At 42.5% G+C, this 71,716-nt stretch overlaps 3 protein-coding genes across 6 annotated transcripts; 2 read left to right on the top strand and 1 right to left on the bottom strand.

The window, feature by feature from the left end:
• The first annotated feature begins 7,661 nt into the window (after window positions 1-7,661).
• Window positions 7,662-11,865, top strand: LOC116595347 (cystatin-9-like). Its single transcript, XM_032351580.1, has 3 exons — window positions 7,662-8,822; window positions 10,580-10,693; window positions 11,594-11,865. Exons 1-3 carry the CDS (start codon window positions 8,583-8,585, stop codon window positions 11,681-11,683), a joined length of 444 nt encoding a protein of 147 aa, XP_032207471.1. The 5' UTR covers window positions 7,662-8,582; the 3' UTR covers window positions 11,684-11,865.
• A 17,982-nt stretch (window positions 11,866-29,847) lies between these two features.
• On the top strand, window positions 29,848-33,452 carry LOC116596500 (cystatin-9-like). Its single transcript, XM_032353758.1, has 3 exons — window positions 29,848-30,537; window positions 32,293-32,412; window positions 33,299-33,452. The coding sequence occupies exons 1-3, from the start codon at window positions 30,298-30,300 to the stop codon at window positions 33,401-33,403; spliced, it is 465 nt and encodes a 154-aa protein (XP_032209649.1). The 5' UTR covers window positions 29,848-30,297; the 3' UTR covers window positions 33,404-33,452.
• Window positions 33,453-38,950: 5,498 nt separating this feature from the next.
• On the bottom strand, window positions 38,951-52,382 carry LOC116596499 (cystatin-13-like). 4 transcript variants are annotated; one of them, XM_032353754.1, is made up of 4 exons: window positions 52,171-52,382; window positions 49,545-49,890; window positions 44,483-44,596; window positions 38,951-39,179 (listed from the first exon to the last, which is right to left on the bottom strand). In XM_032353754.1, exons 2-4 carry the CDS (start codon window positions 49,773-49,775, stop codon window positions 39,096-39,098), a joined length of 429 nt encoding a protein of 142 aa, XP_032209645.1. In that variant the 5' UTR covers window positions 49,776-49,890; window positions 52,171-52,382; the 3' UTR covers window positions 38,951-39,095. The 4 variants fall into 4 exon arrangements, with proteins under 4 accessions (XP_032209645.1, XP_032209646.1, XP_032209647.1 ...); XM_032353755.1 differs by having other exon boundaries at window positions 49,545-49,887; XM_032353756.1 differs by having other exon boundaries at window positions 52,231-52,382.
• Between the last annotated feature and the right edge of the window lie 19,334 nt (window positions 52,383-71,716).

Below are 71,716 nucleotides of genomic sequence, written 5' to 3'. Positions count from 1 at the left end.
TTAGAATAATTGGGATTCCAGAAGAAGAAGAAAGAGAGAGGGGAGCAGAAGGTATACTGGAGAGAATTATTGGGGAGAATTTCCCCAATATGGCAAAGGGAACGAGCATCAAAATTCAGGAGGTTCAGAGAACGCCCCTCAAAATCAATAGGAATAGGCCCACACCCCGTCACCTAATAGTAAAATTTACAAGTCTCAGTGACAAAGAGAAAATCCTGAAAGCAGCCCGGGAAAAGAAGTCTGTAACATACAATGGTAAAAATATTAGATTGGCAGCTGACTTATCCACAGAGACCTGGCAGGCCAGAAAGAGCTGGCATGATATTTTCAGAGCACTAAACGAGAAAAACATGCAGCCAAGAATACTATATCCAGCTAGGCTATCATTGAAAATAGAAGGAGAGATTAAAAGCTTCCAGGACAAACAAAAACTGAAAGAATTTGCAAATACCAAACCAGCTCTACAGGAAATATTGAAAGGGGTCCTCTAAGCAAAGAGAGAGCCTACAAGTGGTAGATCAGAAAGGAACAGAGACCATATACAGTAACAGTCACCTTACAGGCAATACAATGGCACTAAATTCATATCTCTCAATAGTTACCCTGAATGTTAATGGGCTAAATGCCCCTGTCAAAAGACACAGGCTATCAGAATGGATAAAAAAACAAAACCCATCTATATGTTGCCTCCAAGAAACTCATTTTAAGCCCGAAGACACCTCCAGATTTAAAGTGAGGGGGTGGAAAAGAATTTACCATGCTAATGGACATCAGAAGAAAGCAGGAGTGGCAATCCTTATATCAGATCAATTAGATTTTAAGCCAAAGACTATAATAAGAGATGAGGAAGGACACTATATCATACTCAAAGGGTCTGTCCAACAAGAAGATTTAACAATTTTAAATATCTATGCCCCCAACGTGGGAGCAGCCAACTATATAAACCAATTAATAACAAAATCAAAGAAACACATCAACAATAATACAATAATAGTAGGGGACTTTAACACTCCCCTCACTGAAATGGACAGATCATCCAAGCAAAAGATCAGCAAGGAAATAAAGGCCTTAAACGACACACTGGACCAGATGGACATCACAGATATATTCAGAATATTTCATCCCAAAGCAACAGAATACACATTCTTCTCTAGTGCACATGGAACATTCTCCAGAATAGATCACATCCTCGGTCCTAAATCAGGACTCAACCGGTATCAAAAGATTGGGATCATTCCCTGCATATTTTCAGACCACAGTGCTCTAAAGCTAGAACTCAACCACAAAAGGAAGTTTGGAAAGAACCCAAATACATGGAGACTAAACAGCATCCTTCTAAAGAATGAATGGGTCAACCGGGAAATTAAAGAAGAATTGAAAAAAATCATGGAAACAAATGATAATGAAAATACAACGGTTCAAAATCTGTGGGACACAACAAAGGCAGTCCTGAGAGGAAAATATATAGCGGTACAAGCCTTTCTCAAGAAACAAGAAAGGTCTCAGGTACACAACCTAACCCTACACCTAAAGGAGCTGGAGAAAGAACAAGAAAGAAACCCTAAGCCCAGCAGGAGAAGAGAAATCATAAAGATCAGAGCAGAAATCAATGAAATAGAAACCAAAAAAACAATAGAACAAATCAACGAAACTAGGAGCTGGTTCTTTGAAAGAATTAATAAAATTGATAAACCCCTGGCCCGACTTATCAAAAAGAAAAGAGAAAGGACCCAAATAAATAAAATCATGAACGAAAGAGGAGAGATCACAACTAACACCAAAGAAATACAAACTATTATAAGAACATACTATGAGCAACTCTACGCCAATAAATTTGACAATCTGGAAGAAATGGATGCATTCCTAGAAACATATAAACTACCACAACTGAACCAGGAAGAAATAGAAAGCCTGAACAGACCCATAACCAGTAAGGAGATTGAAACAGTCATTAAAAATCTCCAAACAAACAAAAGCCCAGGGCCAGACGGCTTCCCGGGGGAATTCTACCAAACATTTAAAGAAGAACTAATTCCTATTCTCCTGAAACTGTTCCAAAAAATAGAAATGGAAGGAAAACTTCCAAACTCATTTTATGAGGCCAGCATCACCTTGATCCCAAAACCAGACAAGGATCCCACCAAAAAAGAGAGCTATAGATGATATCCTTGATGAACACAGATGCGAAAATACTCAACAAAATACTAGCCAATAGTATTCAACAGTACATTAAAAAGATTATTCACCATGACCAAGTGGGATTTATTCCAGGGCTGCAAGGTTGATTCAACATCCGCAAATCAGTCAATGTGATACAACACATCAATAAAAGAAAGAACAAGAACCATATGATACTCTCAATAGATGCTGAAAAAGCATTTGACAAAGTACAGCATCCCTTCCTGATCAAAACTCTTCAAAGTGTAGGGATAGAGGGCACATACCTCAATATCATCAAAGCCATCTATGAAAAACCCACCGCAAATATCATTCTCAATGGAGAAAAACTGAAAGCTTTTCCGCTAAGGTCAGGAACACGGCAGGGATGTCCATTATCACCACTGCTATTCAACATAGTACTAGAGGTCCTAGCCTCAGCAATCAGACAACAAAAGGAAATTAAAGGCATCCAAATCGGCAAAGAAGAAGTCAAATTATCACTCTTCGCAGATGATATGATACTATATGTGGAAAACCCAAAAGACTCCACTCCAAAACTGCTAGAACTTATACAGGAATTCAGTAAAGTGTCAGGATATAAAATCAATGCACAGAAATCAGTTGCATTTCTCTACACCAACAGCAAGACAGAAGAAAGAGAAATTAAGGAGTCAATCCCATTTACAATTGCACCCAAAACCATAAGATACCTAGGAATAAACCTAACCAAAGAGACACAGAATCTATACTCAGAAAACTATAAAGTACTCATGAAAGAAATTGAGGAAGACACAACGAAATGGAAAAATGTTCCATGCTCCTGGATTGGAAGAATAAATATTGTGAAAATGTCTATGCTACCTAAAGCAATCTACACATTTAATGCAATTCCTATCAAAGTACCATCCATCTTTTTCAAAGAAATGGAACAAATAATGCTAAAATTTATATGGAACCAGAAAAGACCTCGAATAGCCAAAGGGATATTGAAAAAGAAAGCCAACGTTGGTGGCATCACAATTCCGGACTTCAAGCTCTATTACAAAGCTGTCGTCATCAAGACAGCATGGTACTGGCACAAAAACAGACACATAGATCAATGGAACAGAATAGAGAGCCCAGAATTAGACCCTCAACTCTATGGTCAACTAATCTTCGACAAAGCAGGAAAGAATGTCCAATGGCAAAAAGACAGCCTCTTCAATAAATGGTGCTGGGAAAATTGGACAGCCACATGCAGAAAAATGAAATTGGACCATTTCCTTACACCACACACAAAAATAGACTCAAAATGGATGAAGGACCTCAATGTGCAAAAGGAATCCATCAAAATCCTTGAGGAGAACACAGGCAGCAACCTCTTTGACCTCAACCGCAGCAACATCTTCCTAGGAACAACGCCAAAGGCAAGGGAAGCAAGGGCAAAAATGAACTATTGGGATTTCATCAAGATCAAAAGCTTTTGCACAGCAAAGGAAACAGTTAACAAAATCAAAAGACAACTGACAGAATGGGAGAAGATATTTGCAAATGACATATCAGATAAAGGACTAGTGTCCAGAATCTATAAAGAACTTAGCAAACTCAACACCCAAAGAACAAATAATCCAATCAAGAAATGGGCAGAGGACATGAACAGACATTTCTGCAAAGAAGACATCCAGATGGCCAACAGACACATGAAAAAGTGCTCCATATCACTCGGCATCAGGGAAATACAAATCAAAACCACAATGAGATATCACCTCACACCAGTCAGAATGGCTAAAATCAACAAGTCAGGAAATGACAGATGCTGGCGAGGATGCGGAGAAAGGGGAACCCTCCTACACTGTTGGTGGGAATGCAAGCTGGTGCAGCCACTCTGGAAAACAGCATGGAGGTTCCTCAAAATGTTGAAAATAGAACTGCCCTATGACCCAGCAATTGCACTATTGGGTATTTACCCTAAGGATACAAACGTAGTGATCCAAAGGGGCACATGCACCCGAATGTTTATAGCAGCAATGTCCACAATAGCCAAACTATGGAAAGAACCTAGATGTCCATCAACAGATGAATGGATCAAGAAGATGTGGTATATATACACAATGGAATACTATGCAGCCATCAAAAGAAATGAAATCTTGCCATTTGCGACAACATGGATGGAACTAGAGCGTATCATGCTTAGCGAAATAAGTCAAGCAGAGAAAGACAACTATCATATGATCTCCTTGATATGAGGAAGTGGTGATGCAACATGGGGGCTTAAGTGGGTAGGAGAAGAATAAATGAAACAAGATGGGATTGGGAGGGAGACAAACCATAAGTGACTTTTAATCTCACAAAACAAACTGAGGGTTGCTGGGGGGAGGGGGGTTGGGAGAAGGGGGTGGGATTATGGACATTGGGGAGGGTATGTGCTTTGGTGAGTGCTGTGAAGTGTGTAAACCTGGTGATTCACAGACCTGTACCCCTGGGGATAGAGTATTATGCCTCCATCAGAAAGGATGAATACCCAACTTTTGTAGCAACATGGATGGGACTGGAAGAGATTATGCTGAGTGAAATAAGTCAAGCAGAGAGAGTCAATTATCATATGGTTTCACTTATTTGTGGAGCATAACAAATAGCATGGAGGACATGGGGACTTAGAGTGGAGAAGGGAGTTGGGGGAAATTGGAAGGGGAGGTGAACCATGAGAGACTATGGACTCTGAAAAACAATCTGAGGGTTTTGAAGGGACGGGGGGTGGGAGGTTGGGGTACCAGGTGGTGGGTATTATAGAGGGCACGGACTGCATGGAGCACGGGGTGTGGTGCAAAAATAATGAATACTGTTATGCTGGAAATAAAAAATATATATATATATATATATAAAATAAATAAAAATAAAAAAATAAATAAATAAAAATTAAAAAAAAAGAAAAAAATAAAAAAGAAAGTGGTCGGGAAGCCAAACAGGGAATCCTGGGCAAGATGGTGCAGGGCAGTTGGAGGGTAGGGCAGAGTTAGGCTGGGCAGTGAGTCAGACCACCTGGAAGGTGTTGAGCAGTGAGGTCAGAGGGAGGGAGCTGGGAGGACTGCCATGCCTTGTATCTGAGACAGAAATGGTGGTTTCTGCTTGCTTGCTGCATTACCTTTGTCTCCATAGGGAAGAGCTGATGGTTTGGTCCTAGCCATGCTGACATTTCCTGATTTCTGAAAGGAAAGGAATGCTTCCAGAAATACAGGGTTTCGGTTCAAAGAATCAGGCCCTTTTCAGTGAGCAGTTACTGAGACCTTCCTATGTGACCTACATGGGGCACTCTGTGCCAGTAACAAAAAAAAGTGGACTTGACAAAAGTCCTGCATCTCCCAGGAGACAAAAACTTATTACTTAGGTTAGTGAGATAGAGTTCTGCCATGGGCCTCAAGACAGCATTAGAGAAAAGATACATTTGGTCTGGGCATTGAAGGATCAATAGGAGTCCCTGGAGAAAAGGCATCCCAGACCCCAGATGGAGATGTGGCAAGACAGAAGGCTGTGAAAGGCTTCTATAGGCTTTCATATACCCAGATGGGGATCATATACCACTGGGCTTACCTGGGGTCTACAAAACATCTGTGCCTATGTCTTTCAGGTTCTGACAGGGTAGGATACACATTCACTCTTCTCATTCCTTGGCTTAATATGCTTCTCATTCCTTCTTGATATGGTAGTAACTCTCAGTCTGGAAAAGGAAACCACTCCAGACCACTAAGGACTTGTCAAGAGTATAAACACACTTGTAAGAGTAGTGTGTCCATGCATCTGTGATCCCAGGTCTGGGATCAGCCACCAACTTCCTCTTAGCTGCACCGTGAGGACCAGTGTGGTGCACAGAGGTCTAAATCATGCCTCCTGTAAGATGATGCAAAGACATTTCCTTGGATGGGGAAGACACAGGCATATGTAGGACAGATCTGTGCTCTGCAGGCCCTTTCCATGGCAAAGTGTGAGTGGCCTCAGTGAGTGGCCTCAGAGCATTTGCTGGCTCTGTTGGGTCACTTGCAATCTATCCATGTGTGTCAAGATTCTACTTCACACAGGTTTCCACAGCCTGTCCCCACCACTGAAAATCCACAGTGACATTGCTGTGATTGCAAACACTCTTTTCCCACCTCTAAACATGCACAGTCATTCTTGGGCTAAAAACCACATCACTTAAGCTTCAGTATGTGTAAACTTAAAGCTATCTGAGAATGTATCTGAGAATAATAAGATCTCTTTCCTTTCCTTTCCTTTTTTTTATTTTTTTTATTTTTTATTTATTTATTTTTAAAGATTTTATTTATTTTTCAGACAGAGAGAGTGAGCACAGGAGACAGAATGGCAGGCAGAGGCAGAGGGAGAAGCAGGCTCCCTGCTGAGCAAGGAGCCCAATGTGGGACTCGATCCCAGGACGCTGGGATCATGACCTGAGCTGAAGGCAGCGGCTTAACCAACTGAGCCACCCAGGCGTCCCAATCCTTTTTTTTATTTTTAATTTTTGTTTTGGTTAATGTGGTTATTGAAGAGCAATTGACATAGAAAAGCTATAACATTTAATATCTACAACTGAGAGTTTGGAGATGAGTATACACCGACGAAACTATCCTACCATCATTACAAATAACACATCACAACCTGGCAGGATGGAGTCTGTTGGGGGACAATAAAACAGTGACCATGGAACTTTGCCTGAAGAGAAAAGTCACAAACAACCATGGAGGATAAGACACAGGGATGCTCACATTCCCTGTAATAAGGAGATGAAGTTCTTAGGGGATAGCTTTAGCTGAGGGCACCGAGCAGGGTCTCCTATTGTAGGCAACCTAAGAACTGCAAAACTTGGGGTGGAGAGGTCCAGCTCCTGGGAAGGATGTCAGCTCTGAGGGCCTCTGTGCAGTGAGGACATCCTGTCAGCTTCAGAGCAGCCTTCTCTCTGTCTGTAGGATCATCTATCTAGTCACTGATGTCCAGGGTCTGCAAATCCTGCACCAGGCATGGAGTTATGACCCCTTCCCTGATCCAATGTGGCCCCACAAACCATCCTCAGACCCACCCCGTGCCCTTCCTTTGAGTGTCCTCTCCTGATGATTCAGCTGTAACTCCCCCCTCCCAAGCCCAGAGACTGTGCTCCCCAACATGTGGTCCAGAGACGAGGAGGATAGGTCTCCCCTGAGAGGTGAAGCATCCAGAAACAGGTGAAGAGGCAAACTTGCCAGGCCTGCGAGACTGACTGGGTCAGAGTCCTGGCTGAGGGAAAGGCCCAGGGCTCTAGGTGTCCATAGGCCTTTCAGGGCATTCTGGTCCCCCTGAGTTCACAAGTAGGGACATACAAATACTGAAGTCTTTCACAGGGACAGAGCTGAAGACTTTTTTGGAAAGATGTACTCCTTAGTCCTTCCAGAGCCCCATCTGCAGCTCCACATGGACATGGTGAGGGTCCCTCTCTAGAACCCAGACTCTGCACAGAGGAAATTGTGTCCACTGAGCCTTGAGGACCTTCACCATGAGAGGGCACTGGTGCTCACCCAATGGTCACAGCTCAGCCATCCCTGGGAGCTCACTGGCTTTGCTCTGTGTCTGCTTCTCCCTCATTCCACCCTCTCTCTTCTAGAGCAAATTCCTACAAAGGGATCTATAGACCCACTGTGTGTCAAGGGTCACCCCAACGGCAACACCTTTGGAGAGCTTATGCTTACATCATCCTGCCAGGCCCCAGACTGAGCAAGTGGCAGCATATCCAGGGGCTGAGGAGTGCAAAAGGATATGCAGTGAGCTCATCTGGAAGCTCCTGGTTCCAAGACCCTGAAGTTCCCTTGCCTGGCATCATCCCAAGGGCCAGTAAGCCTTCTCTGCTCCACTATTCAAGGGGGACTGGGGAGCTGAGAGGGACAGAGACACTTGGACTCATCAAGACCTCAATGCTCCTTCCTTCCAAAGATACCAGTTTTCTCTGTGTAGCTTACCTCTGTCTCCCCCCAACTTGGCTCTCAGTCACTCACCCTTTTTGGCTATGTCCTTATCTCCATGGTCCTCACCCTACTGCTCTGCCATGGGGTCACCTTCCACTTCCACGTCTTGCTCTTGTGTCCTTGTTTCAGCCTTGGATTCTGAGGCATCCAAATGAAGTCCCTCCCCACTGAGGAGCTGAGAGGGATGTTATGGCTGGGGCTAGGCTACGGGGGATGCCTCGCACCCATTGCTGGTTCTTTGCAACCCACTCTGCCTGGGCTTGTCTGGACAGGAAACAATTATGCCACTTGGAATGGGAGGCAGGGTGACATGTGGGAAGGGACAGTGTGTAATAGCAGAGAGAATATCCAGAGGGAGGAGTTGTTCTGAAGCTGATGTACTGGACCAATGCCCAGGGAGGATTTGAGGGAGCTTGAGCTACAAGAAAAAAGGCAGTGGGTCTCCAGATTCCTGTAGCCATGCTGCACTTGCTGTTTAGGTGGGCTCTGCCCTGGGCCATGCTCCTGCTACTACTAGGTTCCCAGCTCCTGGTGACTCACAGCTGGATTTCCCAAGAGGATAAAGACAGTTATGAACAAAGGGACATAGAACTTCATTTCCCTGCTACTGTGGAGTATGCCTTGCACATATTCAACCTACAGAGCAAGGACTCAATGGCCTACAGGTTGGTGCACATCCTGAATTCCTGGAAGGAACAGGTAGGTGACCACATCTTCCTGCCTGATGACCTGAACTTGCTATAAAGTCAGGGTTGTGGGAGGAGGGGTCTTATCATGGTATCTTGTTCACCATCTGAAGTTCATAAAATAGGGAAAGTACAACCTGCCCAGTTAGATTCAGTTTTATAAAATAAAAAAATGTGGAAATTTAAATACCTCAGACAAAATCTACTCTCATGTAAGGTATATTTTTAATCTCCATCATTTTATAGCCTTACTGATGAGTGACTCAGAATATAAACTGAGGTGATAAAGATTCTGAGTAAGGAAAAGGTCCACAGAAGACATAAGCTGAGGAAATACTCTAAGGAACAAGTACAAGGAGATAATTAGAAAACAGAGAGCAGACACCAAGAGAGAGGGAGGGAGAAGGGCCTGAATATCAGGGCAATGAGGATTCTCCCTCATCCAGAGAAGCCCCTGTGACTTTGGGACCTCTTCTCTGGGCTCCCCCTGTGGTCTCCACCTATGGGGAAGGATGCCATTCTACACTCTTCCCAGACCATGGTTCTCAATCCTAGAGCATTGATTGTCCTTGTAAAGGGGTGTCTGCAGAATGCAGCCAGGAAGGCTGTTTTCGCATGGCCTGCATCAGGATCATGTACGGTCGTGGGTGGGTGGGTGGGTGGGTAGGGTGTAGGTGTGATTGTGTCAGTGAGTGTATGTGTACATGTGAAAGTGTGAGTTGAGGAGTGTGTGTCGCTTTGTGTGTCTCTGTGTGTACATGTGGATGTGAGTGAGTGTGTGTTAGTGGGTAGTGGGGTTGTGTTAGTATGTGTGCAAGGGTGTTGGTGTGTTTGTGAAAGTGTGTGTATGTGTGTCTGAGTGTGTCTGTGAGTGTGTGTGCATGTGTGCACGTGTTGGGTCCTGACCCATTCCTTTCTCTCCCTCTGGACCTCTGCCCTGAAGGAAGGATAATGGGATCTCCACCCTGCACGGCCTTCAGCCTCTGTGAACACTGCTGGGCCAGGTCCTGGCTGGCTCTACTGCCTGAGCTTTCTCCGAGCTCTGTTCTGGGCTCCTAAATCGGCACTCACACATCTGCTCTGGGCTCCCTAGAGCTGCACTCACACTAAGTTAGGGTGTGGGGAGTATGGAGTGGAATGAAGAAGATAGAGTGGAGAAGAGTATAGAAAATTCCAGCTGTACTTTGTAACAGGACAAGAGGTATATGGAAACCATAGTTGGTGTGCGTGTTTGTGTGTGTGTGTGTGTGTGTGTGTGTGTGTGTGTGTATGCTCAGTGGAACATGTGAGTGTTCCAGCAACATTGTAGGACATTTTCCTGTTTTGGGGCAGGTGAAAGGTGTGACAATGGTGTCATAAATGACTCTCCTACTCTGGGGCTAACATTATTCAGCAAACTGTTGCAGAGCCAACACCCTCCTAGGCACTTGGCACCTGTCTCCTGAGAGTGCTGTTGCAGCTTCAGAAGCATGCTGGAAGTCAGGCTGGGTCTCCCTGGGGTATTTGGGGACATCATGCTGCAGAGAGAGAGATATATAAATGGTGTGTGACTCAGCCGGCATCTATCCCTGGCCTCAACAACATCCTAAGTCCTCTTTGCTCTGAATTCCCCAAGCTTGGCTTTACCCCCAACAAGCTGACCCAGGCCCAGAGACAGCTCCCTAGTGGAGGAGTGATTGGGGCTCTCCCTACACTGTGTGGATCTACATTAGTAGTTCCTCACAGGAACCGAGAAGCACATTGCCATTGTAATGTCTCCATGTATCACAGATAGAAGACATCCTGACATTCTCCATGGAGATAAAGCTTCGCAGAACTGAATGTGAGAAATTTGATGATGACATTGACAACTGTCCCTTTCAAGAAAGCGCAGAGCTGAACAATGTAAGACACACAGCAGATCCCTCAGGTCACACAGCTGAGGATGCAGCTTGGGACAGATGGGGAAATGGGGCAGATGACAGTGGCATTCCTAGTAACACAGATGAATGAGGGAACTGCAGGCCCTGCCATGTCCACTGCTGGCACTGCAGCAGGAGCACAGCTGGACCAGCCAGCCCTAAGGTCCACTTGTATGCTCCTGGCCAATCTGGGAACCAACTTTGCCCACTCACTGCATTCCAGCTGCCTATGCCCTGCGCCTCACTGATATCAGGCAGGTTGCTCCTGGTCATGAGGATCCAAGTCTTCTGAATGGAAGAGACAAGACGTCTCTTCTCTGAACTTTATCCACCTCCCTTCCTGACCTCCAGGAATAGGGGAATGTTAGGGTAGCCTACAGCATCTTTGCCTCACTGACTATTTTGGAGTCCCCCTTGACCCTGTCAATAGTGTGAGGGAATGGGGCTTAAGGAAGGACCCACTGCCCTTTCTCCTATGCCCTGACCTGGGTCCCAGTGAACTACTAGCTCCTAGTACAAGGAAAAAGGTCAATGTGAACCCCAGCTCTGGGGCAATCCCACCTTGACCAGAGACTCCTCTGAAATAGTACCCACTGGTAAAGAGTACCCCAATGCTGCACTAGGGGCATGGGTCACACTGGGTCAGTTTGAGTGTACCCCTGGAGACCACAGACCAGGGTAAGGAGTATGACACAGGTGCCCCTAAGGTCAGGACAGGTCCTAGGTCCAAAACAGGAAGGCCTTGGATGGCGGTACATCAGAGAACCACAGCCTGCATCCATAGCTGTTCACCTCGAGATGGGTGGTTGGGATGTGTCTTGTGTTTAAAGCTAGAGCCACAGCTTTCTTCACCCACCCTCCTTTCTTGTGCTTGTTCCCTCAGACCATCACTTGTTTCTTCACCATCAGCACTGAGCCCTGGAGAACCAAGTTTGTACTCCGGAATAAGACCTGCTTGGAAGACTTCCTTTGATTGAGGTCATGTCCCACCTGGCCTCTAGCTGATCTTCTTTTGGACACCAGCATTTCTCTGTAGGAGGCAACACAGGTTGTTCTCTTGCAAGTGTCTGGGTCTCACTTCCAGGCATTGTGGAAATGCCTCATTGTCCAATTTTTTCGTGTAGAATAGATCATTAAACATCTGCATTTCAAGAAGCTTTGTGTGGCATGGTTCCAGAGAGGCTGCACAGGTGAAGGACTGGTCCCAGCAAGGCTGTAGGGTGGGCCCAGGGAAGTGGGTTCTCTTTCCTCTTGGACCTCTGGAGGTGGCACAGTCTGAAAGTACAAGGTACTTCTGAGCTGCTGTCTAAGGGTTCGGGAGGGATCACTTTTGTTCCCAAAGTTCCAATGACCATGACTTGGCAAAGAACCCAAATTGCAGGGTGGACCAAGACAGACCCTCAGACATTCATGACATATGAGTACCCTGTCTTCAGCGGTTTGCTAACACCCATATCCTGGTCCACACAGCTGTAAGGATATGGGACTGTCAGTATCCTCACCCACGGAGTGATCCAGCCACCACCAGTACCAGCAGCAGCCAGTCTTGAAGCCTCAAAAATGTTCTATTAGGGCCTCCCCAACTTTTCACAAGAAGGCTGCATTTTCTTGAATTCCCAGGAGACCCATGAACACTTACCACTTGAGAGGTACTGTTCTCCCAAATGCCATGAGACTCAGCCTGAATCTCCTAAGAGAGGATTGTCAAGCTTTTTCTGTAAGTAGAGTGTAACTGTTTTGGACTCTGTGGGCCATATGGCCTTGTTCTCAGCTCCCCGACTTTGCTCTGAGAGTTCCATAGTGTAAACACAAACATGAGTGTTGTGTTCCAGTAAGACTATTTACACAAGTACGCAACTTCTCCATTTGGTCTTGTTGCTGTGGCTTCCCTCCTCAACTAGATGTCCCTCTTTTGCTCATGCAGCTCGACCACTCAGTACTTGACACTTTCCACTCCACTGAAAGATCCTATGCTCCCCTAAGTTCTGCTCAGGGATTTCTCTGTACAAGTGGCACTCCATCTTCAGAGTAGGCACACCTCAGTGCGGGGAGGTAGGCCCAAGGACAGCACTCCACCCCCACATACAGCTGCAGTAGGAAAAGGCCTAGAGTTCCAGCACCACAGAGGCAAGTCAGAGGCATGTTCTGCGGGGTTCTCATATAGTCCAGCAAGACTGTGACCCATAACAATAGCCATGTTGACTGTCTCCCTCCCTTTCCCTCTGTGTACCTCTTGTGATCATCTCCCAGAAAAACCACCTGTACCTTCCAGTCCACATTGCAGGGTCACCCTGGGGACTCACGGTAGACATGTAGTATTAGATATCCTCAGGGCTCATTCTTTCTGGAGACCTGGAATATATGCTCCCCCAGGCAGAGCCATGAGGAAAGCCTGACAGTGGGCACCCTCACTACCAGATGAACATCACTTGGAGTGGACTCAGCTGTGTTCTTCTCCCCTTCTCCCTGTGTTCTTCTCTCTTTTCTACCCTGCTGTCTGGTCTCAGACTTCAGAACGCTTTTCTTGAAGACCCTCCAACCAACCAACCTCCTGTCTACTCCCACACTGAACTGTTCTGAGTCAAGCCTCAATCTTCAGAAGGAAGATTAAGGGGTCTCTTTACCCACTTTGATCCCATTGTATTTTCCACAGTCACAGCACTAATTCTACTCAAGTCCCATCAGGAAGCTCCAGGAGACAGTTTCCTGTGTGCTCAGAGCCTGCAAAGCAGGCATCAAGTCATAGCTCCTGGCAAGGACTCACTGAATCCTGCCTCACACCACACCTGTGGGGCTTTCTTAATAGTACTGGCCCACACCCAGAGACTCTGGCCCCAAGGCCTGACAGGGAGTCCATGCTCCAGGTGATCCATCTTTTTAACAGATGTAGGATGACAATCATGTGCTGTGGGGAAACATTCCCTCTCTTACCCTATCCACCTCTACCTAGCTCGAGGGGTCATGTGCCCTTCTCCTTTCTGAGTAGGTTTGTTGAATAATCATAAAGCTGTCTTCCTGGGGTCAGGGAAGGGAAGAACTCTGAGTACCCAGGAAAGGGGATCCAGGCCACAGCTGTGGAGTGAACTTGAGAAGGCACTGGGAATGGGCTACCTGGAGCCATCCTGCCTCAGTGAGCAGGGCTGGCAGGTAGAGCCAGATGTCTGCAGCCTTCAAGGTCCTGGTTGAAGGATGAGAGTGGCCATGGCAGAAGCCTTGTTCAGGCTCACAATATTCCTCATGCATGAGCACACCCTCTCTTCCTAGGAATCAGTCCAGGGCAGAGAACACAGGTGGAATTCACCCATGAAAGATGAGAACAGGGTCAGGTTTAGAGGGGCCCAGGACCCCATGCTCTGGCTGACCCTCTCTGCCCTAGGCAGTAGGTGACAAAAGCCATTTCCTGGTGTGAGGCCACTGAGAACCCTGGGGACCATATAGCATTCGCCAACTGGGAGGGATTCCCCTTGGTCTCCAGGGAGCCCCAGGAAGCCAACTGGGGTTCTTGGCCTGGAATTGAGAGAGCCACCCCAGCTCTGCCAAAAGCCAGTCTTGCAGCCTTGGCCCTGCCCTTAGCCATCTACACTCCAGTTGCTCACATGACACACAGGGATAACAACCTCCATGCTTTCTCCAAAGCTGCCATTTGGGATAATACTCAGGGTTACGGAGTAGAAGTGCTGTTTCCTGGAATATTCTCCCTAGTTAGGAGTCACTCTGACTACTTGCTTCTTTACTTATCTCTGCTCAGGTCCATGTGGACCTTGCACATTGGTCCATAGTGTCTGACCCTCAGTCCCAGGCTTGGGGACAAGAGTTAAAGTGGGTCATAGAGCTGCCACTGAGATGACAGTAAAGTGCAGATTCCAGGAGTTGTTTTCATCATTGTGATTATCAGTGACCCTGAATGTGGGCCTGGGGAGGACAGAGTGATGGAGAGGATGGGCATACAGGCCTTGTCCAAGGGTGAACTGCAACCCCAGTTGCAGGCCCAGCTCCTGGTACTGAAGGATTCTGTCCATCTCTCATCCAGCCCACCCACCTAGGGCACCTCTAATGATCGCTCCTCACCAACACCTGGTGCCCACTGATGCCACATGGGTGTGGTCCCCAGTGCTCATCCTGAACGCATTATCCTCTCAGAGCCACATAGGAATGGAGGGTCCAAGTCACTTTTCTCTCCATGTGAGACAAGGAGATAAACTCTTCCCCCACCTCAAGTGTAGACATCTATAGCCCCCTGAAAAGTCCTGTATTATGAGCCAACTCCTTCCCACACATCATTAGTCAGAGGACCACTGCAAGAACATTCTTATGCCAGCGGTGTTGTGGTACATGGTTGTTTCGAATTCCGCAGCCTCTAGAGCTGTACAGTTGCAGTGAGGTGATGCTAAGAGGAATGCTCCATCAAGGAGCTCCAGTATTCATGAATCTGCATCCCAATAACACCACAGGGTTGGACCCTCACCACCACAGCTGGTACTGTTACCGATAAAGGGGAATCAGCACTTGGAGTTGGAAGAGTCTATCACCTGTCTCAGAGCTGATACCAAGAAGGTTAAACATTATATAGGAAGCAGCAGAGTTGAAAGGCGAGTGAACCTGTCTACTTCCACAATGTCTATAAACCTCTCTACCCAATACAGAATGTGGATTTTTTTTTTTTGACAAAATGAGCTGATAGGCATGAGATGATAGGATTGCAAATGTCACAGACATGACAGCATTCTGGCAAAAAAAAAAAAAAAAAACCCTGATGATTGGGATTAATCACATATCCTGATAATAACATTTTTATTATCAGTAGTGAAAAGTATGTTAGTATATTATCTTTGAAATAAATTGACAACAAAAGAACTGGTAAAATAAATGGGCAATGCATTAGTTTGTAAGTCCATTTTACATTTAGTTCATAGTATAAATCACAAAAGAATAAACCACAACTAAAATATTTTGCTATTTAAGTTAATTCATAATCTCCAATCATTTTTTATTTTTATTTTAATAATTTTTTATTTTTTAATTTAATTTTTTTTCAGTGATCCAAAATTCATTGTTTATGCACCACACCGAGTGCTCCATGCAATACATGCCCTCCATAATAATCACCACTAGGCTCACCCAACCCCCTACCTCGCTCCCCTCCAAAACCCTCAGTTTGTTTCTCAGAGTCCACAGTCTCTCATGGTTTGACCTCCCCTCTGATTTCATTTTTTAAACAATGGATGTAATACATTTTAAAACTTGTCAATTGGAGCTACTATAGTATAACAAGAGATAAATGCATTTATTAGAAGCCATAAATAATAGGGAAATAAGAATATAATATTAAATGTAATAGAAAGGCAAGATTATTGAAAAAACAACAAAATTGTAAAATAAAAAAAGTAAGGTTATGAACTAAGCCTAATGTTGGGTGAAAAGGGATTATTAGAAGCAGGCAGATATTTAGCAGGAACTATCAGTAAACAAAGAGAGAGAGAAAAAAATATAAAATATTAATAATAAAAAACAGCAGACCCATAGGTGTTCAGGACAAAGATTAACATGCACATAAAAAGGCTATCAGAAGGCAAAGAGATTTTAGACTTAACACCAAAGCATGATTCATAAAAGGGAGACGTGATCATTCTTGTCAAAATTAAAAACGTTTGCTCAGTAAGATCCCATGTAACCAGGATGAAAAATCAAGCTATAGAGTGGAAGAAAATATTTGCAAACCACACTTCCAGCAGATAACTAGGACCCAGAATATATAAAAACTCTCAAAACTCAATAGTTTAAAAATCTAAATAGAAATAGGGCAAAAGAAATGAACAGACATTTCACCAACAAAATATCAGATGTAAAATACACACTTGAAAATATATTCAACATATCTAAGCAACAAAGAAATACATATTAAATACAATGAGATAGAATCATCCAAAGTGGTAATGTAAGAAAACCCTGAATTCAGCTCCTTCACAGACACACAATTTCATCTACAATTGCACTAAAAATTAAAAAAAAAATCTATGAATTAACCAAAGAAGTAAAAGACCTGTATTCTGAAAATAACAAAAACACTGATGAAAAAAACTGAAGATGGCCCAAACAAGTGGAAATATATCCCATGTGCATGGACTGGGAGAATTAGTATTGTTAAAATGTCCATATTACCCAAAGGCAATCTACAGATTCAATGCAATCCCTATTGAAATACTAGTATGTTTCACAGAGCTAGAACAAATAATACTAAAATATGGCATAACAAAACATCCCCAATAACCAAAACAATCTTGAGAAAGAACAAAGCTAGAGGTTTAACAATCCCTGATTTTAAGGTACTACAAAATGACAATGATCAAAACAATATGAGTACTGGCACAAAAACAGATACACTGATCGATGGAACAGGAATAGGGAGACCAGATATAAACTCACACATATATGGTCAATTACACTATGACAATGGTGGCAAGAATATGCAATGGGGGAAATACAGTCTCTTCAATAAAAGGGAGCTGGAAAACTGGACAGAATATACGCAAAACAATGAAATTGCTTTCCACTTTCTATACCACTTTCTATACCATAAACAAAAGAAGCACAAAGTGTACTAAATTCCTAAATGTGAGACCTGAAACCATAAAATTCTTAGATAAAACATGAGCAGTAAACTCTTGGACACTGGCCTTTGCAATATTTTGCTAGTTACGTGTCCTCAGCCCAGGGGAAGAAAAGCAAAAATAAACTATTGGGACTACACCAAAATAAACACCTCTTAAACAATGAAGAAAACCATGAGCAAAAATGAAAAGTCTACTGTGTTGGAGAAGGTATTTGCAAATATATCTCATAAAGTGTTAATATTCAAGATACATAATAACTTATACAAATTAACATCAAAAATATATGAAAAAAATTCAGAATACTTGAATAGATATTTTCTCCAAAGAAGATAGACAGATGGCTAACAGACACATGAAGAGATGTCCAACACCGCTAGTCATCAGGGAAAAGCAAATGAAAGCCACAATGAGCAATCATCTTACACCTGTCAGAATGTATATTATCAAAACAATCAAGAAAACTAAAAGGCAACCTACAGAATGTGAGAAGATATTTGTAAATGACATATCTGAAAAAAGGGTTAGTATCTAAAATTTATAAAGAACTTATCAAACTCAACATCCAAAAACAAAATAATCCAGTTAAGAAATGGGCAGAAGACATGAACAGACACTTTTCCAAAGAAGACATCTTGATGGCTAACAAACACATGAAAAGACACTCAACATCACTCAGCATCAGCAAAATACAAATCAAAACCATGAGACACCACCTCATACCTGTCAGAATGGCTAAAATAAACAGCAAGGAAATATGACAGATTGTTAGTGAGGGTGAGAAGAAAGGAGAACCCTCTTGAACTGTTGGTAGGAAGGCAAACTGGTGAAGTCATTCTGAAAAACAGTAAGGAGGTTCCTCAAAAAGTTAAAGATAGAACTACCCTATGATCCAGCAATTGCACAGCTATGTGTTTACTCAAAGCATACAAAAATACAGATTTGAAGGGGTACATGCACCTTGTTTACAGTAGCATTATCAATATTAGCCAAACCATGGAAAGAGCCCAAATATCTGACTAATGAATGGTTGAAGGAAAGGTGGAATATATATGCAATGGAATATTATTCAGCCATCAAAAAGAATGAAAACTTGCCATCTGCAATGACATGGATGGAACTGGTATATTATGTTAAGCAAAATAAGTCAGTCAGAGAAAGACAAATACCATATGACTTCACTCATATGTGGAATTTAAGAAACAAAACAGGTGAACATATTGGGGGGGGAGAAAAAAGAGAGGGAAACAAACCATAATATATTCTTAAAGATAGAGAACAGAGGCACCTGGATGCCTTAGTTGGCTAAGCAATGAGCTCTTGATTTTGGCTCAGGTCATGATTTCAGGGTTGTCAGATCCAGCACCCCCATTAGGCTATCTGCTCAACATGGAGCCTGCTTAGATTCTCTCTCTCTTAGACATCCCTTTCTCTCCAAAACACATACATACACGAAAACATAATTAATAAATAATAAAGAACATACTGAGGGTTGATGAAGGGAGGTGGGTGGGAGATGGGTTAGATGGTGATGGGTTTTAAGGAGGGCACTTGTTAAGAGCACTGGGTGTTGTACGTAAGTGATGAATCACTGAATTGTACTCCTGAAACCAATACTGCACTGAATATTAAGTAACTAGAATTTAAATAAAAATTTAAAAAGAAAAAATATAAAAAACAAGAAGACAAGAGATAACAAGCATTGGTAAAGACATAAAGAAAAGGGAAGCATAGTGCTCTATTGGTGGGAAATTGGTATGGCCATTGTGAGAAACAGTATAGAGGCTCCTCAAAAGATTAAAAATTGAAATACCCAAGTTGTAATTCCACTATTTGGTATTTATTCCCCAAAATGGAAACACTAATTCAAAAGGATATATGGACCCCTATGTTTGTTACAGAATTATTTACAATAGCCAAGATGTAGGAAGCAACCCGAGTGCCCACCAATAGATGAATGGATAAACTGATGGTTTCCAGAGGTATGAGAAAAATGGGTGAAGAGTAGTGAGAGATGCAGTCTTCCAGTTGTTGAAATAACAAGTCAGGGAGATAAAAAGTACAGTGTAAAGAATATAGTCAATAATACTGTAATATCACTGAATGATGACAGATTTTTTTTATTGAAATGATTGAACATTTATTGAATACATACAATGATGAACACCAACTATTGTCCTCCATTTATATTTCATACCTTTTGGAATATTTCTCTATAAATTAAACTTTAGGACTTTTTAATAGAAACCTTCATCCTTCTAATGCAATTATGGCTTTGAATGTCATTTCTAAAGTATAACTTTGCTGATTGTATTTTCAAACCCCAAATGGACCAACAAGATTCCAAATGGTACTGTTTATGGGGAAAATGGATTAGTATGTTTGACTTTATAACTAATTGAAAATCAGAACAATATATTTATTTATACCTAGTACACATTTAAAAAATGTTTTGAAGATAGTAGACCCCAATCTCAAGGAATCTTTCCAACACAGGCTTTTGTGTACTGTTTCAAATAATTTCAAATGAACAGTTGGGTAAGGCAGACTCTTGGAAGACTTCACAGTCCATTTACTATAAACTCAATAAATTGAAGAATATATTGAGGGTAAATGAAGAGGTATAATAAAGAGCCCTAGTGTGGTAGGAAAACTCTAGAATGGCCCCGAAGGATCTCTGTCTCCTCACAACCTCGTGTCATTCCTTCCCTTATGTGTAGATTGTACTGAATGACTCCTTTCTGATTAAAAGACTGCTACAGAAGTTAGGGGTTGTTACTTTCAAGTTCAGATTATATAAAGCTGTAGCACCAATCTTGGGTGCTTTCTGTCTCTATATTTCTGTCTCCTTTGTCAAATGTCTTACACTAGGTGATAAAAACTGCTATGTTGTAAGAAGCCCTGTGGAGCCATCCGAAAAGCACAGTAAGGAACTGAGGCCCTGAGTTTCAATACATTATAAAGAAATAAGACCGTCAGTTAAAATCCCATGAAGAACTACATGATTGCCTTTTGCCTAGGGTAGTAGTTATCTTTTGCTATGAATGATGACAGATTTTAACTATATTTGTGATAAACATAACAATATATGGGCTTGTCAATGCTCTACAGTTTACATCTGAAATGAATGTAACATTGTGTGACAAATATACATTTTTAATAGAAAAAAAACAGGAGATATCAGTATACACTCATCAGAGTGACTAGAAAAAAATTGTGACAACACTAAATATTTGTAATAATAGACAAAAACTAAACCATTCATACATTGCAGATGGGAGCATAAAATGGTACAGCCACTCTAGAAAACAATTTGACAATGTCTTGTAAAATTCAACAGGCAATAGCATCCTTGGGCATTGAGTTCACAGAGATTAAAACTTACACTCACACAAAAACCTGTATAGGAGTGTTTATAGCAGTTGTGTGTGTGTGTGTGTGTGTGTGTGTGTGTGTGTGTTTATGATAGTCAAAAACTGGTTATCAGCCCAGAAACCCTTCAACAGATGATGGTTTAAACAAACTACAGTACAGACAAACTGAGGGATACTATTCAGGAATAAAAGTAACAAAATATTGATATATACAACAACTTGGTCAAATCTTCAGGGAGGTATGTGGACTGAAGAACTTAAATCACAAAGGTTACATACTACATGATTCCATTTATATGTTTTGAAATGACAAATATTTTAGAAATATAGGACAAATGGGTGGTTGCCTGGAACAAGGATGGGGATTGGAAATGGTGTTGAGTAGCCTGGGGAGACTGATACGGTTATAAAAAGACAACATGAGAGGTCCTTTTAAGGTTGGAACTAGTGGTGGGTACATGAACCTACATGGGTGATAAAATTGTATATAACCCGACACACATAGAAAAGCATATGCAGAGACACACACACACAGACACATGCACATATCAGTGTGGATATAACTGGGAAATCTGAACAAAGTAGGTGGATTGTATTAATGTCAATATACTGGTTGTGATATTTTACTATAGTTTTAGAATATGTAACATTGGAGAAAATGGGAAAAGTGTTCATGGGATTTTTTTTTTTTTTACTATTAATTGTAACTGCATGTGAACTACAGTTATCTCAGTAAAAATTAATTAAAAACTTGATAGTAGGTTTAAACTGATCCATTTGAAATCTGTGGCAGGGCCAAACTCTATGCATGTCACATGGTCCCTCTTCCCAGGAACACTGGAAGGCAGTCTCCCAGACTCCTCTGCAGTTGAGTTGGAACTAGGTGACTGAGTTCTATCTAGCCAATGACAATGTGAGTAGGGTCATGTCAACTCTGGTCCAAGGTGGTTAAGAGCAAGATTACTTCTCTAAGCATGGTCTCTCTCTCTTCTACCTGTACAAATGAAAAGAAGGAATTTCAAGATAGGAGTTGTCAAAAGAAATCACACCACATGCCTAAGGAGGAAGCAGTGGGAAATAAAAAAAAATAAAAAAAATAATAAAAAAAAATAATAATAATTATGAAAAGAAATAAAATTTAATAAATAAATAAATAAATAAATAAAAATTTTTATTAAGGAAAAAAAAAAAAAAAGAAAGAAATGCCAATAGAAGCTGCCTGACTTGTGTTGGATTTACAAGGGTCAAAATCAAATTTTGTTGTGTTAAGTAACTGAGATTCAGGAGCCTGTTTCTTACTGCAGCAGCATCTATCCTATCCTGATTAATAGAAAAATCTCACCTGAATCAGAAAATTTTTTCAGAAAAGTACAGAGTTGTCATATGTACTCATAAAAAACAGAGAACCTTTAAACTAATTTAACTTGACAGTCCATGATTCCTCCTGCATCTCTGACATAAAATAAAACTACAGAGACAATGATCTCAGCACATTGCACCAACTTTTCAAGGAACATATAATTCCTGTCTTACACATATTTCCCCAGATGTTACAAGTGGGGATAATGTTCCCAAAATTGTTCTATGAAATTGGTATATCTTACTATCAAAACTTGGCAAAAACTATGAGAACAAAACATGAAACGTAATCTCCCACATGAACATAAATACTCAAATGCCCAGTACATTCCAGGAATGGGACAACTGTGCAGGGGAAAAAAAAAGGCCAACACTTTATGACTCAGTCTAGAGTTTATTCCATGCTATAAAAATAGTATGGTAGGAGTGCCTGTGTGGCTCAGTGGGTTAAAGCCTCTCCTTTCAGCTCAGGTCATGATTCTGGGGTCCTGGATCGAGCCCCACATTGGGCTCTCTGCTTGGCAGGGAGCCTGCTTCCCCTCCTCTCTTTTTGCCTGTCTCTGCCTACTTGTGATCTCTATCTGTCAAATAAATAAACCTTAAAAAAATAGTATGGTAAAGCAAATAATAATATAATAAAGGAGAAAATCATCTTTATCTTAATAGATATAGAAATAAAAAAAGCATTTGATAAAATGCACCTAAATCTGAAAAAAAAAATTCTTGCTGGTCAATTAAATAATGGAAATAGCTTAACTTGGGAAAAAACTGCCATTGAACTGAAGGATAAAATAGCATTGCCTGCTCACAGAGTTAGTATTCAACACTTGTTATTAAGATATGAACAGAAACATGAATACAGCTGGCCCTTGAACTGCCCTTGAACAACTCAGGAGTTAGGAGTGCCAACCCCCAACACAGTGAAAAATCCATGTATAACTTTTGTCTTCTCCAGGACATAATTATTAATAGCTTACTATTGACCAGAAGATTTACTGATGGTGTGAATAGTCCATTAACACATATTTTGTATGTTACATGTATTATATACAGTATTCTTACAACAGAGTAAACTAGATTAAAAGAACTTATTAAGAAAATCATAAAGTAGAAAAATACATGTACAGTATTGTATTGTATTTATCCCCAAAAATGTGCACATAAGTGAACCCAAGAAGTTCAAGCCCATGCTGTTTAAGGGTCAACTGTAAATGGTATAAGCATTTAAAAGGAAGAGATAAAAATGAGGATATCTGAAGAGAATTTCACTTTCAAAAAAACAAACAAACAAGCAAACAAACTTGTGGCAACTGGTTCAAATGAGAGGGCCCTGTAGTGTTGCTAACAGATCAAACTATAAACATGAATATTATGTTAAGACATTTGAAAAAAACAGATATAAAGTGTAATAGAAATAAAATAGGGTATCATTCAAAATGGTAGAAAGAAAAACAAAACACTGCGAGTTACCAGTGAATAATTTATTAACTCAATATAACTTGAAAGAACACAGCAATGTATTACTGAAGACTGTAGGAGGACACTTGAGAAACATGCATGTGGACCTCACTGTAATGCTTGGAAAGATTTCCATTACTTAATAAAGAGACTCGATTTCCCATTTATGACCAATGTCATGCAATTTCAATGAAAACTCTGAAAAATCATCTCCTGAAGTGAGACAAACTTGTTCTACAAGGAACTAAAGACTTAAAAATTAGCTGAATTAAAAACAAAACAAAACAGCTGAGCTTTCTTTAAAAAAAAAAAAAATTATTTATTTATTTTGGAGAGCGAGAGAAAAAGAGAGAGTCCACAAGCAGGAAGAAGGACAGAGGGAGAGGGAGAGAAGCAGACTCCACACTGAGCATGAAGCCCTACGCAGGGCTCCATCTCACAACCCTGAGATCATGACCAGAGCCAAAACAAAGAGTTGGATACTTAACCAACTTAGCCACCCAGGTACCCTTAGCTGAGCTATTTCTAAAAAAGAACATGTACGTGGGACTTTCACTGTTATATGGTAAAGCATCTTAAGGAGTTGAATAGAAAGAAATAACCCAAACAGAATCAGATCCAAGCAAATTTCAGAAAGTGTTATATGGTTAAGCAGGTAAAGTGGTGTTGATTATATTTGTACATTTCAGGTATTATTTAAACTTAGAAAATTAAATTTAAATTGTACTTAGAAAACCATGGGAACCATTATTGCTATGATGCAGAAATTATCCCAGTGAAGTCATTTAAGGAACATTTTTAAAGGATGTGGTCAAAGAAAGGGAGTTTGGAAACATGTGTAATGTCTTTGATAAAAGTTTCCAGTTGCCATTACTGACAGACCTGGGAAGCAAGGTAAAGACTAGATGGGTGTGTTTGGCCATTCATGCCCATTTTTGCCTGCTAGGTCATCATGGGTGGTATTCATCTGGTGCCTTAAACCGTGCCTCCTAAGGAAGAAAAGAAGGAAGAGGAAAACCAGAAATTTTTGGAAACCTGTAAGAAAATGTAAAACAATTCCCTTTTCTTTTCCCTGGTGAATGTAGCTCAGGGAAGCATGGAGTCATGGTCATCATTGTGGGGTAGTACCTAAAGCCTGGGAACTCCTGAGACAGGCCTGGCTTTGGAGCCATCTCTGGGCTCCCACTGGTGATCTTCTCAAGTCACCATCTGACTCAATGCTGTGCTCTTGGACTTTTTCCTGAAAAGCTCCAAGGATCAGGCTAGGTTCACAGGCCTTGACCTAAATTGCATAGCTGCAAACTTTACACCAAGAAGGGCATAAGACCATTGGGTGGCCTTGCTTCACCCTGAAATAGGCTATGGGGACAGGCACCCTATCCAACAGAACCCTGGATTAAAGGGAGACAGTTTTGGATGCAGGGGCATCTCTTTGCCTACCTACTGCGCCCTAAGTTTCTATGCTAAACAAGGCATACATAGGGAGAGAATCAGCTGTCTTAGTGCCCTGGGCCAGATGAGTTATCAAACCAGAAAAAAGGCATGAGAATCATCAAGGACACAAGAAGCAGCTAAATCATTCTGCCTGAAGCCTACAGAATAAGGAGAGGAAGAGCCAGAGGAACCCCAGTCCAGGAAGGAAGCTGCTGGTCTACCCAGGGGCACTGAGGGTGCTTAGAGACTATGCACCTCTGGTCTGCTCAGGGCCAGGGAATGAGAGCTCTGAATGAAGACTTCAGTGAGGAACCTCATCAGAGTAGCCCTTTCTGCCATCCCAGGATGTGCCAACTAAGATTCTTAGGGGATATTGGCTCAGCCACTCACTGAGCCCCCTGTGTTCTGGAACTCATTGAATTCAAATCACATACGCCACATTTGGTAATGTCCTAAATGCAAAAAGGGGTAAGTGTCAACATTGCCCACATACTTTTCAAGACTTATAGCCTAGCTTCTGGTCCATAAGAAATTCCATATTTAAATTCTGACATTGAGGCATGATACACATCAGCCTTAATGTTGCTGCTTTCCTTTTCATCAAATGTAATTAACATCTGCACTAGCCTCTGCCAGCCCTTGCTTCCAGGATCACTGAGCACTCAGCCTGGGCTTTCAGCAGGAGCACTAGGCAGCTCAAGGACTGACCCCAGGAAGGCAGACCCGGGAGTGGGTGCTCTCATGGAGGGGATCATTCCAGCACAGGATAGGGTCTCTTGAAGCATTGCTCTGCTTTTTCTTTTCCTCCCCCTGTACCTTGCTCAACAACCCTTCCTGTAATTCCTTCTCAATCTTACCCACTTTGCTTTCTGTCTCTCAAATTTCTCCTCTCTCCATTATTTTCCTTTTCTCTTCTTATGGTGATTTCTTCCTTAATAGAGAGGCATTTAAAACATATTGTAAAATATTTATTTTGCTACCTTAATAAGTTTTGTGTGTATATATGCAGCAGCTTAATGATCTGTCCACAGTCTTTGATTCGTTCCTCTCAAGTAGTAGAGCCTGTTCCCTTCCCCAGTTTGTGTTGGCTGGATTCAGTGACATGCTTCTAAGTAACAAAGAAAAAAAAAAAAAGTAGAAGTGACAGTCCACAATTTCAGGAACTGGCTCATAAAAGGCAATGAGGCCTCCTGCTTCCCTTTGGCCCTTGCGCTTTTTGGTATCACTTGCTTTGGGCTGAGCCAGCTGCAGTGTGGAGCAGATTTATAGAAAGGCCCACATGTGTTCCTAAAACAACTGGTGAGGAAATGTAACCTCCAGCCAATAGTCATGGGGGTGAACCTCGTAGAAGTGGACCATCACTCCAGTCAATCCTTCAGGTGACAACAGCCCCAGCTGTTATCTCAACCACAGTGTCATAAAATCCTGGGCAAGATGTACCAGCCAAGTCACACTTGATCACTTGATTTTCTGACCCGCAGACACTGAAAGGTAATTAATTTCTTGGTTGATTTAACCAAGAAAAAGAGTGTGTGTGTGTGTGTGTGTGTGTGTGTAAAATAGGTGATAAATAGACAGACAGATAGGTAAACAGACACACAGCCATGGTTGAAACTGAGAGCCAAAGATCCCCTCTTCCACCAGTTATAAAAGCTACTTCTTTGGAGCCCACACCAATGACTCTTTTCCCGTGGGTATTCCCTCACTTATTGGATGTCCTTTGCGCAGTCCCGTGCCTCAGTGCTGTCCCGCCCTCTCCCCATATTGACTTGAGATCTGAGGACATCTTGATTCTGATTCTCCCATCCTTCATCCAGCCAGAGAGAGGATCTCCCACGACTCGAAAGTCGAACTGAAATATCAGTGTGTCCTTTTCTTGTGTCTAGTACAGCAACAATCAAACTCTTTGTGTGCTAAGGAAAAGAATTTTTATTAACCATTTTGTAAGATGATGGTCAACGAGTCTTGTGGGATGAGGGCAGGAAAGATAGAGGCAGGCAGCCTTGGTTGCATTGTGAGCCTTTTAAATCCTGGTATCATCCGACTAGCCCACAGCCATAGCCCACACCACAAGTACACCTTAGCTGAGTCTAGGAAAAATCACTCCAGACCAGATTTCAAATTCTTCCCTGGGGTATTGTGTGTTTCTATCTCAGTAATGAGATGATGTACAGAACAACTTCTGTGTCCTTGATATTTTTTGTCACAAGACTATCCTGCAGAAGGGTTCTAGGATGTGACATCTTACCAGGAAAGAGGTGATACTCACTGACCATTTTGAAATTAATTTCCTAGAAAAGCTTCACCTTAAAAAGAGAATAACAATGTTTGAATGACCTAAAAGTGGGTACTAATATAGACATATCCTAGGACAGGCAAAGTATGCAGCCCTGAAGGCAGGAAGTTTGCCTGAACTTGACGCTTGGTGAAAATGGCCCTGAATCAGGCAGGGACAATTGACTGGGGGTGGGGGTGGCATGGAGCAGAGCAATGCTGAGGGGTCATTAATGAGTGAGACAGCACACAGTCTCCTCACTGTCTGCATACCTGAGCATGGAGATGCCTACAAGCATAATCTGAAGAAGATACTATTTGAGGATGTACACTTGCCTGAGTAAACGTCAGAGCTCACACCATGTCCAGCCATGTCTTCTTGTCCATGGTCATCTACCAGAGCAACAGCATAGCTCTGTGCCCTGACCTCAAAGGCCCTGGGACAGACTTTAGTCACAAGCTTCACCACCAGAGAAATGGAAATGCCTCCAGGACCAGTGATGGTCAACATACAATGACAGCATCCCGAGCCCTGGGCATGCTTGAAGGGCAAGCTTGATCTGAACATGAATCTCCAACACCATGAGTTGGTAGGGTCGCCCTCCATTCCCTGGAACCACCTAAAAGCCAAGCTTGCTGGCAACCATTCCCAGGAATGATTAATAGGCCTGCAGCCGGGAGTCATGTGGGACATGAGAACAAATTAGCTGTGTTGGTTATCAAATGGTCAGGACAAATACACCATGATCTGCTCTGTGGCCTCTTCCCCACCTGCCAGGGCAATGTTGGACACTTCCTTCAGCTTTCCCAGAAAGTCAGGGCCAGGACACAGGCTGGGCACAGTAAATACAGGACTGAACACAAAGTAGCAGTGGAGAACAGTATCCCAGGCTTCTCCCACACAGAAAAAAGGAAGGAGGAAGGGGGCTGGAGCTGGGATGGAGGGCTGTCCAGTGATGCACATAGGGACCTACCACAGATGCCTACAGTCCCTTCCCTGTGTGGGAGCCTCAGCACAGCTTTCCTACATTCCTGAAGAAAATAAGTATACCTCCATGACAGGGAAACATGTATGACAGCATAAAGGTGTAGCATCATTTTGAAGACGGAAAATTAGCACCAAGTGACCCATACAAAGGCTAGAGGGGTTTCCAGGATGGGTGAAGAGGTACAGAGCATTCCTGGAAAGGGGAGTGATTGAAATTGGGACTTATTGGAAGATAAAGCAATTCCTTAGGATCTGGAGAAGCCAATGTAGATGGAATCATCATAAATATAAGAATTAAAAACAATTTTTAAGAACAATTATGTTGGACATTTACACAATGTAAATTTAAAATTCTTGAGAAATGAAACAATACAGAAGCAATTTAATAGCTGGGAACTTTGCTTACAAAGAAGGAATAATGAAGTGTAAAAATAAATACATAACTAGAAATACACAATATAACATCACAATAGCTGAAAATAGAAAAATAATGAATTAATCAATTCTCAGACATTCATTAAATGTGAGACTGAGTTTTTAGTGGCACCATTCCTAGGAAGACACCAGCTCTGAGGATCTCTGTGCAGTGAGGACAGCCTGTCAGCTTCAAAGCAGCCTTCTCTCTGCCTATAGGGCCATCTGGTCACTGGTGCCCAGGGGTCTGCAAACCCTGCACCAGGCATGGATTTCCAACCCCTTCCCTAATCCAGTGTGGGCCCACAAACCATCCTCAGACCCAGTTCCCACCCTTCCATTTGAGTGACTTCTCCTGGTGATTCAATTCCTCACACCCAGGGACTCACTCTGAAGTGTGCTCCCCAACATGTGTTCCAGTGGTCCTTGGGACGAGGTGAAGCAACTGGAAACGCAAACTTGCCAGGCCTGCGAGACTGACTGGGTCAGAGTCCTGGCTGAGGGAAAGGCCCAGGGCTCTGGGTGTCCACAGACCTTTCAGGGCATTCTGGTCTCCCTGAGTGCACAAGTAGTGGCATACAAATACTGAAGCCTTTCACAGGGACAGAGCTGAAGACTTTTTTGGAAAGATGTACTCCTTAGTCCTTCCAGAGCCCCATCTGCAGCTCCACATGGACATGGTGAGGGTCCCTCTCTAGAACCCAGACTCTGCACAGAGGAAATTGTGTCCACTGAGCCTTGAGGACCTTCACCATGAGAGGGCACTGATGCTCACCCAATGGTCACAGCTCAGCCATCCCTGGGAGCTCACTGGCTTTGCTCTGTGTCTGCTTCTCCCTCATTTCACCCTCTCTCTTCTAGAGCAAATTCCTACAAAGGGATCTATAGACCCACTGTGTGTCAAGGGTCACCCCAACGGCAACACCTTTGGAGAGCTTATGCTTACATCATCCTGCCAGGCCCCAGACTGAGCAAGTGGCAGCATATCCAGGGGCTGAGGAGTGCAAAAGGATATGCAGTGAGCTCATCTGGAAGCTCCTGGTTCCAAGACCCTGAAGTTCCCTTGCCTGGCATCATCCCAAGGGCCAGTAAGCCTTCTCTGCTCCACTATTCAAGGGGGACTGGGGAGCTGAGAGGGACAGAGACACTTAGACTCATCAAGACCTCAATGCTCCTTCCTTCTAAAGATACCAGTTTTCTCTGTGTAGCTTACCTCTGTCTCCCCCCAACTTGGCTCTCAGTCACTCACCCTTTTTGGCTATGTCCTTATCTCCATGGTCCTCACCCTACTGCTCTGCCATGGGGTCACCTTCCACTTCCACGTCTTGCTCTTGTGTCCTTGTTTCAGCCTTGGATTCTGAGGCATCCAAATGAAGTCCCTCCCCACTGAGGAGCTGAGAGGGATGTTATGGCTGGGGCTAGGCTACGGGGGATGCCTCGCACCCATTGCTGGTTCTTTGCAACCCACTCTGCCTGGGCTTGTCTGGACAGGAAACAATTATGCCACTTGGAATGGGAGGCAGGGTGACATGTGGGAAGGGACAGTGTGTAATAGCAGAGAGAATATCCAGAGGGAGGAGTTGTTCTGAAGCTGATGTACTGGACCAATGCCCAGGGAGGATTTGAGGGAGCTTGAGCTACAAGAAAAAAGGCAGTGGGTCTCCAGATTCCTGTAGCCATGCTGCACTTGCTGTTCAGGTGGACTCTGCCCTGGGCCATGCTCCTGCTACTACTAGGTTCCCAGCTCCTGGTGACTCCTGGGTCAAGATCTGAAGAGGAAGCAGAGAATAAATACCAAAATGCCATGCGAAGCTACTTCCTTGGTACAGTGGAATATGCCTTACATATATTCAACTTGCAAAGCAATGACACGAGGGCCTACAGGCTGGTGAGCATCCTGAATTCCAGGAGGGAGCTGGTAGGTACCACGTCCTAACCTGATGATCCGCATGTGTTATGAAGTCAAGGTCTGGAGCAGGAGTCCTATCTAGTTAACTTGTTCTGCAGTCCGTAAAATAGAGCCAAAATACAGACTGAGGCAATTAATATCTTCAATGAGGAAAAGACAAGACAGAAAGGAGGAGGAGGAGGAGATAGATTGAGAAAATGTCAGAGGAGATGGATTGAAGAAATATTCTAGCTAAACAAATGCAAACAGAAAGAGAGACAGGTGCTGAGAGAGGGGGAGGGAGATGGCTCTGGGGATCAGGGCAATAAGGATTCTCCCTCATTGTGACTTCAAGACCTTTACTCTAGGCTCTTCCCTGAGGAGGGAGGATGCTACCTATGGGGATTGATGTTATTCTACACTCTTCCCAAACCATGGTTCTCAATCCTAGAGCATTGTCCTTGTAGTGGATTGTCTTCAGAATGCAGTCAGGACAGCTATTTGCCTGTGGGCTGCATCAGGAGCATGTAGAGTTATGTGTGTATGTGTGTCAGGTGTAGGTGTGGGTGTGAGTGTTTTATTGAGTGTGTATATGGTTAAGTATGAGTTTTTGAATGAGTGTGTATACCTTTGTGTATCTGTGTGTGTAGGTGCAGGTGAGAGTAGCATGAGTATGTCACTGAGTGTGTGTAGTATGTGCACAAGCATGTGTGTGTGTGCTTGCACACATGTGAGGACCCCAGGCATTCCTTTCCCCCTCTGGACTTGTCTATATATAAGTGTGAGTGTCAGAAGTTCTGTGTGTGTGTGTGTGTGTGTGTGTGTCCGTGTATGACTGTGTGTCACTGAGTGTAAAAGTAGGAGTGTGTCTGTGTCTCTGTGACTGTGTGTGTGCATGTACACAGGTTCTGGGGGCCCAGGGCATTCCTCTGTCCATCTGGACCTCTGCCCTGAGAGCCTGAGGAAAGGGAGGTGGGAACTCTACCCTGCATGGAACTCCAGCTGTGAACACTGCTGGGTCAGGTCCCACCTGGTTCTGCTGCCTGAGCTCTCTCAGTCTGAACCTCTGCTCTGGGCTTCCTAGATCTGTACTCACAGATCTGTTCTGGGCTCCTAGATCTACATGATTGTAGATCTGAGTTAGGGTGTGGGAAGTAATGGAGAGTGGAGTGGGAGATATGGAATGGAATGAATTGGTTGGAGAAGAGTGCAGAAGGAATACAGAAAATTCCAGCTTTATTTTGTAATAGGACAAGAGGTATCTGGAAGCCATAGTTTGGGGGGTGGTGAGGGTCGTGTGTAAAAGCGGGCACTCATGGGCTCATGTGAGTGTTCACTGCACTGTAGGCAAATATCCTATTGTTGGGCAAGTGAAAGTGGTGATGATGTGGCTGTAGAAAAGCCACCCACTCTGGAGCTGAAATTACTCAGCAGACTCTTGCAAAGCCAACACCCTCCCAGGCATTCAGCACCTGACCCCTGGGAGTGTTGTAGCTTCAGAAACATGCTGGAAGTCAGGCTGGCTCTCCTTGGAGCATTTGGGGACATGGGGCTGTAGGGTGTGATGTATGAATGGTGTGTGACCAGGCCTGCATCTACCCTGGGTTTCACAGAAAACTCAGTTCCCTTTAATTGAATTCCCCAGACTTGGCTATACCCCCAGCAAGCTGACCCAGGTCCAGAGGCAGTGTTTGGGACTATCCCCACATTACATAGTTCTACAATGGAAGCTGTGCAAGGGAACCAGGAGGCAGATTCTCACATTAATGTCAATGTCTATTGCAGTCACTAGAGAAGAACACAATGGCGTTCTCCATGGAGCTGCAGCTTAGAAGAACAAGATGTGGAAAATTTGATGATGACATTGACAACTGTCCCTTTCAAGAAAGTTCAGGGCAGAACAATGTAAGACGTGCAGTAGGTCCTTCGGGTCACACAACTGAAGATGCAGTTTGGGGCAGAGGGGAAAGTAGGGCAGATGACAGAGCCATTCCTAGGGACATAGAAAATAGAAATGCAGTCACTGCTATCCCTACCACTGGTATTGCAGTAGGAGCCCAGCTGGACAGCCCATCTTTGGGGTCTTCTTGTAGCCCCCCCTGGCCAATCTGGGAACCACCTTTGCCCACTCACCCATTCCATTTGCTAAGCCCTTGAGCCACAGTGATGACAGATTTCTCCTGGCCACAAGGGTCCATGTCCCCTGGGAAATCCATAGGATGTCCCTTCTCTTGTCTTTATTGACATGCCTTCCCTACAGAATTCAGGGGGAGAATATTGAGATAGGCAACATGGCCTTTACCACACTGGTTTTCTCAGATTCCCCTGAGAAAAGAGCCCATGGTGTGGAAATTGAGGAGGCGACCACGGTCCTCCCTCTTAGGCCCTGACAAGATTCCATGGACTATGAGCTGATGGTCCAGGAAGAATGGTCAAGATGAACCCCAGCTCTGGGACCAAGCCACCTAGGGGGGAGTCCTTTAAAGAGCACGCCTGGGAGAAACTACCACAATGCTATGCCAGGGCCATGGGTCACACGGGTTCAACCTGAGTGCTTTCATGGAGACCACAGGTCTAAGGATGATAAACTAGTACAGGGGCCCTTGAGGTCAGGACAAAGCCCTGAGTTCAGAACAAGCAGGGCTTAGGTGGGACTGTGGCTGAAGATCACAGCCTGCATTCCCAGCTGCCCACCCCAGTATAGGTGTTTGGGATGTGTGCTGTGTTTAAAGCAGGAGTCACTGCTTCCAGTCATTCTCCATCTACCTTGCATCCCTGTGCTTACCCTCAGATCATCACCTGCTTCTTCATCATCAGCACTGAGCCCTGGAAAACAGAGTTTGAACTCTGGAACAAGACCTGCTTGGAGGGACACCTGCATGGCTCAGTTGGCTAAGCATCTGCCTCAGTCTCCAGTCATGATCCCAGAGTCCTGGATCAAGCACTATGTTGGGCTCCCTGATCAGCAGGGAGTCTGCTTCTCCCTCTCTTTCTGCCTGCTGCTCTCCCTGCCTGTGCTCTCTCTGTGTCAAAAAAAAAAAAAATACTTAAAAAATATGAAAAAGACTTGCTTGGATGGCACCCACTGATGAGATATCAACACACCTGGCTCTGGCTGTTCTTCTGAACACTAGTTCAGAAGATAGGGATACCTGTAGGTATCCCTTCAGTGGCTGATCAGCTCCAAGTTATGTTCTCTTTATTTGCAAGTATTTGGTGTCTCATCTGGGCATTGTGAAAATTCTTCCTGCTCCTTTTCTTCATGTAAAAAAGATCATTAAACATTAAACATTAGCATTTCAAGAAACTTGTGTGGCATGGTTCCAGACAGAGTGGCTGGGCATGTGAAGGGCTCATCCTAACAGGGCAGTAGAGGGGGCCCAGGGTTCTCTTCCCTCTCAGACCTCCGGAGTCATCTCCACATAGCACAACCTGAAAGTACAGGTGCCTCTGAGCTGCTTCCTTGGGGCTCAGGAGGAATGACCTGCTCCCTAGAGGCTCAATGACCATGACCCAGCAGAAAACCCAAAGTACAGGATGGACCTAGACAGGCACTCCGGCCCTCAGGACACATGAGGCCCCCATCTTGGGGGCTTGCTCATACCCATTGCCTGAATCAATAGCTGTGAGGATGTGGGAGCAACTGTAGCCTCCACACACAGAGTGGTCCAACCACCACCTCCAGCTGCAGCAAGTCCTGGACCCTCAGAAATATTCCATCAAGGCTTCCCCACCTTTGGACTAGGAGGATGCATTTTCATGAATCCCAGGAGACCCACAGACCATTTAATTTTGAGTGACACTGCTCTACCAAATTCTATGAGACTCTGTCTGAATCTCCTGGGTGCAGATTGCTGCCGTCCATGAGGCTCTGGGTCTCGATGGGCTTCCCAGGATTCCAGGCAGAGCCATGGGAAGATGCTGGCAGTGGGCATCCTCCCTGCCAGCCGAGCATCACTAATCATGGACATAGCTGTGCTCTTGTCCCACAGTCATTCTGTCTGGTCCCAGACTTCAGTAGATTTCTAAAGACCCTCCAACCAACCACTCTCCTGTCTACTCCTATGCTGGTCTGTACCGAGTTGTACCTCAATCTGCAGAAGGAAGCATAAAGAGAGCTCTTTATCCACTGTGATCCCAGCATGTTTTCCATAGTCAACCCCACTAATTCTACTGAAGTCCCATCAGATAACTCCAGGAGAGGGTCTTCTGTGTGTTCAGTCCAATGGTAGGGGGGGTGCTGTCCAGACCCTTTTGGGGCTCACCTTATCTCCTTATCTTCTTCTGGAGAAGAAAGGTCCTCAAGGCAGGTATCAAATCATGGCTCCTGATAAGGACTCACTAAATCCTGCCTCAGATCACACTTGTGAGGCTTTGTTAATGTTTCTACTCCTCCCATGGGAATCTATACAAATTCGGGTTCTGGGCGGCGCCTGGGTGACTCAGTCGGTTGAGTGTTTGCCTTCAGCTCAGGTCATGATCCCAGGGTCCTGGGATCAAGCCCCATGTTGTGTTCCCTGCTCAGTGGGGAGCCTGCCTCTCCCTCTGCTTGCAGCTCCCCCTGCTTGTGATATTTCTCTCCACACCCCCACACAAATGATAAACAAAATCTCTAAAAATTAAAAAAAAAAATAGAAGAAAAAGAAAGTGGGAGTTTTGTCCCAGTCCCCACTGTGTCTCCAGAGCCCTGAAAGTGAGTACAAGTTCCAGGTGCTCCAGCTTTGTAACAGGTGTAGGATTCAGGGACCTTGCCCTGCCTATCCTTGTGGCTTGGGGTGGTCCTACCTGCTTCTTTCCTGGAGTCTGTATATTGAAGGAGCAGGGAAGCCGGTCTCTGAATCATCAGTGTCACCTGAGGTAGGACCCTGGGTAAAGCCCTGACAGAGCCAGAGGTAAAGGCAGGGGGTTACTAGAGTCAAGGCTAGCTGCCTTGTCAGGCCCAAGTTCCCAGAGAGAAAAAGAGGCCCAGCCAGTGGCTCAGTCTCAGGAGAGCTCCTTCTTCCCCCAACATGTAAGTCTAGTGTTGACACTGTTGCCCTAGTCCTGACCTGTTAGCCTCAGTCTCCACATCAAGGCCTGCAACTGGGAAAAGAGCTATGCTGGTTATCAAACCCTCTGTGGCCACTTCTTCATCTATCAGGAGACAATGGACACTTCCCTAAACTTTCCCAAGGTGTCAGAGTCATGGTATAGCCTGGGCTGAGGACTGAACACAAAGTAACAATGAAGTTACTCCTATGGAGGCAAGAGGAAGGAGAAAGGGATCTGGGACCTGGGGGAGTGGGAGATGGAAAATGACATATGCAGAGAGCTATCTCAGCAGCCTGCAGTCCTTTCCCTGTGTGTGAGCCTCAGCATGACCCCATTCCAGATAACCACTCTGGTCCCTGATGCTCCAACTCCCCTCAGATCCTAATACCTGACATGGGATGCAGACCTGGATTTCTCCCTGGCCCTGGTGTAACCCAGGAAGGGAGCACGTCTTGCTTAGAAGCTACACTTTTGAGTATTTTTTTCAAAATTTCTCATGACCAAAGGGAAAATGAGGACATAGTGACCAAGTCAATGCTTCTGTCATCTGTGTATCTTCTAAGAAGCACAATTTCTGCAGAAGTGGGTGGGGGCAGGATAACTTCTAATAGGCAGCTGGTCCCCCAAGTGGCCCAAGCTACAGGCTTGGGCCCAATGAGACTTTGAACTTTGGAAGGAAATGGGCCAATACTGAAGATACCTCAGAGGCTATACATCCACACATTCCAGTCCTCTTCAGGCTCATGTATGACACTGCCAACAGTGGGCAAATAAAAATTCAAAAAACTGGGGCACCTGGGCGACTCAGTTGGTTAAGCATCTGCAGTTACTCATCTGTCTTTGGCTCAGGTCATGATCTTAGAGTTCTGGGATTGAGCCCGTTGGGCTCCCTCTCCTTCTACACCCTGCTTCTCCCTCTCCTTCTACTCCCTGCTTGTGCTCTCCCTCTCTCTCCTAATAAATAAATAAAACCTTAAAAAACCTCATTATTCAATATAACTGTTTTGATACTGATTCTTCATTCTGACTAACTCAGTGCCTCAGAAGGGCCCAGACAGCTTTGGAGAATTAAACACAAAGCAATATCCCACTAGTACTAGACAGCTGACTTTGGGTGTAGTCGGTAAAGTTTAGTTTGGCCCAGATGCTTGTAGCTATTATGAATACGATGGAAACAACCAGCCTAGGGTTTCTGAATGTGTTAGATCCCTCCAGGTGTGCAACCACATTGTCAGTGTTCAAAGGAGAAAGCCCTGCTCTAGCGGCTGTTCATGGGACCAGATGGGGCTGGCCAACTCCAGCTACAGAACAAGAGATCAAAGCCTTTGGCAGTGGTTGGCAGATGAAGGGCAGAGGTGGGCAGAGAAGTGAAAGCTACAGGTGTTGCAGGCATAGGGATCCCCATCCCAAGGTGGGAGGGACAATGTGATACGAATTGCTCTGCCTGTGTCCCTAGAACTCCATGATCACATGGAGGAGGGAGGCCTGGCATGCCTTCCCCAGAACATTGTTGTTGGCTGAGGTGACAAAATGTAATTGTGTCTTATTGACTGACCCCCACAAGGGATGCCCCCACATGGTCCCAGGCTGCCCTTCATAGTAGACCTGGGCTCCACTATGAGGTTGCTTCCTCCAGAAACTCACCTTGAGACAATAATTCAAGTGCAAGTGGTTTATGCGGAGGTGATTGTAGAAAATACCAGAGAAACAGTGAGGAAGTAGGAATAAGAGTGAGCAGACTAACAATTTGGGAGATTAGGGCTTCTTCTTGGACACATTTCAGAAACTAGACATGTCTCAGTTTTACCTCCCAAGGGTCAAGAGACTGGGGCATCCCCTCCCAGCACCCCAGCCACCTCACATAGGTGAAGAGAAAGCCTTCAAGCAGAGTGGCTCATGTACAGGGAGAGGTTACTTGTCAGCCAGGTGACCTCTGAGTTTTACCATCACACAGAATGTCCCTGTGCTACTGTTGACACTGTGCTGGCTGGCCTTGACCTGCACATCAGTGCTGTAATTTCCATACCCAAGTTTCAGAAAGTGCCTCTTTCTGCTCATGTTAACCATCTTCATCATCTTATCCCCACTTCTGCACACATACATGCACACACACATATACACGTGTGCACACACACACAGTGGTAGCCACCCTCCCAGATGGCATCCATTGGTCCTCATCTCCTGGTCATCATACCCTTAAAGAGTCCCCTCCCACACTGAACGACAGCTATTGGGACCAATAACACAAGGAAGAGGTGATGGTGTGTGACATCTGAAGGTAGGTCACAAAGGGCAGTATGGCTTCCATCTTAGTCTCTCAGAACATTCTATCTGGAGGAAGCCATACCAAGCTCACAGTGGCTCTGTGGAAAGGCCTACATGGAGAACAGAGATCTCCTGTCAATGGCCAACACCAACATGCAGGCTTTAGTGTGAGCCACCTGGGAAGTGGATTCTCCAGAGCCAAACTATCCCTCTGATGAAGACAGTGCAGTCAATGTCTGAGTATAACCTCAAGGGACAATGACATCTGGAACAGCCCCACCAAGACTCCTTCAGATCCCTGACCCACACACACCATGAGAGATAGAAATTGCTTAAGCCATTAAGGGCAGAAGGATTAGTTACGCAGTATTAGATAACTAATGCATCCCACTGTGCGCACGCACACACACACACACACACACACACACACACACACACACACACATTCATGCACAAAGCAGCTTACTATCCATGAGCCATCAATCACCCTTGCATTGTTTCTGCTTCACTTCAAAACCAAAAGTGCACTCTAGATCCACACATGACCCAACTATCTTCCATTTGGACCAGCTGTCTAAAATTGTTTCTAAGCCAATGGGCTGTGTCTTCCCTGGAGTCCCAGGTAGGGAGATTTTGGTGGAAATCCAGGGAAGGAACACTCTCAAGGGAGCTAGACCCTCAGAATCTTGCCAAAACAACTCAACAGCTCAAAACAGTCAAGGATTGGGTCCTCCAGTTAGTTCTCTAGAACAGCTGCCAGTGAAAAGTAATTTGTGCTTAGAGTTCAATGAGATCTGGAAACAGGCGTACACTCTCTTCCATCTACTGGTAGCAGATTGTCCTGCTAGTAAATGAATGGGTCAACTAGAAGAGGCTAAGTGTAGTTACACAAAAGCATGCTAAACCTACAAATGTTACACAAATCCTAATTAGCAGTTTTAGAAATCCTATCTACATTTGAAGTATAATTTTGGAAGAACTAGAATTTTGGTTTTCTGTATTAAAGAAACAGTAGTAAAATACTATTACTGTGAAAAGCTCCTATAAAAAACTGATGTTAAAAATCATTATTAATAAAAAGTGTTTAAACTTAAAAAAAAAAAAAAAGAAGAAGAAGAGGCTGACAACACAGTAAAAAGGCATCATGTTCTCAGTATCAGACCCTGAAGTGCATACAAAAAAGCACAAAGGCCACAAAAGTGAAGTCAGTGGGTCAGCTTATTTAAATGATTTACAAGCGTATTTGCTTCTTTAAAATGGAAGTGAAAGCAGTGGAATATGCTAGAAGGTAATTAGACCTCTTCACATTGTTTCTTCAGCGTAGTGAATTCAAATTTCCAAGGTTTTGTTGCAACAATAAAGGTGCAAAGAAACATCTAAAAGAGATGAAAAAGAATAATCAGTTTGTAAGAAAGAAAAATGAAAAACAAACAAGTTTCTATTTCTAGGTGCCAGAATTTGGCTTCAGGGTGGCTAAAGGCAGCCTGAGCCAGCCATGCCACTGCAGTTCCTGGACCCCTTAGACCTGAGACCGTATGGCAGAGAAGCCAGTCTCACTCACCAGGATGGACCCCTGCCAATTCACCTGTGATCTGAAGTCATTGTGAGTGGTAGGAGCCCAGAAACTGATTATTCTCAGCAATGCTCATCTCTAGCTCTGGCCCTCATCCAGCCACTGACTCCCCTGCAGCCTACTGAGACTCCACCTGGAGGGCCCAGGGAGTCCTTACCAGAAGAGGCAAGAATAGTACAGGTTCCTGAATGTCTTGGTGGGGGAGGGCAAGCTCTGGACCGGAGACTAGAAGCAAAACTTGCAGCCAGGGAACCAAGGGAACATATAGAGCTCTTTCCCAGGGCCTGCAGAATGAGCACGGTTTCAGGCTTCTGGTGTGGGATGAGTTCACTTATATGCCTATTCTCACTCCTAAAGATTTTATTCAGTTAGAATAAAAATGTAAATGAAGAATACCTCCACTACATCAGTGGAAACATGAATGGCAACATCAAACAGAATTGAAGTTGTGTAAGATACAAATATAGAGGGATCAGCCTGAGGAAGAAAATAAGACCAAGCTACCAGCAATCCAGACAGGCCATTGGAGAACTAAGGCCAGTCAAGAAATTCATTCTGGCTAGAAGGGTGTCTGGGATTGGTTCAGGTGTTTCTTGGCAGTAGTAGGAAGGGAAGGGAGTGGGTTTATCAGAGGGTAGACTAATTGCTTAACTTCTGCATCAGCCAAAGGAAACAATCAGGAAACAGAGGAATTGAAAACCCAATTATCAGAATCAATCCTGGAGGACATGTGAACAATGTATCTTAAAAATCTTTAAGAAGTGAAAAAATATTGAGTAATTTAACGTCCAGGAACTTTGCCCACAAGGAAACAATAATCACACAAATAGAAACAAAGAACAATATTTATTAAAGCACTGCTCGTAATAACTAAAAGTTAGGAAAACTTAACCAATTCTGAGGGATGGACTAAAGTAAAATGTGGAACACAATCAAATGAAATCATAGTTTCACTATATAGTGCTCTCATATAATTTTAGAGTTTGGGAAATTCCTAAAATTTATTGTTAAATGAAAATCTAGGTTATGCAACAGTATAGAGTATGATTTCAACAACACAAGTGTACAAATATAAAATATAGAAAAGTTAGTATAAATAACAATGTATTGACAGTGGTAAACTTTACATAATGGTATTTATAGTTGATTTTAAGTGACTTAATACTTTTGAAAGTTCCAAATTTTCTACATGAGATGAATCTAATAACTATTTAAAATCATATCAAGTTTTAAACTTGGATTCCAAGGAGCTCAAATGTTTGCCTTTTCTTCCTTCCTAAATCCAAATAAATAACTAAAGAAAGCATATGGGGTCAAATCTATGGATCTCTGAAATGCAAGACAGAAAGGATTCTCCTCTTGATAAGAAGTGGATGTAATCAAGGTGACAAAGTCTACTGAATTACAGATGCTCCATGTAGAAGATTAGAGCATTAGAGAAAACCAAGCGAGAGAACTACCTCCAAACCCCACAAAACTTGAAGTCATCCTCAACTCTTCTCCACTTACTCTCCATGGCCAATCCATCAGCAAATTCCAGTCAAGCCTTTCACAAATATCCAGAACTGAGTACCTCCACCATCCTAACCAACATCATCTCTCACTTGTGGTATTCCTTTAGACTCCTGATAGCCTCCTATTGATCTTGTTGCCTCCACCCCTGCCCCCATGCTGGCTTTTTTCCATGTGTCTCTCCATGTCAGCATTCCTTCTATTACTAACTAGTGTGTCTTGAAAGACCAGTGACTTCAATGGGCTGGACCAATGGGCACCCTTACCCTATAGCCTCTACAGTCTGTTTCAATGGGCTTTCTGCCCTCTTCTATAAATCACATCCATAGTCACCCTCTGGTTTGAAGTTGAGTTTGGCCAAGGGTAGATAGAGGCAGGAAATAGGAAGCATGAGATGTTGAGGTCAGGTGGTTCCAGTGGCTTGGCTGTGGCTCCTCAAAGGAGCCCTCCAGTTGGTTGTTCCAGGAAAAAAAAAAAAGCAAGGCATAGAGATGAAAACCTGGATGATTACTAGGGATATTAAAGTATTTCAAACTCCTTAGAAATCAGAGATCAACCAAATGAAATGGTGGGGGGATCACCTTTCACATACTTCAAAATGAAAATATTTAAGATTTAACCCCAAGTGCTGAGGGAAAATAAACAACCATATACACCACTGAAGGAAGGTGTGCTGGTTCTACCACTGTGGAGAGTAAAACTGAGGTTACAAGGATGTGTGGTGGCCCCACCAGCGCTGAAGCTGCACAAGTGGCTGAATGGTGGTCCCACTCCCTGGGGTGTCCCAAGGAGAGCCCCAAACCTGCTCGGTCAGCATGCATCCTGTCACTGCTGCATTATGGTTAAAGTGAAATTTTAAGATGACCACAAGTAGATAGAAGGTCAAAAATGATGCAATACAGTCATATAAGAGCTTAATATGTAGTAACAAAACCAATTTAGCTGATTTATATACACATTAAGTGACCCAAGAAACCATTTAACATAAATAAATAATAACAGATTGTACCAACATCATAAATCTCAAAACATGTTGTTGAGTGGAAAAGAAAATAAGAGAAAGTTCTAAAATTTCTGTGCATTTTAAAAAACACACAAAACTCTGCATACATGGATTAATTTATTTTTAATGGGTAGGAGCACTTCTCAACAACTTGAGTGTGTATCTTAGAAAGGAGGGGGTGGAATGCATATTTAATATTTTACTGGTTGAAATAAACATTTTAAATTAATGTAATAAAATGACAATAGTTATAAAATCAAGCACATAGGTATTTGATATATCATTCTTAGTATCTACTAGAATTTTTTAAATGTTACTTAATTGAAAACTAGTCCTAGTAACTTAAAATAATAGCTTACTCTCTAGATGTAGCCATCCTCTTGCCTTTGGTGCTCTGCTGTGGAGCCTACTATCCATTAGAATATGAAGATGCATTTTATTTGCACATGTCTGGGCAATTTTAAGGAATCATTAATCTGCCATTATTTTTGCTTAGCCATGTGTCATGCCAGCTTTAGGTATATACCAAATAGGTGAAGGAAATACAAAAGACAGAGACACTTGTGTATGTACCTTCAACCATGAAAAAGAAAAACTGGAAGTAACTTCTATGAAAAGATCGCCAAGGCAAATCTGTCCAGCAAAATCCAGCTCAGCTTGGGACGCCTGGGTGGCTCAGTGGGTTAAGCCACTGCTTTCGGCTCAGGTCATGATCTCAGGGTCCTTGGATCGAGTCCCGCATCGGGCTCTCTGCTCAGGAGGGAGCCTGCTTCCTCCTCTCTCTCTCTGCCTGCCTCTCTGCCTACTTGTAATCTCTCTGTCAAATAAATAAATAAAATCTTAAAAAAAAAAAATCCAGCTCAGCTTGCAGATCAGTGAGAAATAATGAACAGATGTTGCTTTAAGCCACCAAGTGTCTATGTGCGTGTGTGTGTTGGCAGAGGAGAAAGATATCAGCAAAAACTTATAGAAACAGTGTGCTATGTCTAGAACCTGGCTGTCCCTGGTCCTGAATATGATCAGAATATGGTTTAAGACAAACCCTCAACTCTATGGTCAACTAATCTTTGACAAATCAGAAAAAAATATCCAATGGAAAAGGGACAGTCCCTTCAATAAGTGGTGCTGAGGAAATTGGGCAGCTGTATAGAGAAAAATGAAACTGGACCATTTTATACCATACACAAAGATAAACTCAAAATGGATGAAAGACTTCAATGTGAGGCAGGAATCCACCAAAATCCTAGAGGAGAACATAGGCAGTTACCTTTTCGACATCCGCCACAGTAACTTCTTTCAAGACACATCTTCAAAGGCAAGGGAAACAAAAGCAAAAATGAACTTTTAGGACTTCATCAAGATAAAAAGCTTCTGCACAGCAAAGGAAACAGTCAACAAAACTAAGAGGCAGCCCATGGAATGGGAGAAGATATTTGCAAATGATATTACAAGTAAAGGGTTGATATTCAAGATCTATAAAGAAACCCTCAAACTCAACACTTAAAAAACTAATAACCCAGTCAAGAAGTGGGCAGAAGACATGAACAGACACTTTTCCAAAGAAGACATACAAATGGCTAACAGACACATGAAAAAATGTTCATCATCACTAGCCATCAGGGAGATTCAAATCAAAACCACAATTTGATACCACCTTACACCAGTTAAAATTGCAAAAATTAACAAGACAGGAAACAACAAATGTTGAAAAAAATGTGAAGAAAAGGGAACCCTGTTGCACTGTTGATGGGAACGCAAGCTGGTACAGCCACCCTGGAAAACAGGAAGGAGGTTCCTCGAGATGTTAAGAATAGAGCTGCCCTATGACCCAACAATTGCACTACTGGATATTTACCCCAAAGATACAGATGTAGTGGAAATAAGGGGCACATGCACCCCAATGTTCATAGCAGCAATGTTCAAAATAGCCAAACTGTGGAAGGAGCCAAGATGCCCTTCAACAGAAGATGTGGTCCACATACACAATGGAATATTATTCAGCCATCAGAAAAGATGAATACCCACCATTTGCATCAACATGGGTGGAACTTGTGGGGATTATGTTAAGTGAAGTAGGTCAAACAGAGAAAGAAAATTATCATATGGTTTCACTCATATGTGAAATGTAAGCAATAGCACAGAGGACCATAAGGAAAGGGAAGAAAATCCAAAGGGGGAGATGGAAATCAGAGAGGGAGATGAACCATGAGAAACTACAGACCCTGAGAAACAATCTGAGGGTTTCAGGGGGAGGAGGGTGGGGGAGGGGGGAACAGAATGATGGTATTGAGGAGGACACCTGCTTTGATTAGCACTGGGTGTTACACTTAACTAATGAATCACTGAACACTGCATCAAGGACTAATTATGTACTATACAGTGGCTAACTGAACATAATAATTTGAAAAAAGCTAAGTTTTCTTTACAATGCTTCAGTGCTATGGAATTTACAATAATAAAACTGTCTTTCCACAAAGAAGAAGAAGGAGGAGGAGAAGGAGAAGGAGAGGAAGAAGAAAACTAGACAATCAAAGCAGAATTGGTCCTATCGGTTTTCTCTGTCTGGTACACAGACCTGGCCAAGCCCATACCTTTTTCATTTGGGGATCCTGTTGTAACAAGCAGTTTTCATTTTCTCCTGAAATTTTCTTGCACATTGTTCGGGCAATTTTGACTTCAAGAAAGTAGTCCAAACTGTCTGTGACCTGTCAAAGAGTAATTTAAAAATTACATATCATAGCGGCACCTGGGTAGCTCAGTTAGTGAGGTATCTCCCTTTGTCTCAGGTCATGATCCTTGGGTCCCGGGATCAAGCCCCATGTTGGGCTCCCTGCTCAGCTGGGAGTCTGCTTCTCCCTCTCCCTTTGCCCCTCTCCCTCTCTTGTGTTCTCTCTCCTCGTCTCTCAAAATAATGAATAAAATCTTTTAAAAAATAAAAATTAGATATCATAAGTGAATATATGATACCAAGTGTCATCTCTGATAAGAAACATGTCATTGACTGCTTAGGACAAAGAATGTACACCTCCTTCTCTTCCTGTTACATTTTCCATGTCAGAAATTTGGGGATAACTGGAGGGGGAGGCGTCCTTACCATGATCTTGCTCCCTCTGTCTCTCTTATCATGGTATTGAATGTTAAATAATGACGACTACCCCCAAGATAAAGCAAGAAAACTATTCCCCAAACAATGTTTTCCTGGGAAAGGTAATGGTTTTCTTATTGGAGTTTGGAAAATAAACAGCAGAGTCTATAACATCTTCATACATCATCAATAGATACTGGAAGAAGAAGACAAGACATCCCAGAACTGAAATTTCCTTGGAGGATACTGCTTCTCTATTCTCCTTGGCAATTTTAGCAATTAAACCCTATTGCACATGATGCACCCTCCCAAGTCCCTGATTTCAGGGCCTCTTCCTTTCCCATGCAGAGCCCCCCACCAGCCCTGGTGTTCCAGAGAGCCCTATGGGGAAATGAAGATACCACAATGGCAAATGGAGACTCTTATTATTTAAAAATGAGAACAAGGTAATATTTTACAAAACTTAAGGGAGAGAATGTATTAAAGAAAATGACCAAGTTAAACACAATAACTGATCCTAGAAGAGTAAGAGATCATTTTGAAAATACAGTAAACTCTTTGGACATTCTAGAGAAGTTGCCTGGGTATTGAATGGAGTGGTAGTGGTTGGCAGAATTGTAAGTATGGTTTATTGAATATCATATATACTTTAAAATTTTTCAGTTATATGTGTAAGTGTAAGGACAGCCAACTGCTTCTGGGGGTGCCTTCAGGAAATAACAAGTCAGATTGGAAATGCAAGAAATTGGGTCTTCGCTTCCATTTTTCAGCTCAGTGACTTTCAGACGTACTCCTAGAACATTTTTAATGACTGGATAACAAGTTTCTCAACCTCAGCACTATTGACATGTAAGTCTTTGTGGTAGGGGCTGCCCTGAGCACTGCAGGGTACTTAGCAGCATCCCTGGTCTCTGCACACTAAGTGTCAGCAGCGATAACCAAAAAGCTCCGGTTGTGATAACCAAAAAGCCTTCCAGGTATTGTCCCAAATCCCCTGCCTAGCAAAATCTATACCCATTTGAGAGCCCTTGCTTTATGTTTGACTGATATTTCCAAGTTTAAATCACCATAAAACCAAACTTCTCTGAATCATCCTCAACAACCCACCAACTGACAACCAGCCCTAGCTTGTTCCCTGATTGCCCAGAAAAGGGAAGAGGATAAGGGTCCTGGCTGCTGAGGCAGCCCTTCACTGTCTTCACAGACAGGCTCTGATTCTCCTGACCTTCCATGACCTCTTTCATCTGGCTGCAATATCCTACCACTTGCACTCCACCCATATTACTCAGGCAGTAACATGTGCTCATTCACAACAGGCAACCTGGGTTTAAATCTTGGCTCTTCTACGTACTAGCTGTGTGTCCCTGGACGAAATACTAAACCTGTCTGTGCCTATTTTCTCTTTAAAGTGGAAGAAAATAGTTCCTGTGTAATGAGTTACAAGATCTGAATGAGCATATGAAAAGCAACCAGGTCTGGCACAAAGTACACTGTATATACAGTTGACCCTTGAACAATGTGGGACTTACAGGCACAATCAAAAAACCAAGTGGAACTTTGGACTCCTCAAAAACTTACTAATAGCCTACCATTGACCAGAAGGCTCACCAATAACATAAACAGTCAACTAACACATATTTTGTGTATCATATATATTATATACTGTGTTCTTGAACTAAATTAAGCTAGAGAAAAGAAAAAATTATTAAGAAAATTATAAGGAAGAGAAAATACATTTATAGCACTGCATTGTATTTCTTGAAAGAAATTAGCATATAATCAGACCCACAGTGTTTTTTTTTTTTTTTACCATCATTCCCCTTGCACAGAATCTGCAACAGAGCCTCGGTCAACTACGAAAAAGAACAGGTAGCTGCAAACTTTTTCTTTAAGGACTGGAGAGTAAATATTTTAGGCTCAGAACACACAATAATGTCAGTACTCTGTGAAGTGTGTAAACCTGGTGATTCACAGACCTGTACCCCTGGGGATAAAAAATATGTTTCTAAAAAAATAAAAAATTAATAATGTCAGTACTGCAGAAAAGTAGTCCTAGACTGCACTCAAACAATGCAGGTGACAATGTTCTAATAAAACTTTATTATAGACATGGAAATTTAAATTTTATGTAATTTTTCATGACACGAAATATTCCTTTTTTGTTTCTTATAACTATTCTTATAACTAGTTCATGGGGCATATGAAATAAGCAGCAAGCCAGACTTGGCTACAGGCTATAATTGTCTAACTCCTGATATAGATCTTTGTACTTTAAAGTTAAATCAACCAATAAGATATAGCTGCTCTCTTTATATAGAGCCTGTGTGTGTTACTAAGTTTAATCTGAATTATCACCAAGAATTTTTCTTTTTGCTTTTGTTTTGTTTTGAGTTAATTTTGTTTGGGGGGGATGTTTCATTCTTCCTTACCTTTTTCTTCAGTGTGTTTTCCACTGGTATGTCGATGGAAGGTCAAGGAATTTTAAATACTTCTGTTCTAGACTCTTTTTGAACCTGTTTCTACCTAATTCTTTTGAATTCTTACCTGCATTCAAGTGTTTACAGTGAGCTGAGAAATAAAATGTGCATTCATGAAAAAACTAGCACACAGTACAAAATGATGTATAAGTTTTGAGACATGAGAATTCAGTGTACTTTTGATTAAGTAAAGCAGAACCATCTATTTGTGAAACTGAAAAATTGTAGATAAAGAAAAGTCCATGAAAGTGGAATAGTTCACTATCAATTAGTTCACTGCATATAAATGAGCTCCCAAGGAAGTTGATATTTACTTTATTTTAAATTTAACTACTTTTTAGTTTAAACTAATTTATCTAATATTTAACTTGGCCACCAGTGGTGACACACATCCTGGCCCCAGGTGTCCGCTACTCAAGAAACACAAACAACATAGCCAGGACCACACATACAAAAAGGAGGGAGCCAAGGCCCATTGAGTGTGGAGGATGGTAAAGGGACCAAATGTCCCAGGCTCACAGGGACATGAGGCTGCCAAATGAGCTTTCTCTCCTGACCCCATTAAGAAAACAGGAACCTGAGCAGGTTCCTGATGACCTGCAGGTATGGACAACAAAGGTTAGAGGGCAGAGGATGGAGAGGAGACAGGGCTAGTGAAGGAGGAAGAGGAGCACAAAGACTGTCCCTGTACTGCATGTTACTCCAATGTTGCCGGGTAGTCCCATTCCCCATTAGCCCCTCCCTCTTCCCTTCCTTAAACTCCATCCAGACTGACTGGTTGAACCCCCATTCCTTTTGTGCACCTACTGATTCCTCTCCGAGTTCACCCCAAACCACATTTTTCTTGGGATACAACATTGGTACAATGACCTCTTCTATGATACAGTCCATATTCCAGTTCCCCCAAACACATCTTTTACTGGTTTTTAATTTTTTTAATCCCAGAGATAATACAAGACCACATATTGAATTTAGTTGTCATGTTTCTTACACCTCCTTTAATCTGGAAGTTTCCCTGCTTTTTTCCCTATCTTTCATGACACTGATATTTTTTTTTTTTTAAAGATTTTATTTTTTTTTTAATTTATTTTTTTTTTTATTTCCAGCATAACAGTATTCATTATTTTTGCACCACACCCCGTGCTCCATGCAATCCGTGCCCTCTATAATACCCAGCACCTGGTACCCCAACCTCCCACCCCCCGTCCCTTCAAAACCCTCAGATTGTTTTTCAGAGTCCATAGTCTCTCATGGTTCACCTCCCCTTCTGGGAGACACTGATATTTTTAAGAGGTGTTACAGAATGCCCCATAATATGGATTTGTCTCATTGTTCTTCATGATAACCTATGGAGGGTGGATTTTAGACAAGGGATACCATGCACAGATGATGCTGTGTCCTTTCTACGACCTCACATCAGGGGCACATGATGCCAGTCTGTCCCAGTGTTGGTAACAAGCATTTTGGTAAACAAGGCACTTGCCAAATTTCCTGATTGTTTTTACAATCTTTTCCCTGGTGTAATTAATTAATGAAAGAATCCCTGCATCAGTTTGTCCCCCACCACTCTCCCACCCAGTGGTTGCAGGACTCATTTATGACGTTTGCCTGAAGTAGTTATTGCCATGATAATTTCCTACTTACAAAGGTTTTACATATACAGGTAGGTTTTTTTCTATAAACAAGAGCCTTCCCTTCCTTTTTTTTTTTTTTTAATAAAAGCTGGACTTGCACTTCCTTTGCTTTTTCTCTGTGTTATAATCCATAACTATTCTGACTCATTTTGATGATAACAGCCCAAATTCTCCCAGACTTGGCCCCTTCAACAACCCTTCTTGGACTCTCACCTATACTTTCCAATATGATTGTAATCAATTTTAAGTTATTTTAATGGCTACTTTATGTATTATGATAAAGGATAAAGTGTAACTAACTTTCCTCCCAAAACCCCTAAAATGAAATTAATATATATTTGACTAACAGTGTCTCTCAGCTGTTTTCCCCTCCCTGGGGTCTATGCCCTTTGTGGATAATGGGCCCCTCCACGACTGCATCTTGGAAAGAAAGAGCAAAGAGAACATGCTCACCAACCTGTTCCTGGGATTTCAGGACCTTCACCACCTTGAAGGTATACTTGTCTTTGCTGGCCTTGTTATACTCTTTCATGGCATGCCACAGTGCCTGCCGCACATAGACGTAAGTTTCCGGGATGTCTTGGAAATTCCTCACCACCTTCGATCTGCCCCAGGTGTGGACACCTCTGGGCACAAAGGTCACAGTGGCCACCAGGAGCAGCAGCAGGCTCAGGCAGAGTCTGGCCATGGCACCTCAGCCAAGCGGGTATAAGCCTTGTTCCTTCTGTCCTTCCAGGACTGGGGCAGGACATGGGCTGGGCTGGCCCTGCTGCTTCTGCACCCCCCCAGTCTTCCTGACACTGCTAGGGGTAAAAAAGAGAGAACTTCTGTTAGCTTTGTGTCCTATGGGCTTCTCTCTCTCTCCTTCCCAAAAGAGAAGTGGAGTGAGAAATCGGCAATCACAATTCAGCACATATTCCCATCTTGGCTGTTCTCTTCTGGAAGGAATGCACTCACACTCCTTTCCTTCCCCACCAAGTAACCCCTGCCTCCTGGCCTGCGAGGCCCCCGCACATCCAGCGCAGGTGCCTGTCTATATCAGGTCTCAGGGCACAGAAAGGCACAAGGACAGAAGCACTGCCTCAGGGACAACATGGGCCTCAAAACTCATCTTGTCTCCTCTTCGGGAGCATGGATGAAAATCCTCAGGGAAGCCTTTGGCTTCAAAACTGCCCCCCTTTGTCTCCCCCATGTCCAGTCAGGCTCAGTAGCAATCACACTGACATCTGTTTGTGGAGCATTATTGAGTCTTGCCAGACCCTATAATAAGGACATCACATGTTTCTCTTCTTTAATTTAGAATTAATTAATTTAATTTAATTTAATTTGTCCCTTGGGGCCACATAATAAGTAGCCCATTTTACACAGGAGGGAAAATAGTTCTCACAAAGAGGTCAAGTAAATGCCTCAGGCTACCTGTCAGAGTTTTACCTCATTGCCTGAAACACACCTTCAGACCTATCGCAGTATAACTGATGAGTATCTGTAGATCACAGCTTTAATGTATATTTGCTGTTGGGGAGATTCCATTCGCCATAGAAAGTTAATCAAGATGTAGTTCATGAGACAGAGACACAACAGTTACTGTGTTAAGTACACGTAATTCAAAAGCAAATAGCCTGAGAGATATAGGGGCCAAAGGCAGGCCACCTCAAGAGGAGCCGCTTTGCCATGAAGATTATTTTGATTTAAAAAACAATCAAAACCCAGCAGACTCAGGAAAAGTTCTTTAGCTTTTCTCCTCCTCCAGCCGCCTACAAAGAATTTAGGTAGAGGACCTGCTCCAGGAAGAGAACTTCCTGGACAACTACATTATACTACAGACAACTACATTATACTATCAGTAAGGTATGGTAGAGAGGTCCTACCTACAACAGCAAGCACTGTTAGATCAAAGTCCTCTCTGTACCCCATTGTTTCCATAGGGCAATAAGCATTTGTTTACCAAACATCAATTCTTTTTTTTTTCTAAGATTTTATTTATTTGACAGAGAGAGAGATCACAAGTAAGCTGAGAAGCAGACAGAGAAAAAGGGAGAAGCAGGCTCCCTGCTGAGCAGAGAGTCAGATGCGAGACTGGATCCCAGGACCCTAAGACCATGACCCCGAACTGAAGGCAGAGGTGTAACCCACTGAGTCACCCAGGAGTCCCACAAACATTAATTATTTTTCTTTCTTCTTGAGGTTTACATTCCTCCCCTTTGAAGTCCCAAACCCCATACCATAGTCCTTTTCCTTAGTTCAGCATGACATGTATACCTCAGTTTGCCTGACTGTCTTTGGAATTTCCATGTCTGTGTGGATTCCCCATATGTATGAAATTAAATTTGATTTTTCTCCTGTTAATCTGTTGTGTATCAATTTGATTCTTAGTCTAGCTAGAAGGACCTTAAAGGGGGCACAAAATTTTTCCTCCCCCAAAGAGACAAAGGCAGAATCATAAAGTTGTGTTCATTACAGACATGTGGTAAGTATAGCATGCCTAAGTTGAATAAGGAATGTGACAGCAGAACCGAGAGACATCTGATATCCATCAGATACTAAGTACACATGTGATACTCAGAAAACATAATATTCATAAGGTCTTATGTTAGCCACCCAACAATAATGCCATCCTGGCCCCACGTGTCCTCACCCCAGGAACCACCAACCCAATCCTCAACATGTCCACCTGTGCTAAGCAGACTTCCCTGTGCGTCTCCTCAGGGCCAGTACGTGTTTCTGATCTGCTGCACAGGCTTTGCTCAAACCCCCACTGTGGGCCCCATAACCCCATCAGCATGGAGACAGAGGCAGCAGAGAGCATGACAAGCCCAGGGTCTGGGCAACATGCTCCTTTTTTCTCCCCAGCTTGCCTCCATACCTGAAGTATGTTAACTTGCTTCCTTTCCCTATCTAGCCTCTCACCTGATGGTTTGATGGTTTGCACCGACTTGATACACATAGGATTTAGTAGAGCAGCTAACTTTGGCCTGTGAGACCTTCTGCTCCATGATGTCTGAATGTGTTGTCCAGGGCACCCTTGGAGGCCACCCTGGCATTATAATCCCTCCCCACCTGGCACAGCTACACCCCAAACGCACCTCAGAACCAAGCTCTTCACAACACTCCTGCTTGCTGAGATGTGGCCTGGCTGTCCTTACCCAAATGAGGTATCTTTCTCCTTCCTGAGGACTTGAGCTGTGACCAGCTCCACTCGTGGGCCACTCTCTGCCCAGCACGGTCAGTTCATGTCCCTGCACCTGGTCAGGGTGTTAGTCAGGCCTGAGTCAGGGGTCTTTCTGCCCTCTGGCTATACTCTCTGGCCAGGTGGTCATATCTGTGGCCCCTTTGTGAGGTAAGCCCAGGCTGGGTTGCTGATGCTGCTCAAGTGTGGGCACATCTGACAGGTCCCTCAGCTCTCAGAGCCCCACAGGCTCAGCAAGACCAGCAGCTTCTGCCCTAATGTAGAAATCTCGTGTGTTTCATACCTCCTGGCTTTCTAAATTCCTGGGCTTAGGACTGAACCTTTAGGAAATGAAACTACCTAGTTTCTGTTGGCATTCTGTTATGTGACTCTGTAGTCCTAGAAGCAGGATGAGGCACCAAACTGCCAGGCTCAGGGAATCTAGGACTGAGAAGCACTTGGGGAGGTGGTGCCTATGGCTGGCAGGGATTGCCCACAGAAACACCAAGCAGAAGGCATCATTTGACAGTGGTATTCCTGGCATAACATACCTCTGTGGGATGAATGAATGAGTAGATCCCCACAGATCTACTAACAATATGCCCCCCCATTGTTAACCTTGTACCAGATAAATATTCACAATTCTGCCTCCCTCCCCCTGTGAGGGTTCCCTCGCTTGGTGGTGGTTCTCGGGCCCCAAGCCAAGCTCCACTAAGGAGCAGGCTCCATCCCTCTCTGCAGAGAACCTGGCTGTGACAGGGAGCTCCCAGGAACTCAGAAACCTGGGGATTAATATTTGTCTTTCCAGAGTAAATTATAGATCAACATGAAGAGGATCATCCCTGAGAGCCATAAGGTAAAACTCCAAACAAGAAGACAAACTCTTGGGCCTGTGAAACCTGAGAGTTGCCTGGCTGAAGGCTCAGATGTTTGAGACAAAATTGTGTGCTCAGGCTGAGGAACACTTTCTAAACAGGTGTAAAACACAGACACCAAAATGGAAAAGAATAACTAATTTGGCCACACATTTTGTTGCACACACACATGTGCACATCCAGGCAAAGTCAAGAATTGAATGAAAACACAGAATAATTTATTTGGAAGATATTTGGTGTTTGGTAGAGGACTTAATTCTTTGTTGTGGAAAAAGTTCTTTAAAATCCAAAAAAGAGGGCACCCAGTTGGCTCAGAGGGTTAGGCCTCTGCCTTCGGCTCAGGTCATGCTCTCAGGTCCTGGGATCGAGACCTGCATCAGGCTCTCTGTTCAGCAGGAAGCCTGCTTCCCCCTCTCTCTCTGCCTATTTCTCTGCCTGCTTGTGATCTCTCTCTGTGTGTCAAATAAATAAATAAAGTCTTTAAAAAAATAAAATAAAATCCAAAAGAGAGAAAGATAAACCATGAGAGACTCTGGACTCCAGGAAACAAACTGAGGGTTACAGAAAAGGGGTGGGATGGGATAACAGGGTAATGGGTATTAAGGAGGGCACATGTTGTGATGAGCACTGAGTGTTATATGTAACTAATGAATCATCGAACACTACACCAAAAATCAATGATGCCCTATACACTGGCTAACATAGTAATAAAAAAAAATTTAAAAGAAAAAGACAAGTTCCTCCATTGTCTTGGCTCAAAGTGAGTCAGGAATTTGAGCAGACAGCACATCCAAAATGAATCCATTCCCCCTCTTGGCCACACATCAGTTGTTGGAAAACAACAGGCCTATGGTGAGAGCTCTCTCTCGCTGCCCCTGTTGATCCACCTTCTACCTGGTCCTGGTGTCCAGAGGAAATTGTACAGTGTAAAACAGAGAGATACTCACACCCTTCAATGTGAATTCCATAGGTCTGGACAGGAGCCCACTTTTGACACCACATCTTCTAAAGAAGATGGTCCTGGGAAATAAAAGGGAGTGGGGGAGTTGCTGAATGCTGTGATGGGTGTGGACCCACAGGTGAAAGGCTCCATGAAGCCAGAGCCCAAGGACCTCCACTCCTCCATCCAAAATCTTCTCCTCCCAACCAATCACACTCTATCTACTTTGGGGTCACAGAAACAACAGATAACGATTGCTCCAGAAGCTATTACCACCCCAAAAGTCTTTCTTTTCACTCATGACTGCAGGCATCAGGATTTCAAGAAGGGCCCAGTGGGGTGCTTATCACCCAGGGTATCCCCTGGATTCAGAGAGCAGCTAGGATGTACCTGGGCTTGTGGCTCATGTGTAGAGGGCCTTTTAAATAGCTGTATTAAAATTTAATTCCCGGGGGTAGTCAAGATGACAGAGAAGTAGCAGGCTGAGACTACTTCAGGTAGCAGGAGATCAGCTAGATAGCTTATCTAAAGATTGCAAACACCTACAAATCCAAATCCAACAGGAGATCAAGGAGAAAAATAACAGCAATTCTAGAAACAGAAAATCAACCATTTTCTGAAAGGAAGGACTGGCGGATAAGTGAATCCAAAGCGACGGGACGATAGTCCCCGGGGGGAAGGGCGGGCTCCCGGCAAGCAGCGGAGCTACGGAGCACAAAATCAGGACTTTTAAAAGTATGTTCCGCTGAGGGACATTGCTCCAGAGGCTAAACTGGGGTGAAGCCCACGCGGGGTCAGCATGGCCTCAGGTCCAGCAGGGTCACAGAAGGATCGGGGGTGTCTGAGTGTCGCAGAGCTTTCAGGTATTAGAATGGGGAAGCCAGCTACAGAGACAGAGCTGAGGAGTGAGCTCACAGCTCGGGGTTACCTTGAACTGGTCGCAGGCTCGGTGAGCTCGGAGGGCGGCCGGAGGCCAGGGAGATGGGAGTAAATGGACACTGTTCTCTGAGGCACACTGAGGAGTGGGACCCCGAGCTCTCGGCTCCTCCGGGCTGGAGACTGGGAGGCCGCCATCTTCATTCCCATTTTCCGGAACTCTACGGAAAGCACTCAGGGAACAAAATCTCCTGAAAGCGAACCAGAGCAGATTACTCAGCCCGGCCCCTGGTAAGGGCAGTGCAATTCTGCCTGGGGCAAAGACACTTGAGAATCACTACAACAGGCCCCTCCCCCAGAAGATCAACAAGAAATCCAGCCAGGACCAAGTTCACCTACCAAGGAGTGCAGTTTCAACAACAAGGAGAGCAGCAGAATTCCAGAGGAGGACAAAGCAAAGCATGGAACTCATGGCTTTCTCCCCATGAATCTTTAGTCTTGCAGTTAATTTAATTTTTTTTTTCTTTTTCAATTTTTTTTCCTCTCTTCTTCTGCTAATTTCTTTACTTTTACCCTTTTTTAAACATTTTTAAACTAGTTTATCTAATATATATATATTCTTTTCTTTTTTATATTTTTTCTTTATTTGTTTTCTTTTTTTAATTGTTTCTTTTTTTTTTTTTTTTATTTATGAACCTCTTTTTATCCCCTTTCTCCCCCCTCACGATTTGGGATCTATTCTGATTTAGTTAAAGCATATTTTCCTGGGTCTTTGCCACCCTTTTAGTATTTTACTTGCTCCTTCATGTACTCTTATCTGGACAAAATGACAAGGCAGAAAAAATCACCACAAAAAAAAAAAAAGAATAAGAGGCAGTACCAAAGGCTAGGGACCTAATAAATACAGACATTGGTAATATGTCAGATCTAGAGTTCAGAATGACAACTCTCAAGGTTCTAGCCGGGCTCAAAAAAGAGGAAGATATTAGAGAAAACCTCTCGGGAGATATAAAAGCCCTTTCTGGAGAAATAAAAGAACTAAAATCTAACCAAGTTGAAATAAAATAAAGCTATTAATGAGGTGCAATCAAAAATGGAGGCTCTGACTGCTAGGATAAATGAGGCAGAAGAAAGAATTAGTGATATAGAAGACCAAATGGCAGAGAATAAAGAAGCTGAGCAAAAGAGGGACAAAAAGCTACTGGACCACGAGGGGAGAATTCGAGAGATAAGTGACACCATAAGACGACACAACATTAGAATAATTGGGATTCCACGAAGAATTGGGATTCTTTTCTGAAGAAAAAGAAAGAGAGAGGGGAGAAGAAGGTATACTGGAGAGAATTATTGGAGAGAATTGCCCCAAAATGGCAAAGGGAACAAGCATCAAAATCCAGGAAGTGCAGAGAACACCCCTCAAAATCAATAAGAATAGGCCCACACCCCGTCACCTAATAGTAAAATTTACAAGTCTTAGTGACAAAGAGAAAATCCTGAAAGCAGCCTGGGAATAGAAGTCTGTAACATACAATGGTAAAAGTATTAGATTGGCAGCAGACTTATCCAGAGACCTAGCAGGCCAGAAAGAGCTGGCATGATATATTCAGAGCACTAAATGAGAAAAACATGCAGCCAAGAATACTATATCCAGCTAGGCTATTATTGAAAATAGAAAGAGAGATTAAAAGCTTCCAGGACAGAAAACCTGAAAGAATTTTCAAACACCAAACCAGCTCTACAGGAAATATTGAAAGGGGTCCTCTAAGCAAAGAGAGAGCCTAAAAGTAGTAGATCAGAAAGGAACAGAGAAAATATACAGTAACAGTCACCTTACAGGCAAAACAATGGCACTAAATTCATATCTCTCAATAGTTACCCTGAATGTTAATGGGCTAAAGGCCCCAATCAAAAGACACAGGGTATCAGAATGGATAAAAAAAACAAAACCCATTGATATGTTGCCTACAAGAAACTCATTTTAGACCCGAAGACACCTCCAGGTCTAACACTCATTTTAGACCCGAAGACAAAGTGAGGGGGTGGAAAACAATTTACCATGCTAATGGACATCAGAAGAAAGCAGGAGTGGCAATCCTTATAACAGATCAATTATATTTTAATCCAAAGACTATAATAAGAGATGAGGAAGGACACTATATCATACTCAAAGGATCTGTCCGACAAGAAGATCTAACAATTTTAAATATCTATGCCCCTAACGTGGGAGCAGCCAACTATATAAACCAATTAATAACAAAATCAAAGAAACACATCGACAATAATACAATAATAGTAGGGGACTGTAACACTCCCCTCACTGAAATGGACAGATCATCCAAGCAAAAGACCAACAAGGAAATAAAGGCCTTAAATGACACACTGGAACAGAAGGACATCACAGATATATTCAGAATATTTCATCCCAAAGCAACAGAATACACATTCTTCTCTAGTGCACATGGAACATTCTCCAGAATAGATCACATCCTCCATCCTAAATCAGGTCTCAACTGGTACCAAAAAACTGAAATCATTCCCTGCATATTTTCAGACCACAATGCTCTGAAGCTAGAACTCAATCACAAGAGGAAATTTAGAAAGAACCCAAATACATGGAGACTAAACAGCATCCTTCTAAAGAATGAATGGGTCCACCAGGAAATTAAAGAAGAATTGAAAAAATTCATGGAAACAAATGATAATGAAAACACAAGTGTTCAAAATCTGTGGGACACAGCAAAGGCAGTCCTGAGAGGAAAATATATAGCGGTACAAGCCTTTCTCAAGAAACAAGAAAAGCCTGGTACACAACCTAACCCTACACCTAAAGGAGCTGGAGAAATAACAAGAAAGAAACCCTAAACCCAGCAGGAGAAGAGAAATCATAAAGATCAGAGCAGAAATCAATGAAATAGAAACCAAAAAAAAACAATAGAACAAATCAATGAAACTGGGAGCTAGTTCTTTGAAAGAATTAATAAGATTGATAAACCCCTGGCCAGACTTATCAAAAAGAAAAGAGAAAGGACCCAAAAAAATAAAATCATGAATGAAAGAGGAGAGATCACAACTAACACCAAAGAAGTACAGACAATTATAAGAACATACTATGAGCAACTCTATGCCAACAAATTTGACAATCTGGAAGAAATGGATGCATTCCTAGAGACATATAAACTACCACAACTGAACCAGGAAGAAATAGAAAGCCTGAACAGACCCATAACCAGTAAGGAGATTAAAACAGTCATCAAAAATCTCCAAACAAACAAAAGCCCAGGGCCAGACAACTTCCCCGGGGGAAGTCTACCAAATGTTTAAAGTAGAACTAATTCCTATTCTTCTGAAACTGTTCCAAAAAATAAAAATGGAAGGAAAACTTCCAAACTCATTTTATGAGGCCAGCATCACCTTGATCCCAAAACCAGACAAGGATCCCATTAAAAAAAAAAAAAAATACAGACCAATATCCTTGATGAACACAGATGTAAAAATTCTCACCAAAATACTAGCCAATAGGATTCAACAGTACCTTAAAAGGATTATTCACCACGACCAAGTGGGATTTATTCCAGGGCTGCAAAGTTAGTTCAACATCCGCAAATCAATCAACGTGATACAACACATTAATAAAAGGAAGAACAAGAACCCTATGATACTCTCAATAGATGCTGAAAAAGCATTTGACAAAGTACAGAAAAAGACGAGAAAAGACCTTGAATAGCCAAAGGAATGTTGAAAAAGAAAGCCAAAGTTGGTAGCATCACAATTCCGGACTTCAAGCTCTATTACCAAGCTGTCATCATCAAGACAGCATGGTACTGGCACAAAAACAGACACATAGATCAATGGAACAGAATAGAGAGCCCAGAAATAGACCCTCAACTCTATGGTTAACTAATCTTTGACAAAGCAGGAAAGAATGTCCAATGGAAAAAAGACAGCCTCTTCAATAAATGGTGTTGGGAAAATTGGACAGCCACATGCAGAAAAATGAAATTGGACCATTTCCTTACACCACACACAAAAATAGACTCAAAATGGATGAAGGGCCTCAATGTGAGAAAGGAATCCATCAAATCCTTGAGGAGAACACAGGCAGCAACCTCTTTGACCTCAGCCACAGCAACATCTTCCTAGGAACATTGCCAAAGGCAAGGGAAGCAAGGGCAAAAATGAACTATTGGGATTTCATCAAGATCAAAAGCTTTTGCACAGCAAAGGAAACAGTTAACAAAACCAAAAGACAACTGACAGAATGGGAGAAGATATTTGCAAACGACATATCAGATAAAGGGCTAGTGTCCAAAATCTATAAAGAACTTAGCAAACTCAACACCCAAAGAACAAATAATCCAATCAAGAAATGGGCAGAAGACATGAGCTGATATTTCTGCAAAGAAGACATCCAGATGGCCAACAGACACATGAAAAAGTGCTCCATATCACTCGGCATCAGGGAAATACAAATCAAAACCACAATGAGGTATCACCTCACACCAGTCAGAATGGCTAAAATTAACAAGTCAGGAAATGACAGATGCTGGCGAGGATGCAGAGAAAGGGGAACCCTCCTACACTGTTGGTGGGAATGCAAGCTGGTGCGACCACTCTGGAAAACAGCATGGAAGTTCCTCAAAAAGTTGAAAATAGAATTACCCTATGACCCAGAGATTGCACTACTTGGTATTTATCCTAAAGATACAAATGTAGTGATCCGAAGGGGCACATGCACCCGAATGTTTATAGCAGCAATGTCCACAATAGCCAAACTATGGAAAGAACCTAGATGTCCATCCACAGATGACTGGATAAAGAAGATGTGGCATATATACACAATGGAATACTAAGCATCCATCAAAAGAAATGAAATCTTGCCATTTGCAATGACGTAGGTGGAACTAGAGCGTATCATGCTGAGCAAAATAAGTCAATTGGAGAAAGACAACTATCATACGATCTCTCTGATATGAGGAAGTGGAGATGCAACATGGGGGGTTAAAGGGGTAGGTGAATAATAAATGAAACAAGATGGGATTGGGAGGAAGACAAACCATAAGTGACTCCTAATCTCACAAAACAAACTGAGGGTTACTGGGGGAAGGGGGGTTTGGAGAAGGGTGGTGGGGTTATGGACATTGGGGAGGGTATGTGCTATGGTGAGTGCTGCGAAGTGTGTAAACCTGGCGATTCACAGACCTGTACCCCTAGGGATAAAAATATGTCATATGTTTATAAAAAATAAAAAAATAAAAAAAAAATTTTAAAATCTAATTCCCATATCACATATGCATCCACATAAGTATACAATTCAGTGGCTTATAGGTAGTATATATTTAACACTTCTATACCCAAACCCAATTTAGAATGTTTTCATTACTCCAAAAAGAAACCCAGCCTCTCCACCCCCTTCAGCTCTAGGCAACCACTCATCTACTTTCTTCCTCTACAGATTTACCTAGTCTGGACATTTGTATACATGACCGTTTGGTGTCTGGCTTCTTTCACTTAACATGTTTTCAAGAGTCATTCATATTATAGCACATCTTACTACTTAATTTCTTTTTATTAACAAATAATATCCCATTGTATGTGTATACCACATTTCATTTTTCTATTCACCCATTTGTGCACATTTGGGTTGTTTCCACAGTTAAAAGCAAAACCATAGGCCTAAATGGCATCACTTAGGTTAAGGCCCCAAAGGCAGTAAACCAAGATTTAATAACTAACCTAACTAGAGTTTCAACACCCAAAAAATGTAATCTTTAACCAGTAAACACGGAATTTCCTGGTCAGCACTAGGAAATTAACTGAAAGACTCCCTTCTGCTCCCCTTAGGATAGTAATTTTGCTTAAACAATTCATCTCTTGGTAATAAATTCCTTTCTTCTTCCTTTCCTCCTACTCCCCCTCTTCCTCCTTCTTCTTTTAATGACCTCTCTATGCCTTTAATAACACTTTTCTGTTTGTCTGCTTGTTTAGTTCAGTGAAGTTCCCCTCTATTTTCTAGATAAGATGCTGCTTAATTCATGAATCATTTAACAAAACCAATTAGGCCTTCAAATCTACTCACCACATTTTGTTTTTTAACACTACTTTTTGGCTACTATGAATAATATTGTTATGAATATTTATGTTCCAATCTTTTGTGTAAACACTTGAGTATATACCTAAGAGTGAATTATTGGGTTGCACGGTAACTCTGTATTTAACTTTTTGAGGAATTACTTACTTGATGGATTTACAAAGTGAGGGGATCATTTTACATTCCCATCAGCCGTGTATGAGGGTTCTCATCTCTTTACATCCTTGCCAACACTGGTTACTATCTGTCATTTTTGATTATAGTCATCCTAGTGGGAATAAAGTAAGACAAGTGCTAAGAATGGAACAAATGTAACAGAGTAAATTTTAATTTTCATAATATCAAAGTGCTTGTATGAGTAATTTTTAAGACAAAAATCCAATAGGAAATTCAGAGAAAAGTCATGAACACACAAATCACAGGAAAAGAAATATACATGTCTAAAATACTCAAATGGAAATATGCTTAACCTCCTCAACAATAAAAACTCTAGTTAACCCAGCAAAGAAATGTAACTATTCCCCTACACAAGGAGAAAAAAATTAAACAGTGATAATGCCCCACTGATAAATCACCTTCATCAGCACGGACAGAGTAGAAATCAAACAGCCTTTGTTACAGTGATTTAGCAATCTCTGTTAAACATTTAAAAGTTACATATTCCTCAGCACAGTGTTCCACATCTAGCATTTTTGTCTCACAGAAATATGTGCCTATAGGCACAAAATTGGAAATTATTCACTGCATACTGTTCCTAATAGTTAAAAAAAAAAAAGACATGAGAACATCCCAAATATGTATCCATAGTAGATTATTAAATAAAATGTGTAATATTCTGTAGCCACTGTGAAGAACAATATGGAGATTCCTCAAAAATTTAAAAATAGAATGACCCTATGATCCAATAATCACACTACTGGGTATTTATCCAAAGAATACAAAAATACTAATTCAAAAGGATATATGCACTCCTATGTTTATTGCAGCAATATCTACTATAGCCAATTTATAGAAACAGCCCAAGTGTCCATTGATAGATGAATGGATAAAGAAGATGTGATATCTGTGTGTGTATAAAATATTCATATATATATAATATTCATATATGTATGAATAATATATATATTAATATTATTCAACCATAATAAGAATGACATCTTGCCATTTGCAACAACATGGATAGAGCTACAGGATATTATGTTACGTGAAATAAGTCAGTCAGAAAAAGACAAATACCATGTGATTTCACACTTTTGTGGAATTTAAGAAACAAAAGAAATGAGTAACGGGTAAAAAGAGAGACAAACTGAGAAACAGACTCTTGACTATAGAGAAAAAAACTGGGGGCTCCCAGGGAGGTGAGTGGGGCAGTGGGTGAAATAGGTGATGTGGGTAAGGAGTGCGCGCCTCACGGTGAGCACTGGGTGATATGGAAGTGTCAAATCACTATAATGACACCTGAAACTAATATAACACTGTATGTGAAGTACACTGGAATTATTTAATAAAATTTTAAAAATATGTAATATCCATGGAATGAGATCTAAAAAAAATTAACCAAAATGTGCCTATACTGACAAGCAATGATATCTGCTCTGGATAAATGAGCAAGTTGTAAAATATTAAGCTGAGAAAGATCTGGATTATTTCCAAACAATGATTTGTTAAGCTCAAAGAAAGGAAATCTTGGAATTTTGAACCATTCACAGGCTTGTGCCGGAGAGATGGGGTTACATAGAATGTCACATTCTGAGTTAATTATTTCCATAATATTCTAGTTCTTATAACAAAATAGAACTAATAATAAAATAAAATAACTTCTATAAAAATTTCAAAGCTCCACAGTGAAAATAAAATGTAGAGAAGACCTTCAGATGATGAAAAGCAAGTGCTCACTCCACTCTTTTCCTCTCAGTTCCTTTTCACAGGACTCATAAAAGCTATTGTGAGTCCTTGCTATGAAAGATGACGATTTGGCTCACATGCCAGCTCTTTATTTTCCTCCTTCTTCTCACAGTTTGGATGGATGGAGGGATGAATGGATAGATGGATGGATGGATCAATCAATTGATATTCTGCTAGTTATTTGTATAAGTTTAAAAATATAATTAAACTTCTTAAGTTAATCAACTTCCAGGAGCTCCTTTTGAACCTATGTCGTAGGATAAGGGTGTTCGTAGCCCCATCTATCCCATTACCTCCTTTATCTTCATGTCTCACTCTCTGTTGTCCAAATCCTCATTTGTCCTTCCTCCCGCAACTGTGCTTTCCCCATTAAATGACTGAAGTACTTGCAAAACAAAACAACAAATGCTTAAACATGGGAGTCTAGCAGACTGGCATGATAAGATTTCTAATTTTCCAAATATTATCTGTATGATGACAGATGATATATTGAAGTAAGGCAAAAGTAACTAGATTCTTAGTTAAAACACTGTTAGGATATTACAATTCAGAGGACGTGGCAGCTGCTGGGGTATAAGCAAATGAGGGGGAAAGTAATGCCTGGAGTTATGAGTTTTTTGAGCCAACCAGGCCTAGAGAAAGAAGAGTCAAAAGTCAAAGGTGACCCCAGATAATAAGTGGCTTAAGCAGCAGGCAGTGTGTCATGTGCTGGGGAGGAGAATGGAGAAGGCTTGGGCAGAAAACGTGAAGAGTTGAACGTGGGGCAAATGGAATGTTAGGTAACTGCATCATACACCTGTCTCAGGTAGTTCTCACTCTCCACTCCCACTTGCCAATCAACCTCTACTGAACTAACCCATTCTATCAGCACTTTCAAATACTGGGAATAATCTTATTAATTTGCTCATTGATTTGTTATCTGCCCCCTCCCTCTTTCCCCATCATATGAACGAGATATTTCTATCTGTAATGGCTGAATAATGTCCCATGATTGATTTGGTATAGCCTCTGTTCTGAACATATGTCATCTGCATCATTGCTAGTATTAGCAACATAAGTATCATTCTGTGCATGTATCTTTGTACATATCCAAATTCTTGCTTAAATGTGATTTTCTTGAAAAATTACATAGTCAACATGCACCCAAATGTAATAAGCTGAATCTCTCCCAAGCTCTGTAAAAGAATCGTGTGTGTGCATGTGTGTGTTTGAAAAACACAGAGAAAGAGAACACGATCAGTGTCTATAATTAATTAAATTCCTAAAACCAAGAAGCAAAGATTCTGCACATAGACTTAGTGATTGGCATATACCTTGTTCCAACATCAAATGGAGAGATGAGAGAGAAGTGGAAAAAGAAATGAGAGAAGAGGAAAAGAGAAACCAGAAGGAAAGTGTGAACCAAATGAGAAGCAAGTAGGAATAAGAGGTTGGTTCTGAGTTGAGGTGAGGGGTCCAGTGAGACCTGGGAGCAACCAAAGGGCAGGACAGAGGCCAAAGGACAGACATGTGTCCTATACCTTCCAAGGCTTTGGATGTTCCTCCTCCCCTTGCTGAGGTCAGGGAGATTAGGGTCTGCTCTTGTTCCTCCTCCTGCTGACCTGAGCCTATAGTCAATCCCCAACAATGGGCTGGAGCCTCCTGAAAAATGGGTCCTGGTCCCACAAACCCTCTCCAGGAGGCTCCACCTGGGAGCCTGCCTTTTTGGCCTTCCTGGTGTGGGGCCACGTGCTCTCATTCATTAGGATGGGTGACTGCCAAGATGTCCATGATCACTGGGGCTGTGTCTGTGCCACCTGGTGGTTCTGCTGACTTCTGCTCTATTTTGAAGCATATATATAATTTGGGGTGCATTTGAGTTCAGAATTATTCCATTTTCAGAGTGAATCATCTTTTATGACATTACGTGGGGGCTTTATTTAAACTCTAAGAGATATTTTCTGAGGTCTGCTCTGTGGCCTCCGCTGTTCTGAACATGACAGTTAGAGCTGGGCTTCTGCAGAGCATGGATGGTGGGGTGCACACCTGCTCAGATAACTTATATGAGTCCAGTGACCAGGTATGCTTTCCACCCAACTCTCTTGGGTTCTCCAGAAAAAACAATCATAGAGAAAAAGATTGCTTCTTATCCTCTCTTCTAAGAGAGTTTGCCTCAATTCTTTTCCTTATTGCATTTTCTAAAACATTCCAGACCAGCATTCATTCTAGTTCCTGAGACCTATTTTCATCCATCTATTCACACAGAATCTTATATTCGCCTGTATAAGGCATTGTGAATGCCCAGCGTAGCTAGAGCCAGCTACAAGTTGTGTAGTGAGGCTCTGACAATAACCCAGCAGGTTAGTCCCTGGTTAGTTAGTTTCCCCTGAGGTCAGACCTTGTTAACAATAGAGGGCTTTGGGGTATTTCAAAATGGTTCCTTTCCCTCCTCCTGCCCAAAATAGGGACTTCTCTCTGATACTTACTGGGGGAATCTTGTTGAATTGCCAGTGGTAAATCTCACAATACTGTGGGGACGTCTCCCTCACACTGCAATGCCTGGGTTTTCCTGGAGTTTTTATGAGTTGTCCTTACTGAGCCTCCAGCAACTTGTCCATTGAAATTGAGGCTTGCCTGCTCTGACAATGGTTGCTGCGGTGGTTTCTGCTAGTCTCTGCTCTGGTAAACCAGGACCCCTGTAATCGTCTCTGTGTCTCTCCAGTCATCAGGGCAGCAGTTTGCTCTGTGTCCTCTGATCTCTTATCAATCTATTGTCAGGCTATTCAGCTTGTTACTCGTTAGGACAGAGAGGTGACTTATAAGCTCCCAGTTTTTTAAAACTTTTTTTTGAAGTTTTCTTTAAATCAAACTTGTTTATTTTGAGATAACTCCAAATCCACATGCAGTCGTAAGAACTCACACAGATTCTGTGTATCCTTTACCCAGTTTCGTCCAAGGGTAACATCTCGCATGATGGTCCAATATCACAACCAGGATATTGACAGTGATGCAGTCAGAATATGGAACATTTCCATCCACAGGGATCGCTTATGTTGCCTCTACAGCTGCACCCTGCTTCTATCCCCACCTCAATCCCTGGAAACCATTAATCTGATCCTCCTTTCTATAGTTCGTCACTTTAAGAATGTTACATAAATGGAAACATGAGTTATATACCTTTGTGGGGTTTTTTTCACGTATTGTTGTCTATACAATACTGGGTTTACATGCTTTGACAGAAAAAAAAATGTATATATATATGATCAGTCCTATCTTGTTCCAGGCTTTCCCTCAAATTGATTTCCCTCTATAGGTAGGATGCTATTTTTCTCTGACTGGTTTAAAGATTTTTTTTTATTTGTCTGTAGTTTCCAGAAGTTTAAGGGTAGTTTAAGGAATTACTCTGTTTGTGATTTGCTCAGTTTCTAAAATCTGTGAATTAATATTTCTAGCCAAATTTAGGGAATTTTCAGCCATTTTCTTTTAAAGTTCTTCCTTATTCCTCTCGTCTGTCCCCCTTTCTCCGACTCTGATTAAACAAACTTTAGACTTTTTTATAGTCATACTGGTCCCTAAGGCTCCATTCTTTATTTTTATGCCTATATTCAATCTGAAGAATTGCATAATTTCTATTATTCTATTTCCAGCTTAGTGATAATTTCCTCTGCTCCCACCATTCTGCTAGTGAGCCCATCCATTCAGTGTTTTTTTTCTTTTTAATTTCAGCTATTATATTTTTCATTTATAGAATATCCACTTTGGTTCTTTTTCACATCTTATGTCTTTGCTGAGATTTTCTATTTCTTTTCTGAGGTTTTATTTTTTTTTTTTTTTAATCTTAGGAGTGTTTCATTTGTGTTCATAATTATTTCTTGAACCACTTTATCACAGCTACTTTAAAATGTTTTTTAGGTATGCCTAACATCTCTATCATCTGAATGTTGCATTTATTGATTCAGTTTGAGATCCTCCTGGTTGGTATGAGAACAGATTCTTTTGTTAAAGCTTGGACATTTTCATATCATGTTATGCAACTTTGGCTCCTATTCAAACTTCCTGTTTTAGCTAGCCTCTCCAGCACCTCTTCAGCAAGGGGACCAGAGGCACCACCTGATTACTGCCTTGTAGAGGTAGTTAGGGACCTCTCCACTGCCAGGTGGATGTCCAGACTCCCCATATCATCTCCACAGACACCAGGCAGTAGAAAGCCATATTATAGCCCCCAAGAGGGTGGAAATCTAGGCTTCCCACTAAGGTTTTACTGACATATGTGAGGATGAGGTCAGTTTTTTTCTTGACTGGAGTAGAAGAGTTAGTATCTATAGTTTTCTGTCTTGTTAGACTGTCCTATCCTGGACCTTTGGCTAAAGAGAGCAGACTTCTGTTGGAATGAGAAATAACAAACCCGGGGTGCCTGGATGACTCAGTCAGTTAAGCATTCAACTTGATTTCAGTTCAGGTCATGATCTCAGGATCATGAGATCAGGTTCTGTGTCAGGCTCTGCACTCAGTGGGGAGTTTGCTTGAGGTTTTCTCTTTCCTTCTGCCCACCCCCACCCCCCGCATATGGTCTCTCTCTAAAATAAATAAGTCCATCCTTAGGGGGGAAAAAGGGAAAGAACTAACAAACCATTTACAAAATGGCAGTCACCATCTTTAGTGTTTTTCAATACAGATCACTTTCGACATATTAGGCAGGATTTAGGTGAAGGAGAGGGCATCCAATGGATAGTGCTAACCTGTATCAAAGGTTGTCTTTTAAGAAGGGTACAGTCAGAAGCATGGTGGGCTGTGTGGGGGGGGGGTGGAGTCCAAGGCCCTTGACACCCTCTGTCTCCGTGGTTATAGCAATCAGTAGCTCCTCCACTTGGTATGAACAATTGTATCCTTCTCATTCCTATACAAATTGTGGGAAAGCAGATCTAGACAAATCCTCCAACTCCTCTTCCCTCCAGATTGCTATGGGGAACTTTCCTTTGTGGAAATTCTGGAGCCAACCAGGCTGTAGGATCAGATAACATTAGTAAATTAAGTTGCCTAGCAATTTATTTCTCCCTCTATATATATACCTCTTGCCCTCCAATCCAAACTCCATGAAGCCTTCTCCACCTGCAGGATTGAGGATCTGCTCAGGAGAACAGATTCTAGCCATTTACCAGAAAGAGACACCCATGAAAGGCTGTGCAACTAAGGTTTCAAAGTCTGCCCCAAGGGAGCCCTGTTCCATTTGGATTAATGACCTTGAAAAGCAAATAAGGCTAGGAAGGAAAGTGGTCCCATCATGCATTCCTTCATCTCATCCATTATTTACTGGCCACTTGCCAAAACAGATGCTGAGCTACAGAAGCATCAACAACAAGGGATAAAACCAAAACAGCAAGACACATGAAACACCAGCCCTGGAGTCAGGACACCTGGGCTCTTGTCTCATTTTGGAAAAGTTGCCTATCCTCCCTGGCATTCACCTGTCTCTGTGAAGCAGATAGACTTATGTGACTGGTAATTCCAGCCATGATAGTCTACTGTGGTGATTCTTCTTATAGCAGTGTTTTTAAGTCTTTCTCCCAGGGTGGCTGAATTGGGAAAGAGCCTGCAGAAATCACCCTTATTTCAAATCAACTTTCTTTGTCAGGAGGAAGGCAAGGGTGTGTTTCCCAGGACTTTAGAGCAATTCTCTGATCTTTAGCCTTATGGGTGAATTTGCTGTAACACTGAGCAAGTTGAACCTAGTTCCACCATAGGTCAAGCTCCCCATCTTGGCAATGGGAACAGTCCCACATTCCATTTCTTTTTCCAGTAGCAAGTGAGGCTGAGTGAGTGAGTACAGAAGGGGCTTCTTTTGCATGTGCACCGAGGGACTAGATTTAGGCCATGAGAACCCAGCAGAGCAGGGCAGAGCAAGAAAGGCACTTGCATGTGTGCATACCTTGGGATAAGCCTATCATTTGCAATGTCCAAGGTGAAAAGCTGTGTGGGGTAGTGAACAAAGTCATTATCAACCCCCTGGCAATTGTTTCCTAAAAGTGATCCACAGATTCCCATTCTTGTTCACATAGATAAGAGGGTGCATGCTACAGATGCACCCTGTGTCTAAATAAAAGCTGGAGATCTCCCAAACTCAAGCCTAACCTATTGCCAGTCCAAGGTCTCTCTGTTCTTTGGCCAAGAACACTAGTCTGTTTTGATCCTGGCCTACTTTGAAGTTGCAACAATCAAACTCTGTGTCAGCTCAAGAATAAAGGAGACCATAGAACTAACATTTTTCGACTCTTTGGTGGAACAAGGCCTATAGTGAGCAAGTGGGAGGAGGCACTAGATCTTGCCACTTCTACTGTCTGTCCCCAAGGCCACTGCCCTGGCTTGAGTCTATTGGTGACTCACAAATGTAAGCGTCCTAACAGATCCATAGCCAGACAGGTGTGGAGCAGACAAGGGCCTCCTGGGGGAGAATAAAACAGCTCTGGACAGAGGTGGAAGTGTAAAAGGAGGGAATTGTCCAGTCCCCACCACCAGGCCTGCAGAAGGTCCATCTAGGCACTGAAAGTCCCCTCTCCTTCCTGAAAAGCCACACCAGTGGGACCCGCAGTAGAGGTCCAGTTCCTCAGGGAGGACTGCAGAACATCTCTCACTGGCCCTGAATGAGGTCAATGGCAGTGAGTTGACCAGCCCCAGCACATTCTTTGGAAGTCTAGTGAACAAGGCAAGAGAAAACTTTGATCATGTCCCTTTGCTCTATAGACTAATCTATATTCTATATAATCTAATTTTGAAAGTGAGGAAAATGCATCAAGTATCAACATAAATGATACTGGTTAAACACAATTGCCCTTGATGGACCTTTGAATACTTGAGGAAAGAGACTGGTGTCATGACAACAATTCAGTGTAGGCGCTGGTTGAGTTAGGAGGTGCTAGAGAGGGAGACTGGGAACGATTGGAATACACCACTTTTGGTCTAGTTCCTGACAGGAAATCAGGGGCACACTCCGCAGGAGACTTGGGGACATTTGGCAGAGTGCAATTTACCAGGAAAAATCAACAGGGACAAAGAACCCACAGTCAACAGAAGGGTCATATTTCCCATCCCTCAACCTAAAGGTGTCTATGCAGGGTCTTCTGGCCATTCTCTCCAGCTGCAGTCCTAGGTTTCATTCTCTCTCCTTACTCTCTTCCCTTGTAGAGTACAGTGAAATCATTTTATATCCCTTGGAAACAAAATGGTCTCATTATTTGACTTACTTGATCTAGATCCTTGATCCTGCCCCCAACTAGATGTGCCAACTTCTGAGTTTTCTCAATTTTCCACTCTTTGTGATTTCATCACTTCTATAATATTGGGATTAGGTGTCTGTCAGTGCCATTGTATTTGTATTTTCATGGCATCTCAGAATAAATTTTCCAGAGAAAGACTCCTTCTTCACTCTGCTTATTCTAAATTCTACTACTTCTGATATTAATACTTTCTCTTCTGTTTTCTCTCCTGCAGTTCTTTGGTGTACCTTTGTCTACCAAGAAATTTCCAACATGCCAAGATTGGTATGTGGTAACTGTCTCTTATGAATATCCTACAGGTTTAATATTTTTAGAAAACAAAATTCAACTGAGTAAATTTTAGTGATCTTAGTGGCCTTATTCAGTGTGTCTTGAACCAGACAACATGCAGTCCAGCAGATATCAGGAGCTTGGCGGAGCAGTACAAAATGAAGACTTTTATGGGCAGGAGGAAGTGGAATCAAGTAGGATACATGCAGAAGGAAGGAAGGAAGGAAGGAAAAGAAAGGAAGAAAGGAAGAAGAAAGAAAGGAAGGAAGAAGAAAGGAAGGAAGGAAGGAAGGAAGGAAGGAACGAACCAGACTGGTTATCACTAGGTTACTTTGCTTTAGGGTATGGCAGGCACATTACCTAGATTACCTCACTAGAGCTGATCAGGTGATTCCCGACTGACTATTTAAGATTCTGTTTCTAGGAGAGCCCAGACTATAACGAAAACTAAATCTCAGTTTAGTGTCAGGGGCTTAGCATAAGTGAACCATTTGGGGGCCTGTTTTCTTGTTTTTGACATAATCTTAAAAAATGCAAGAGTCAGGGCGCCTGGGTGGCTCGGTGGGTTAAAGCCTCTGCCTTCTGCTCAGGTCATGATCCCAGGATCAAGCCCCGCATCGGGCTTTCTGCTCTGCGGAAAGCCTGCTTCCTCCTCTCTCTGCCTGCCTTCCTTCCTGCTTGTGATCTCTCTCTCTGTCAAATAAATAAATAAAAATCTTAAAAAAAAAAAAATTCAAGAGTCTCCATTTCATGAATATACAAATTTCAATCACATTTTTATTTTCTTAGTTTGGTGCTCCCCTTTATTATGCTTTAATTTCTTTCCTGAGTTTAGCCTGGGTGGATTGTTAGCATTCCTTTGGATTTCCTGTTTATGGGTTTGTAAGTGCTATCTGATTCTTCTATTCTGCTGAAGTTTAAACTATTAAAGCCTGTAAACTACGCATTTACTCTGCTTTGTTCAGTGCATAAATCAGTATCTGCCCAACAAAACAAGCGTCTTTGCCAGTTTGACATTTGCCACAAGAAACTGGGTTTTCTCCTTTTTTCCCCACAAATGCTAACTGATTTTTTTTCTTATTATTTTTAAGAAGTTAATGTGTTTTTTTTTTAATAGAAGCAAGACTCTGAGTTGGTAAAATTTCCCTCATGGAAACAACCACAATGACCTGACTAGTTTACTGGAATATGGCTATGCCATCCTTTCTGTTTTCTTTATTTCTGTTTTTAAAATGGTAATGGCATGGGGAAGGAGATGT

Source organism: Mustela erminea, chromosome 7 (assembly GCF_009829155.1).
Source record: "Mustela erminea isolate mMusErm1 chromosome 7, mMusErm1.Pri, whole genome shotgun sequence".
Lineage (NCBI taxonomy): Eukaryota > Metazoa > Chordata > Mammalia > Carnivora > Mustelidae > Mustela > Mustela erminea.
This window is presented reverse-complemented; position numbering and strand designations above follow the sequence as displayed.

Excerpts from the sequence above, each read along its gene's own strand:
- LOC116596499 (XM_032353754.1), bottom strand. The coding sequence starts at position 49,775 with ATGGCCAGACTCTGCCTGAGCCTGCTGCTGCTCCTGGTGGCCACTGTG. Across the intron at positions 44,597-49,544 it reads TCCTGAAATCCCAGGAACAG|GTCACAGACAGTTTGGACTA; the intron begins GTTGGTGAGCAT and ends ACTCTTTGACAG. Across the intron at positions 39,180-44,482 it reads AGGATCCCCAAATGAAAAAG|ATGTTTCTTTGCACCTTTAT; the intron begins GTATGGGCTTGG and ends CATCTCTTTTAG.
- LOC116596500 (XM_032353758.1), top strand. The coding sequence starts at position 30,298 with ATGCTGCACTTGCTGTTCAGGTGGACTCTGCCCTGGGCCATGCTCCTG. Across the intron at positions 30,538-32,292 it reads TGAATTCCAGGAGGGAGCTG|TCACTAGAGAAGAACACAAT; the intron begins GTAGGTACCACG and ends TGTCTATTGCAG. Across the intron at positions 32,413-33,298 it reads AAAGTTCAGGGCAGAACAAT|ATCATCACCTGCTTCTTCAT; the intron begins GTAAGACGTGCA and ends GCTTACCCTCAG.
- LOC116595347 (XM_032351580.1), top strand. The coding sequence starts at position 8,583 with ATGCTGCACTTGCTGTTTAGGTGGGCTCTGCCCTGGGCCATGCTCCTG. Across the intron at positions 8,823-10,579 it reads TGAATTCCTGGAAGGAACAG|ATAGAAGACATCCTGACATT; the intron begins GTAGGTGACCAC and ends CATGTATCACAG. Across the intron at positions 10,694-11,593 it reads AAAGCGCAGAGCTGAACAAT|ACCATCACTTGTTTCTTCAC; the intron begins GTAAGACACACA and ends TTGTTCCCTCAG.